The 72089-nt window shown below is 38.1% G+C and overlaps 3 protein-coding genes across 3 annotated transcripts; 1 reads left to right on the top strand and 2 right to left on the bottom strand.

Moving 5' to 3' along the window:
- Window positions 1-28380: 28380 nt before the first annotated feature.
- On the bottom strand, window positions 28381-39547 carry LOC756406 (pleiotropic regulator 1). Its single transcript, XM_030980899.1, has 13 exons — window positions 39438-39547; window positions 37965-38071; window positions 37188-37324; window positions 36581-36637; window positions 35547-35640; window positions 34667-34754; window positions 34103-34312; window positions 32913-33050; window positions 32450-32644; window positions 31430-31548; window positions 30251-30390; window positions 29437-29630; window positions 28381-28794 (listed from the first exon to the last, which is right to left on the bottom strand). The coding sequence occupies exons 1-13, from the start codon at window positions 39441-39443 to the stop codon at window positions 28735-28737; spliced, it is 1545 nt and encodes a 514-aa protein (XP_030836759.1). The 5' UTR covers window positions 39444-39547; the 3' UTR covers window positions 28381-28734.
- A 6928-nt stretch (window positions 39548-46475) lies between these two features.
- Window positions 46476-51164, bottom strand: LOC594483 (cytochrome b-c1 complex subunit 8-like). Its single transcript, XM_030980898.1, has 3 exons — window positions 51124-51164; window positions 48042-48239; window positions 46476-47203 (listed from the first exon to the last, which is right to left on the bottom strand). Exons 2-3 carry the CDS (start codon window positions 48193-48195, stop codon window positions 47109-47111), a joined length of 249 nt encoding a protein of 82 aa, XP_030836758.1. The 5' UTR covers window positions 48196-48239; window positions 51124-51164; the 3' UTR covers window positions 46476-47108.
- Window positions 51165-60304: 9140 nt separating this feature from the next.
- LOC115922283 (protein POLR1D-like) lies at window positions 60305-65297 on the top strand. The gene is made up of 2 exons (XM_030980896.1): window positions 60305-60503; window positions 64486-65297. Exons 1-2 carry the CDS (start codon window positions 60406-60408, stop codon window positions 64913-64915), a joined length of 528 nt encoding a protein of 175 aa, XP_030836756.1. The 5' UTR covers window positions 60305-60405; the 3' UTR covers window positions 64916-65297.
- The last annotated feature ends 6792 nt before the right edge of the window (window positions 65298-72089 follow it).

Here is a 72089-nt window from a genome sequence, read left to right as displayed (position 1 = left end):
CTATATGATTTTTAGTAATTCCCTAAAAGACTTGCCTGGAGGCGTGCTTTTAGATGATGCTAAATATTGTGAGGGTAACTTCTACCAAATTGCTTGGGTTAAACATTGATGAGAAGCTGACTTGGGCATCACATTGTTGTAACATGTGTAAAGTTATGTCTAAAAATACTGGTGTTATTCATTAATGACGTTCTTTTGTGCCACAAGAAATTTTGCTTATTTTATACCCTACTCTGATTTTGCCTTATCTTAATTATGGAGTGTTGGCATGGGGGAAGTCACTAAAAACGTAATTAAATAAGATACATGTCGCTCAGAAAAGAATGATTAGAATTGTTTTTAATCTAAATTATCGTGCTCATACTAATGTATTGTTTTAAATTGTAATCAACTATTAAAGGTAGAATATATATATTCCTTGCAGTTAGGCTCAATCATGTATGAATTTGAAAATGGTACTCTCCTAAATAGGTTAGTACAATTATTTAGAAAGAACAGTCAAATTCACAGATATAATACAAGACAGGCAACTGCCCTTCATATACCACGTGTAAGAACTGCATTTGCTTTAAATACATTAGCTTGTACTGGTCCCAAGTTTTGGAACTCACTTCCTATTGATGTAACTCGTTCTGTCAGTGTCAGTGTTTTTAAACGCAAACTGAAATTACATTTATTGAGTAAATATGCCGACAATATTTAATGTTAAAACTATTTCATCACATATGTTAATCCTTTTTTTGTATTGCTGCATTGTCTACTCCCCCCCCCCCCCTCTTTTGTAGGCCCTTACCTTACCTTACCGACACTTCTTCATTTATTAGCAAACTTGCTTTGTTCTATTTTGCTCTATAATTGTACTTTTTCTTTTTTCTCTCTCTCTTCTATTTCTTCCCCATCACCATTTCCCCTACATTTAACTATCTTGCTTCTCAACTTTTCTCTGCTGTAGCTTTGTTCCGTTTTGCGCTTTCGCTCTCCATCCTTTTGTATATATCTTCCCATTTTCTCCTTTTCATACATACACCAATCTATCTCTTTGTAAATATATTTCCCATGTGTTATAATTAAGCATTCAGGTATTATATTCTGTTTGGGGACCTTGCTCTAAAAAGCCCAGCTTCTATAACTTCTCTTTCTTTCATGTACAGAACATGATCTAACATACTGTAAGTAACTTTCTATGGAATTTCTTTTGTTAATGACAAGAGTTGTATGTTGAATATTAATATTGCATTTCAACTTATGTTTGTTATATAAATAATCTGTTGTTCATGTTACTTAAAAAAAGAATATCCTATCTACAAATTTTTGTGATGGAAGAAATAAAATGAACTATGTACTTTAAACTTACTATCAAGAAACTTAACGTAAAATAAGAAACAAGAAGTTTGTCAGAACCTGTTAACAACAGACTAATCAAAACAATTCTTTTCAAAGAATCTAACCCATATTTCCTTTTCTTTCTTTTGGGGGCCGAGAATGACTAGGTAAGGGGAAGGGGGCGGTCCCCTCTAGAAGGCTGGTGCCGCCCCTTAATGTCCATACGTACCTGGCATGTGTGGGAATCTGCATCCACACGCTTCTGTGAGTTGCTTGGTTTCGTATTCCACCAGACACGCCCCCTCCGAGTAAAAAGGGTAATACTCCAAGGAAGCGTCTCGACAATCAGTGTCGTAAGGATGAGGCAGGTTCCGCTCCTTGATGGAGAGAGAGAGAGAGAGAAAAATATACTGATACTATATTGTGGAAAAGGTTACATTATACGACAAATGTTATCATCCCTTACAACTGATAAAGTATCATGAGTATGCAGAATCTTTCATGGACACTGGTTTAACTGGTTGATATTTTAATCTATGATCGTTATATAACTTTTGGAAATAGCAATCTCATATTTCAGGGAAGCGATTTCAATGTAAAAAAAAAAATGCTCTCTGTCATTCACTTAATGTAGAAGTTTTAATCACTAATTTATATTCATTTCATTTCATTTATTCATTCAATTCTGAATACATAATAAATTCAGTATAATTTAATACATATATTTTTTATGAAGAAAAATAAACTTATTTTTAAACAGAACTGGCCATGCAGGGCTCAAAGATAAGCGAAGCTTGATGCCTAGTGAGCCTTGACAATTAAGTACAAGTTGGTTTGTTTTGTTTGTTTGCGCAACTCCATGATCAGATGATTGTGCTTACCGTGTTCTTTTTTATGGCAATAACAGTTCTAACACCTGGCATAATGGCGACTCCGATATCAGAGACCAGTGGTTCATCGCCTCGACGGTGGACAAGGAGCTAAATGGAAGTAAGAAATACATGATAATATTTATAGAGGTGTCGTGGTCTACACACAGAGAAAAAGGGGTGTACATTGACTCCCTATTTATAGGGAGTAACTGCTTGTCGCTTAATAGTGACACCCCTCAGGGAGTAAATTTACTACCCAATGTAGGGAGTAATTTTTTTTTTAAATAAGAAGGTGTAAATTTGCACCCAAAGGTTATGATTTTACTCCTTTTAAGGAGTGAAATTTGCATCCAATGGTGCTTAAATAACACCTTTTGGTTCCATTTCCATGAAAATGGGTTCAAATATACCCCCGGGGGTTGAATTTTATACCCTTTATGATCGATTCCACACCCTGTGGGGAGTAAATCTACACCCTTCTTATGCACAGCATCAACCAATTGATCAACCCTCGAGCAATCAATCATCCATGCTTCGAAATCAACTAACAGTCACCGATTCTCACCCTTTTGTCTACGTTTCACTGCTCTAAAGAAATGACCAGATTATCGAGTTACATGTCGAAGGCTTTAATGCTAACCTAAACAACAGTTAGTGTGAACTCAACATAAGTGCATAGTGTAAGAACTAACTTATGGCTGGACGTATCGGTTCAAATGTAATGGAATTCCTAAATACACAATCCGTTACCGAATATCTTCCCTTTACTTACACGTATAAGAAGGCAATTATGTACTAGTTAGTAAAACAACACTTCTGCTAATTTCATTAAACCTTCGGTCCCGCCCCCCCCCCCCCCCCCACTCCGTGAACGGAGGGATACCATGCGTGTTACCAAAATGTCCGGTAAGGGGGTACTTTTCACGCACCAAATTCCGGCTCGTAGTACACGAAAATCCGGTTTACACATCGGACTTTGGGGGTGTTTTCAAAAGGAGGGAACATGCATATGCGTACCCTAAATAAAACTGAGTGGCCGGGGGGGGGGGGGGCCTTCGGTACAACCCCTTATTCTTGATCGGATAACTTTCGCACAAATAATATGCCCAAATGAAACATGATAATTTTCCTAACATGACTAAAAAATGTAAATTATGCTAATTTTCCTTCATTTGGTAGTACCTATATCGACACGATGCGCCATATTTTCAATATATGTTAATAGTCTACCTGAATGTACTCCTGAAGGTATCATAGATATGTATGCTGACGATACGACACTTACCGTCAGTGCAAATGATGCAACTGTTGTGGAAGAAAAATTAACTGTTGCGTTAAACAGAGTCATGGCATGGATTAAGGAAAATCGTCTTGTTCTTAACACTGAAAAAACTTGTGTCATGTTAATAGGCTCTCCTGCAAATCTTAAGAAAATTGAATCTTTCACCATTTCATTAAACGGCAATTTGATCAAAAGAGTTCAATTCACCAAATGCTTAGGACTTTTGATAGATGAAGAATTGAAATGGTCTAAACAAATCGAAAACGTAAGTAAACTTACCCAGAAAAAACATTAGCATGATAAAGAGAGCAAAGAGTTTTTTTGCCTCAAAAATCCTTAAAGTTACTTTATAACAGTCTAGTGTTGCCACGATTAGATTACTGCTCTGTTGTATGGTCGAACCGATTTCATTCTCATACAACTAAGCTGCAAAAAATTAAAAAGAGGGCCGCAAGAATTATATTGAACAAGACATATGACACACCGTCGGCTGATTTGTTCACAAGTCTTAAATGGATGACACTAGACAAGCGGTTTGAGTTAAGTCGCGTTATGATGATATATAAATGCGTTCATAACTTAGCACCTTCTTACCTTCAGGTAGGCTTAATCAATCCTAATGATGTACATGAGCATCATACAAGGAAATAGACAGTGGATGTTTACGTGTGCCTAGATTTAACACTGATTGTTATAAGTGTAGCCCAATTGTTTCTTCCATATTTGAATGGAATAAGCTAGATAATTCGTTGAGAACGGCTTCCTCTGTCAATTCATTTAAGAGATTGTTTAAACAAAGTTGTAATTTGTGAATGGCTCAGCCGTACATACACTACGTGCATGTTCTATAATATTTACATGACTTATTCACATAATTGCGACTTAATTAATATTTTCCTATTGACATTACTGTTTACTAGGTTAATGATATATGTTTATTTTGCAAACGAGTATTATTTTTGTAACTGTTCTGTATAAATGTTATAAACGATGTAAATATGTTCACTCAGGGCCCCATGGAAGACCACTACTTGTTGGTGAATGGGCTACCCTTTCAAAAGATTAGAAATAAATAAATAAATAAATATGCACTGACCAATCAGAGCTCGTCTGACTAAAATAAGGTGTAAAATTACTCCCTCAAATATACACTCTTGCGTATTTCCGTGTTTTACTCCCTAAAAGGTGTAATAAGGGGCGCCCTATTTTTCCCAATTTCGTTTTACTCCCCAAGAACACCTTTTATTTCCCTGTGTGTAGCGGATATTTCACCGGACTGTGGATCACACGGTTCGCAGTTCGAGTCCCACTGCGACACTAATGTTCTTTGGCAAGACATTAATTTGCCACTCTACACCCAGGTGAAGTAAATGGGTACCTGGTAGGAAGAAATTCCTTGAATGCTTTAGCGCCTTATTATGGCAGCTCAACTACAGTCGGGATTGTGATACCTTGTATAGGATTTCCTGGCCATATTCGCGTGTTTGTCATTCGAATTCATTTACTTTGCATTTAAGTTAGCGCAGATCGGCTTTGCCATGCCAATTATCATTCAATTTTCCAGTTTTTGTATTTAATTTAGGATTTTGGTAGAAGGTTTCATAGATCTGTCATTCATTTTAGAAACTGCTCAACTAGCATTCAAATTAATGTTCACTTGTCGAAGCGTAATTTTCATCATTCAAATTAACACCTGTCATTCGTATTCTTAATATTTTTATTCAAGTTAGGAATGTTAGGGGGAAGAATTGCAACAAACTTTTACAGCTTTTAAATAATGCAGTTAAAATGCATGATTTGCCATTGGGGTCTAAGCTGTTATTCCATTTATTTATTTTCAGGACAAAGCAGATGGGTGTAGTCAGACATAAAGTAAAGAAGGGCGAAATCAAGGGATATGGCATTTCTGCACGGACATGTTCATATTCCCAGGAAAGGTGGGGGTACCCTTTTGACTACAGACTCGGAATTTTACAAAATTAATTCACATCGTCTCTTATACCCAGCACACCCCTCTGTTTTCTTAAAGAGTTTCATAATTGACTTGCCCGCCAGCAGATCGATGGCTAAAGACATGACTAAATAATGAATCATGTTCAAATTGTTGACTCTAGTCCCTACCCAAGTCACAATATTGTACCCTTCTTCCATAATGAAATTATGATGAAATTATGATAAATTTATGATGAAACATAAGACAAACAACTTCCTTACATGAACATTTACAAATATACTGAGACCATCAGGTCCGTAGATGCAAGTCGTTTTTTTCTTCTTCTTAACAATCAAACTTAAATGCTGATGAATATCAGATAAATCTAATAAGTAGGAGTGTATAAATGCAAGAAAATGAAATATGATGAAATACACATGAAAAATCAATCATGAAAGAAAAAAAATGAGCTATAAAAAGTGTGTAATAAACGAGAAATGTATATTGACCATCAATAAGTGCACAAAGTGCTAATTTGAATGCTACAAATGAATTCGAATGCTAGAAGTACACTGTCGCGTTGTCAGAAAATCGTGTTGCGCCAAATCGAATGACCAAATAGCGAAAGAAGCACATTGTTCATTAATTTGAATGAAACATACGTAGATTCTAACAAAAATTCCATAGATTTGAAAACTAGAAAAGGGAATATAAACCCGAGATATACCTGACTGCACTAAAACCGTCGAATTTGAACGCAAGACAAATTCATTTAAATGACAAACTCGCGAATTTGGCCGGGAAATCCTATATTATGATCTCTATTATGATTAAAACTGAGTAGGCCTACGCCTTGTCGCCATACTGATCAGGAATATAATTATTTAACTTCAATCGGTGTAACATCGTATGATTACTGAATTATTCAATGTTTGAAGCGTAAATGGCCCGGGGGTCCCAGTCAAAAATAAATACTGTAAGCATTCGTGACTAAGAAAACGCGTAGAAATGGGTTTTTTTTTTTTTGGGGGGGGGGGGGAACACGCGGTCCGCGCGGTGCCGCATTAAGGGGTTAAAAAACGTCCATGTTGGGCCATTTTCGAGTACAGGGGTACTTTTTCAAAATGGTTCAAATCCCTGCTGTAGGCTCCAGTATACGCGTTTATGGGTAATTTTCTAGCCTCCGCGGCCAGACCGGGGATAAAAAAAAAAGGGGGGGGGGGGGTAATAATGCCCATTGGCGAGACTACGGGCCGCCGCCTGCGCCTGCCTGTCTTAATGTCTTCATTAGATCAAGATGGACGCCCAGGATACCGACCCAGACCTACCAAGTCTCACGCATATAGCTGGTCCCTTATACTTTGTTTTGCAAAGCAGATTAGTGACTGTTCATTGGACATTGTGTACTTTTTGTAAACAATTCATGTACTTTACATAATATAGATCAAATTTGAAATGTAATTCTTTTTTTCAAAGGAAGGATTTATGATGTCTGCGCATTAAACCCATTTGGAAGTGTACATGTTGATTTTATTGCTTCTCTATCAAAATAAATTTTTACATTGTGAATTTTAAATTAGAAGCGCAATTTGATTTATTTTACATTGTCAACAACTTAAAGGTATAGACCAATTTTGGAACCCCCCCCCCCCTCTCAAAAAATGAAATGGAAGCTTTTATTACCAATCATGTGGAAGAATATGTTTTGACTAATACGTGATGATATTTAAGTTTTGCCGGGAGACCGCCTACTAATTGATATATTTGGTGATCCGGCCTGGATAGATATCGCAAATGCACTTTAACATTGAACATTTGGGTATGTATTTCTGCTTTTTTTTGCGAATTTAGGTTGAAGTATTGCCATCTAAACCTCTGAAGGCAATATATAAACAATATTGAATGGATATTTTGCACCCAAAACCCTCAAACCGTAATTCTACCACTACTGGTCTTTACTTTTAGATGGTAGTCTCTATCGCACTTCAAAATGCTCAAGGGGCTACGATTTCACAATACTTGTTTAAGAGTCCACTTTTTCTTAATACCCGTTTAGGGTGTGAATTCGGGGGAAAAAACACGCGAAATCCTCATTTAGGGTGTATTTTGGGTTCATAATAAATCCTCGTTTAGGGGGTGTCTCGAAAACATCTGGTCATGCATGCTGACAGTATTTCTACATGACTGAGACCCCCGGGGTAAATGGAGACATAACATCTATATGCAATATTCTGAAAGGGAGCATGTGTGGTAATCCTAAATTAGCATTTAAGATTGCTGATTTATAAAAATTTTGAACTAAAAGTTTCACATGATTATTATACAGTGCGTCCCAGAAAAAACGAAACCGAGAATTAGTGATGTCTTATCATAAGTACTTAATCACAATTATAATTATAATTACAAAAATTACAATTAAAAAAATCGATAGAATCGGAATTTCGCCCAGAATTATCTTACCCTTCGCTATTTTTTATATCCGACATATTTTATTAAAATATTAAATATTATTCGTTCATTAAAATCATGCGATTTTTATAGCCATGATGAAATTAGCACCCATCTGCTTAAACAAATTATAGGCAGTATCTTATCGCCTCTTGTTTACATTTTTAATCTTTCGCTGTCTTCTGGTGTTGTTTCAGCCCCCTTTTAAGACGGCTAAATTCATACCAATCTGTAAAAAAGATGACCCCTCTTCGATGTCGAACTATCGACCAATATCCATATTACCAGGCTTCTCTAAAATCCTTAACAGAATTGTTTACAACAGATTATATAAATTTTAAACTCAAAACGACTCGCTAAACCAAGATCAGTTTGGTTTCAGGAAGCTTCATTCAACTGATTTAGCACTACTCCAACTATTTGATAGAGTATCAAATGCCTTGGCTGATCATAAACATGTCATAGGCATATTCATGGATCTCAGCAAGGCATTTGATACTCTTGATCATACTATATTATTGTATAAATTAAAGCATTACTGTGTACGAGGTAAAGCACTTGATTGGTTCGAAAATTACTTATCATCAAGAAAACAGTATACTTTATTCAGTTCAGTTACTTCTAACGTATCGTCTATTAAATGTGGAGTTCCGCAAGGTTCCATACTTGGGCCACTATTATTTTTGATATATGTAAATGATATATGTTTCACCAATTCTACAGTATATATTGTTTGCCAATGATACGAATGTATTCTATTCAAATTCTGATTTAAAATCGCTGTTCGCAACCATGAACATTGAACTACCTAAGTTATCGAAATGGTTTAAAGCAACATATTGTCACTGAACCTGAAGAAAACCAATTTTATTCACTTTAGAAACTCAAGAAATCATAATATTCATAGTTTTGAGCTGCTTGTTGATAATGTTCAAATAGAAAAAAAGTTATCAACCAGATTATTAGGTGTATATACACTGTCGCTCATATAGTTGGAATATTTTTGTTTTCCAATTTATGGAATTATTTTAAAAATAATTTAAAAATAATAGATCTAGATAATAGTATACATTCTCAGATTTTATTGAAAAATTAATTGCCAATGTGTGTTTTGCGTGACTGCTAAAGCATGTGTATGCTACTATGCTTATCAACTAGGGGACCTACGCCCTTAAGTCATAAATGACAGTAATGAGGATTAATGCCCCACAAAAGGGCACTAATATAGCACATCGCCACGGTTTTGATCCTGGGGCCTTACAGTTACGAGGCCATTGCTTCGTCACTGAACCATGACTGTACGCAGCGGGGGCTATAGGGGAGGGGGCAGTTTCAATAAATTAAAAAAAAACAGAAAATGCAATGAATTTTAAATAATTTATTGCATTTTACCCCAGGCCCCAACATAAAAAAAAAATCCTCTCGGCGGCCATGCATTATGTCTCAAGGCATGGGCACACAGAGCATTTTTTTATGTTGGGATCGGGGTAAAATACAATAAATGATTGAAAATTTATTGCATTTTCTTTGTTTTTGTTTTATTTATGGAAACTGCCCCCTACCCTAGCCCCCGCTGCGTACAGTCATAGTTCAGTGACAAAGCAATGGCCTCGTAACTGTGAGGTCCGAGGGTCAAAACGGTGTCGATGTGCTATATTAGTGCCCTTTTGTGGGGCATTAATCCTCATTACTGTCATTTATGACGTAAGGGCGTAGGTCCCCTAGTTGATAAGCATAGTAGCATACACATGCTTTAGCAGTCACGCAAAACACACATTGTCAAATTATTATTCAATAAAATCTGAGAATGTATACTAATATCTGGATCTATTATTTTAAAATTATTTTTAAAATAATTACATAAATTGGGGTAAAACAAAAGTATTCCAACTATATGAGCGACAGTGTATAAATGAAAAATGTAACTGGAATGATCATGTCAACTATATCTCTACCCCTATTTATCGCAACATTGGTATACTATTTCAGCTAAAATATTGTTTGCCAACACATGTGCTTAGTATGCTATATAATACACTGGTTTTACCATATATTTCTTATTGCAATATCATATGGGCTACTCATAAGTGCAATACTAATCGTATATTAATGTTACAGAAAAAAGCAATTCGAGTTTGTACCGATGCAGGCTATCGCGACCACACTGACCCTTTATTTGTCACATTAAAACCTCTAAAAATAAGTGATATACACTACATGCAAAAATCTCTGTTCATGTTTCGGCTTAAATCCGGCATTCTCACTTCCCCCCCCCCCCCCCATCACTAATCATACTATTTCAACATAATGCTTATTTTCATTCCTAACAAACCAGGCATTCCAATGACTATCACCTATTTAACGCCAAAACAGCCTTAGCTCAAAACTAAATTAGACATTCTGGCCCTGATACCTGGAATGCACTACCCCCTGAAATAAAAGCGATGAATACAATGCTATCCTTTAAAAGAGCGCTGAAAAGTTTTTATTGCTCATTACCTTTAAATCTACCATCAAAATTTGATATCTTTAATCTTCATAAATTCTCTTCGTATACCCATCGTTACAAAACTCGATGATTTTCAATACTCTGACTTTTTTTAAACTTCCATTCATTGAAACGTTGATTATAACCTTCTATGACCTGGTATGAATAAACGTATGAATAAAGAGTGGCCTGCTTGGGTCTTGGGATACTGACTAAATACTGTTTTGTATACAAACCTGTCTTTATAAAACAGCTCGCTGATATCGCATTCTTATTCATATTGTCCAGAAACCTCGCAAGTCTTCTCATTCTATAATATATCCCAAGTTGGCCACCCAATATTCAAATGTGCATCTTCTTTATACAGTAGGCTTGCGGGTACACCATGTGAGAGAGAGAGAGAGAGAGGGAGGGAGGATTGAGGAGTCCTAAAAAGAACTCGGTAATCTTCTTTGTTTTATCTTTATATATCAAATTAAAATCCAACTACTTCATACATCTGTAAATCTTGATTTACGCCCCCCCCCCCCTTTTTCTCTCTCTCTCTCTTTTCCCCTTTTACCAATATTTTTATCCTCCATATTTGTATTTATTATTTATCCATTGAAGGTAATGCTATCAAACTTTGCTTACTTTGTCAACCCTCCTGTTTGATGTTTTCGATTAGTTACAGCCAGTCTTACTTTATTCTACATTTATTCTTTTGTCATGTTTGTGTAAAATTTGCAATGTTTTGTTTGTTATATATTTGTAAAAGTGCAAAAGAAAAAGAAAATCAAACAGAAATAAATAAATCAAATCAAATCAGAATCAAATAACACATATGTGTAAAGCTTCCATATGCAAGGCCAGAAACTGAACTTTCTAGAAATGTGATTTTCTCTTTGAAATTCAGGTACCATCCGCCAAACTTTTTGGTTCCCTCTCTTCAAATTGATTTTAATCACTCATGCGTGAAAAATGCATCATATGATTTGCATTAAATGACAGAAGAGGATCTTAGCTTTACAAATATGTGTCATTTATTTATTATAATTGTGATTAAGTTATGATAAAACATCGATAATTCTCGGTTTCGTTCTGGGACGCACTGTATATATTTTAATTATTAGTATTTTTTTTTTTAAGAGCTTGCCTTAAAACCAATCCCCTCCGAGGACATTGTTGACACGTATTCATCAACCTCGGCATTCAGACGGGCCCAAAGGCCTTGCCGCTTTCCACTCCGGTTTATTTCAAGTCCCGTGTCGCCTTCGACGTCACCGTCGCCCTCAAACTCGCCATCGTTGAATGTGTAACACACTCCAGCGCTGGTGATCTTCGTGGTGAAATTCGCTGCTCCGCACCCATTTGATCCCCTCTTCCACGCGCACTCTAAAATCATGTCGGATGCTTGGTGAGCATGGGCCAGCAAAATCTCATCCAGTTGTGTTTCAAAAGCCTCATCAGTTGCGTTTAACCCGAGCTCAGTCGATCCGTCAACGAGGACTTGAACGATGGCTTTAGAGGTCGGATTGTCGATGAGCGATGCCTTTACGAGGTTTGAGTTGCAAATGGTAACGGCGGGAAAGGCAATTGAAGATTTTCGTGTTGTTGAAAATTCCTCTATGGTCAATCGTGCGTCGTACTTAGTTCTCAGTTCTTTGCAAGTTATAAGACAAGCGATGTATGAGGCCAACATGATGCACATCCAAATTAATCTGAAAATTAATTGTGAAAGAAACCAGTCAAATTTGTCCACATCGGAATTTTGACTAACAGACTTTGGGCATATAGAGCTGATTTGCTTCTTGACATTTTTAAAATCATCGATAAGCATATCGTTTTAACATGTTCTAGAAGAATTCGATGTCTAACAGAAGTTAGCATATAGGCGATAGAAACTGAAGCGGGAGCGGAGTCGAGTGCCAATTTGAGTTTGATTTTTTATTTTTAATAACAAAAAGAAATCACAGCAGCAGTCAAAAGGATGTGAATATGGAGGGGGGGAGGGGGTGGAGCCGTTCTGATGATGTGTAACCTTCAGACCGGGTTGGCTTATGAAGAGCGGTCGACCCCCCCCCCTCGACTTCCCCGGGGGAGTCCCTACGATTTATAAGAATGCCATGGGATAGGGGGTCCCAGCTTCCTCCCAAAAGTGGAAGGAGTGGGATCGGCTCATTTGTCTTCCGGATCTAGCTGTGAGTCACCCCCCCCCCCCTCCCCTATCTAATGCACGCTACTGAGACTGTGACGCCGATATAGCCATTATACCCTTTCTGTTCTTGATTTTCTAATGGGGTGTAGGATAATGCTATCTGTAAATACGGGTAATTACATGGCAATATGTTGCGGCGTAAAGCGCTTAGAGAATTCAGTGGTAAGCGCTTTATAGGCACCGTTTTTATTATTATAATTAACAGCCTGCCATGATTATCATAATATGGATGTCAACGCTTTAGGCTTTAGGTATCACGTCCCCCCCCCCCCCCTCTCTCTCTCTCTCTCTCTCTCTCCCTCTTCCTCCCCTCTCCCTCTTCCTCCCCCTCTCCCTCTCCCTCCCCTCTCCCTCTCTTTGCTCACGCACACGCACACACTCTCTATCTCTCTATCTCTCTTTCTCTCTGCCCCAGAGGCGGCGCACCCCGGGGCAGGGGGGCACAGTGCCCTCCCACTTTTTCAAGTACACTAAAAGTGCCACTTTTTGCATAAGAAAAGTGCCCCTTTAACTTTGACAAGTGCCCCTATTCATTTTAAAAGTGCCCCCTTCCCTTTTCCACCTGTGATAAGTGCCTCTTTTATTTTGAGTACCTCTTTTCCTTTGACAAGTTACCATTTTCCTTTGCAATAAGTGTCCATTTTCCATTCTCATAAGTGCCTTTTTAATCTCTACTTAGGTCCCCTTTTCAGGTACGAGATACGCCCTTTTCACTTTTGATAAGCGCCCCCTTCATCGCTGATAAAATTTCCCTATTCAAATCTGAGAGCTTCATCTTTTTCTTCGACAAGTTCCCCTTCCCCTTTTTAACTTGGATGAGCGCACCTTATATTTTCACATGTGCCCCCTTTCCTTTTTTAATTAGTGACCTTTTTCCCTTATGACAAGTGACCCCATTTAAAAAAGAGCCCCTTTCCCTTTTCATAAATGCACCTTTTTATCTATGAAAATAGTTCCTCTTCATTTTCATAAGTGCCCCTTTTCATCTCTTGTAAATGACCCTATTCAATTCTAAGAGATACTCGCTTTACTTTGACAAGTGCCCCTTCGGCTCCTGATAAGTGCTATTTTTATCTCTTATAAATGCCCCTTTATCTCGACACGTCCCCCTTTTCCTTCCTAATAAATGCTCTTTTTCCTTCTTATAAGTGTCCTTTCCCCTCTTCATATTTACCCCTTTTCATCTTTGATAAGTGCCCCGTTTAGTTTAACATGTGCCTCTTTTTTTTTTTAAAATAAGAGCCACTACCCCCTTCTCATCAAAGCCCCTTTTCACCTCCGATAAATGTCCCTATTAAAATCTGATCGGTGCCCTTTTTCTTTCAACAAATGCACATTTTCCTTTATCATAAGTGCCCCTTTTTCATTCTCATAAGTGCCTCTTTTCATGTATGGTCAGTGCCCCTCTTCAGATGCGATAAGTGCCCCTTTTCACCTCTGATAAATACCATTTTAACAATGAAATGTGCCCCTTTTCCCTTTCTAATAAGGAACTTATCCCTTTTTCACTTCTTATAAATGCCCCTATCAAAATCTGATGGCTGCCTTTTCATCCCTGGTGCATACCTCTTTTTTTAGGTGTAAGAAGTGCCCCATTTTCACCTCTGATAATCAGCCTTTGTAGTAGTTTGACACGTGCTCCTTTCCTTTTCTTTTCTAATAAGTGTCCCCTTTTCCTCTTATTAATAAACGTGCCCCTAATTTCAAGCAACTATGAGCGATTTCCCCCAAAGCTCACTCGCTACGCTCGCTCGTAGGTGTGGGGGATTTCGAGACCCTTAAACACATTTGCTTAATTTACATAAACATGAAAAATATTACACATACAGAAAATTTTGTATTCTCTTGTGGTCATGATGTAACTGATTAATAAGATAACAATGATTAATGACGTCATCACCAAAGGTCTGTCATAACCTACATGTGTAGGTAACAAGGGACAGTTACAATTCTAGACATTTTAAATACAATTTGAATGAAAATGGGATTGTTATAGTTAGTTCAAACACTTTTTGAAAGAGATACCTGCAGCCAATTAACTTACTGTAATTTTGAAACGATTTTAAAACAATATGGCCCAAAATATTTATGTACATGTACAATTAACCAACCAGCATCGGGTCATTGACTGTCCTCGGCATACTCGATATTCACAACAAATGACCCCCATCTTGGACCTCGTCTCCCCCGTTGCCTACGCACATTTCTGATCAGACACCATTCATAATGTGCATTGCAACACCCATTCCCAACACACAACGGCCATAAGTTTCTGTGATAGTTGGCACACTTCATAAACTTCCTTTTAAAACTGCTTTTTAAGAGCCACCCCTAAATATCTGCATACACCCCAACATTCAGTGAAAATTGTGTTTTTATATCAGAGCAAATTTCACGATCAAAATTGCCCACCTTGGTCATTTTGTCAATTTTCTCGGAGAAAGAACGCATTGTAGCCCGGCCCCCCCACTCAGTGTTATTTAGGGTACGCATATGCTCGTACCCTCTTTTTGAAAGCACCCCCTATCTGAGGACTGCTAACATTTCCGAACCCCCCTTTCGCGGGCTTTTTGCGGGCTTTTCCTGCCTTGGAGACCCCCCTAAATCAGGAAAAATGCTCAATGTACCCCCTTAAATTCGGAATTATTTCTCTGGAGTCCAAAGAGATGAGAGAAAAAATGAAAAACACCCCCTTTTTAAAGAAATCTCCGGGTGAAAAGTCAAATACACCCCTTTTTTTACAATTCTCGGGCCGGACTTTGTCGCACGAAAAGTACCCCTTTACCGGACATTTTGGCAACACGCATGCGGTCATTCCGACCTCTGAGTGGGGGGGCCGGGCATTGTAGTCTTCTAAATGAATTGGAGAAATATGCAGTAGTATTGTTAAAGGCCACAGATGGCGCTATAGCAATATTGGAGCCAACACGGACAGACAGTGATGGGTTCAAGCTTGGTGGACTCCAATTTCCTACGGTCTCCGATTCCCTACACCTACCCTATGTTATAATTATGTAACTTATCAAAGGTCTTTTCAGTCTTCCGTTTTGAGAATGTGCTTATAACCCCATCAGGATTGGGTTTTTCCTCTTTAATTATAAGATGTAATTTTTCGCACTGCGACCTCACAAAATCTTTAAATTTTCCTCCCTCGCTTTGTCGCTCGCAAATGAATTTTCAGACCATCACACCCAACTGCAAAGTATGATGCTTAAGCAATACCTTATATGATTTTTTACAGAGAAACAAATTTTGAAATCATTCCCGATAAAGTAATTACAATATAGGGGTATATACCAATGTCTTAAAAATTGTATATTTTCGTTTTGAGATTTTCCTTTGAAGGTGCCCTTTTTCAGAAAGTGCCTTTCTTTGTTGGTGCCCTTCCACTTTTAAAGTCGCTCCGCCGCCTCTGCTTTTCCCTTCTCAAGCACATGCGTTACGTTTTTTTTTTAATTTCTAGAAATGACCTCACTTTTAAACAAGTACATGGAGATACACTTGGCTCTTTCATGGCAAGGATAATTATGACGGTTGTTCATTATTTCAAAGTAGGCGAAGGAATCTCAGATTTGTTGTTGTTGTTAAAGACAAAATATGCTGCGTGTTCTTCAATGAAGCAGGCCGGAGCGCTATATGAATGTTTACCTCCCCGTCGTATCTGTGAGTGGCGCCACAGGTTTATTCTGTCTATAGCAAACGTCAAAACAATTAAACTTCATGACATTATACCCAATAACGATAATGAATTATCTAGGATAATATTAAACTACAAACTGTCCTGGTATAGTCATGTCGCTTATATCATCTCCCGTGCAAACATAACGTGTAGATGCCAAACTAATGCAAGAGCGCCATCTTTTGTCGGTTTTGAAATGTAATAAGTTAGAGGGCAGGAAAAGCGAAATATCGCTGACAGTAACCCTTGGAAACAAGACAGATTTTTAACCTCTTCTCCCTAATTCGTATTTCCGCTTTTTAAAGTGACTCGGTAACATTGTTGAAGGTTGATGACAAAAATTGCTTAATTTTTGTATAAAATGTTACTTACTATATTCCTTCTACTATATACTAACCCTCTGACATGCACAAAATCCTGAACAAATTCTCAAACCACAAAGATATCTATGGTTTTCTTTGAAGGCGTCGATGTGAGGCACCCTCTAATAGTGATTAACAGTATATTCTCCCAACCATTTTTGAATTTTCCCAACCGTTTTTCCATGAGGAAAATACATAAAACAGGCTATAAAAATCTGTCAACACTTAACTGTCTGGAATGGAATGTAGAGCCATTTTATTGCTTTGTGACAATTTACATTCACCTAAAATGTAATTAAATTGTCCTTGTCTTGATGCTGAACAGGCTTTGACAAGTAGCAGAATAGAAGTAGAATTATATAGTTGGGAGAATTAAGGAATTGATCAGATAAGTTTTTCCCAATTTGTACCATGAATAATAATCCGTTTTCACTCAAATTTTCAGATTATCTTTAATTGTACATCTAGCATTGAAGTCACTACCTTAGCATCACTATCTCTCATCTGAACAATGTTACAAAGTCCCTTTAATCTTGTTTTGTTTGGACAACAAAAGGAATGGATACAATCATTGTATAATAGCATTGTGATCGACTTGAAGTGAGTAAATTGAGATGTGGCCACAATAAAGACTTCAAAATCAAAGTTTTCGAGACACTAATATTGGCAGTCGACAACTGATTTGTACACATGCAGTTCTACAGTACTGTATGTTGATGGATGATGTACGTGTTTATAGTGATTGTGAGATATAGAGGACGGAACGGAGAGGAGCGTTGAAGCTAGAATAATGTGGACTTTAGTTCGTGGCCAGTCAAGTGCTGATCATCAAGGGACCAGTCAGATAAATGAGAATATGAACATTGCACGATCACTCGTGGGTGTATTTGAATTGAATTGATGACGTAATTGGACAGAATAGAGATAATTAATGTCGAGGCGTAGTCTAGAAACGGAGAACTAAAGTTAGACTAATTCAAAGTCATTTCGCACCCACAGAATGCTAAGTTTATTTACCTCTCTTTCTTCTCTCGAATCTCCGGCCTCTCAGCAATATTTTGCTCTGTATAAATCATTGGTTCTCCCGATATTCGAGTATGGTTTACCTGCCTGGAATCCCTACAATAGCTGTCTCTCAGATAGGTTAGAAAGCATTCAACGCCGCGCAACCCATCTCATTCTAAAACAACAACGGCAACAAATGTCTTACTAAAAATCGACTGCAATCGTTAAACTGGCAAAGTTTGAAGTCTCGCCGTACCTTCCTTATCATTACCTTTGTAGCCAAGTCCCTTTTCCATCTCACTTCTTGCGAGGATCATGCCCCTGGTTCAAGCTAGCATACACGTGGTACATTGCAAATGCAAGGCGTCCGATGATCTTCATGCTCGCACTCAGCGGCTAGCAAATGCGGCACTATTTCTTTTCCGCATTCTATGGGACAGTTTGCCTATTAGCTTACGAAACGACCCTATCCTAGTCAGGGGCGTCGCCAAAGGGGGGTGTGTGGGGAGAGGGGGTTCGACACCCCCCCCCCCCCCCCACCTGTCAGAATATTGTCGGTAAAATTGCGCTGCCGTCGGGAAAAAAGAAAAAAGGGGGAGGGAAAAAAGAGAGGGAAAGGGAAATAAAGGAAAAAAAGAAAAGGAAAAGATAAGAAAGAAAGGAAAAGAAAGAAAAGAAAGGAAAAGAAAGGAAAGAAAAGAAAAGAAAGAAAGAGAAAAAATAAAAAGAAGGAGTAGAGGAAAGAAAGGGAAAGAAAGAAAAGAAAGGAAAGAAAGAAAAAAGAAAAGAAAAGGGAAACAAAAGAAACGGGGGATGAAAGAGAAGAGAGAGAGGGGAGGTAAGAGCATAAGAGAGGAGGAGTGGGTGTAAGAGAGAGAGAGAGAGAGAGAGAGGGGGGGGGGGGTTGGGTGGAGTCGTCTCGTCGAGGAAGCAAACAAGACGCGATAAAATATGTTGCTGTGTCGGGTCAGCTGTGTCGTATTCTTGCTCAATCCTCGTGTACTATATAATGCAGAAGTTTGAAGTCGGTGAGATCATGGATGTACTGTAAATTGTCGGGTCGGCCGACAAGTTTTTTCCCTAGGAACTGTGACTTTTAATCCGCTGTGACGACTTCGAGAGTTACTACAACTACAATACTTGTATTTTCTCGAAGTTTCACTTTCTTATAATATCAGCTAAAGAAATCAGAGGTTTAAAATTAACGGGGAAACTAGATTCAAACAAGGAATAAGAGTCAACAACGGTACGACGAATCGTCTTCCTTTCTCTATTTTGATGAAACGCCAAAAATTCCGGGAGGGGAAAACTGAATTCAGACAAATAGGGCTTATTAAGAGTCGAAAACGGTACAACGAATCGTTTGCTTTCTCTAATAATTTAAGGAAACATCAAAGCTTTCGCGCTTTGCGCGAGAGGAGGGAAACTGAATTCAGAGAAATTAGGATTAAGAGTCACGAATGGTACAACGAATCGTCTGCTTTCTCTAAAAATTTAAGGAAACGTCAAAGCTTCCGCGCTTCGCTCGAGAGGGGTAAACTGAATTCAGATAAGTAGGGGTTATTAAGCCCTACTGTAGGGCTTAATAAGAGTCGTAAACGGTTCAACGAATCGTTTGCTCTCTCTCATAATGAAAAGAAACATCAAAGCTTCCGGGCTTCGCGCGGGAGGAGGGAAACTGAATTCAGAGAAATTAGGATTAAGAGTCACGAATGGTACAACGAATCGTCTGCTTTCTCTAAAAATTTAAGGAAACGTCAAAGCTTCCGCGCTTCGCTCGAGAGGGGGAAACTGAATTCAGATAAGTAGGGCTTAATAAGAGTCGAAAACGGTGCAACGAATCGTTTGCTCTCTCTCATAATTAAAGGAAACATCAAAGCTTCTGCACTTCGCGAGGGACGAGGGAAACTGAATTCAGACAAATTAGGGTTAAGAGTCGCGAACGGTACAACGAATCCTCTACTTTCTCAAATAATTTGATGAAACGTCAAAACTTCCGCGCTTCGCGCGGGAGGGGGAGAACTGAATTGGGATAAGGATTAAGAGTCGAGAACATTACACCGAATCGTCTGCTTTTTCTCATAATTCAATGAAACGTTAAAGCGTCCGCGCTTCGCGCGGGAGGGGGAGAAACTGAATTCGGACAAGGATTAACAGTCGGGCACGATTTAACGAATCGTCTACTTTCTCTAATAATTTAATGAAACGCCAAAACTTCCGCGAGCGCGGGGGGAGAGCGGTATTCAGATAAGGATTAAGAGTTGAGAACAGTCCACCAACTCGTCTGCTTTTCCTAATAATTTAAGAAACGTCTAAGCTTCCGCGCCTCGCGCGGGAGGCCTATCGCCCACACCCCCTAATGAGCGCGCTTTGCGCGCTCTTTAAATGATTCGCATGCTCACTACTGCCCCTCCCTAAAATAAGATCCTAGCTCCGCGCCTGCCTTTAAATATATAGCTATGGTGCTGACTAAGCTGACAATATAATTCTTATATTTATGTCGTCGAGGAAAATGACCATTTGCGCATACGCAAGTATAGGATTTCCCGGCCAAATTCGCGAGTTTGTCATTAAAATTAATTTGTATTGCGTTCAAATTCGACGGTTTTAGTGCTGTCGGGTATATCTCGGGTTTATATTCCTTTTTCTAGATTTCAAATCTATGAAGTTTTCGTTAGAATCTATGTATGTTTCATTCGAATTAATGAACAAAGTGCTTCTTTCGCTATTTGGTCATTCAATTTAGCGCAACACGATTTTCTGACATCGCGACGGTGTACTTCTAGCATTCTAATTCATTTGTAGCATTCAAATTAGCACTTTGTGCACTAAAATTAATGGTCAATATACATTTCTCGTTTATAACACACGTCTTATAGCTCATTCTTTTTCTTTCAAGATCGTTTTTTAATGTGTATTTCATCCTATTTTCTTTTCTTGCATTTATACTCTTTATATACTTTTAGATTTATCAGATATTCATCAGCCTTTAAGTTTGATTGTTTAAAAAAAAAAGACTTACATCTACGGACTTGATGGTCTCAATATTTGTGTACATTTTCATGTAAGAAAGCTCTTTGTCTTGTGTTTCATCATAAATGTGTCACAATTTTATTATGGAGGAAGGGTACAATATTGTAACTGGGGTAGGTGTTTTGGTATTCCCACTTTTCCGGGGTATATGAACATGTCCGTTCAGAAATGCCATATCCCTTGATTTCGCCCCTTCCTTACCTAATGTCTGACTACACACATATGCTTTGTCCTCAAAATTAATAAATTGAATAACAGAAAATAATAATAATAATAATAATAGCCTAATAGTCCACTCCAAATTTTATTAAACCGAAACGGAAATTCTTTTTGCCCAATTGATCGTGAGCCCGGCAGCCACTGAGCAGCGCCAGATCGACGTTGCTCTATCCCCTTATTGTTGAACGCCAAACAAGGTAGCAACAACTCCCATCTTTTAACGTCTTTTGGTATGACGCGGCCGGGGTTCGAACCCACGACCTCCCGGTTGTGAGGCGGACGCTCTACTGACTGAGCCAACACTCCGGTTAAAGGGTTCCATAACAAAAGACCCCAATGGCAAATCATGTATTTAATTGCATTTTTGTAAAACTGTAAACGTGTGTGGCATTTCTTCCCTCTAACATTCCTAACTTGAATAAACATAATTCGAATACGAATGACAGGTGTTAATTTGAATGATAAAAATGACGCCTCGACAAGTGACAATTAATTTAAATGCTAGTTGAGCAGTTTCTAAATTGAATGACAGATTGACAAGTGACAATAGGCCATTTTCGTAATGTAACCAAATTTAATGCATAGGTCTTTGTGAAGTGCCTCAATACAAATTATTTCATTCACCTGATAGAAATAATTGTATTTCAATAGTCAGAATGCAACTGCATATATTAAAAGTTGCTAGGTAGGTCAAGCCATAATGTTTGTCCAACCTGGCAACAACTAATGTATGTAGTTAGGGTTCTGTCTATTGAAATACTATTATTCGTATCAGGTGAATGAAATAGTTTGTATTGAGGCACTTCACAAAGACCTATGCATTAAATTTGGTTACATTACGAAAATGGCCTATTAATTTAAATGCTAGTTGAGCAGTTTCTAAATTGAATGACAGATCTATGAAATCCTTCGACCAAAATCCTAAATTAAATACAAAATCGGGAAAATTGAATGATAATTGGCATGGCAAAGCTGATCTGCGCTAACTTAAATGCAAAATAAATGAATTCGAATGACAAACTCGCGAATTTGGTCGGGAAATCCTATTCTATAGATAGTCCATAGAAAAAAACAATTTAGCCTTCGGCCCCGGGTTTATAGGGTTAATTTTTGTAGATATTGGGACATTTAATTTTGTCTGTAATTGGTTGCTAGTTTTGTCGGTAATCGTTGGCCTCTACACCCCCCCCCCCCCACTGAAAAAGGTCTAGCGACGCCCCTGATCCTAGTAAACTTCGTCAATTGGAAACAAAGCCTCAAAACCCACCTCTCATCCCTGGACCTCAAGGTATAAATCTGATGAAGGCATTTTAAAATCAATAATTTCAATTTCAGTTATATATGTGTACAATCTAACACGCGATATAAGTCCGTAAAATGATTTCATCTTATTTCAAAGTTATATAAATTATACATGTTATATTTGGATAGCAGTTAAGTTATAGGTAAATGAAAACCCTGGTATTATTATGTTCAGGGGCGTACGCAGGATTTGTTCAAGGGGGGGGGGGGGGGGGGTTTTAAAATCGGGCCCAAACTATTTTGCTCCCGAAAAATTTAAAATCGCGCCGGCCGAAAAGTCGCTGAGTGGGGGGGGGGGGGGGGGGGGGGTAAGCGGACACTTTTTTTTTTTTTTGGAGTCCAAAAAAAATCGCAACGACTCAGCCAGGGGGGTAAGCGGACACTTTTTTTTTTTTTGGAGTCCAAAAAAAATCGCAACGACTCAGCCAGCAGAAAAGTCGCTCAGTGGGGGGGGGGGGGGGGGGGGGGGGGTAAGCGGACACTTTTTTTTTTTTTTGGTATCGAAATTTGAAAATTTGACATTTTTCTTCGTTGGGGGTGGGGGTAAGGTCACCTCTTTTAGGTTAGCCGTGGGCATATTTTTTTTTTTTTATAATTAAAAAAAAAAAAAAAAAAAAAAAAAAAAATCCAAAGGAGGGGGGGGGGGGGGGTTTGAACCCCCAAAACCCCCCTCTACGTACGCCCCTGATTATGTTATTGCATTTGTGAACCTTCTATGTAATATATAATGTGTACTTAATTTCTATATTGGCGTTACATTTGCTTGATCCTCTACTTTTTTCTTTTTTTTTCTTTTCTTTTTTCTTGTTTATCATTAATTTGTTTCCCTCTTTATTGGTCCGTATGCTATTTTTTACTAGTCTTCTGAGTGCATTCAGTTGGACCTCAATGTATAAATCTGATGAAAGCAATTTCTATTCAATAATTTCAATTTCAGTTACAATATATGTGAACAATCAATACGCGACATAAGTTCGCATAATTGTTTCATCTTATTTCAAAGTTATTTAATATACATGTTATTTTTTGATAGCAATTAATTAGGTAAATGAAAACCCCTGTATAAAACATTGAACATGTTACATCATCATTTATGGAGAGACAATGCTATTACGTATTGAAATTGTGAATTTTCTAATATGTTATATAATATAATTTGTACTTAATTTCTATTTTGGCGTTACATTTGCTTGTGCCTCTCCTTTCTTCATTTTCTTATTGTTTATCCTTGATTTGTTACTCTCTTTATTTGTCCTTATGCTTTATTTTTACCAGATCTTCTGAGTGCATCAATTGGTTGGGCGGAGGGACCATTTAGGTTACAGTGATTTAGTTTGCTCTCTGCTTCCCTGGCCGCCATCTTTTGCACTCAGAGTATTGCTACACAAATTTGTATTTGTTTAATTTTTGTCATTCTAATTTTGTAATCACCATGATGATATTTTGTTATTGTTATATTTCTTGAAAGTGCCGAATAAATAATACAATAATACATACGATGGCCGAGAGGAGATGGAGAAAAAAAAGGTCATGTTTGGTTTCCGAATAGGCCGACAGGAGTGGATTTTTTTAAATAAAAGACGAGGCACTACAGGTAATTAGCCATGGTGTGGTGGTGATGAAGATGATGGTGTTGATAATGATGATGACGATGTGGATGATGATGTAGATGCTACATATAATGACGATGATGGTAATGATGATCTTGACGATGATGATAATAATAACGATGATTACGATGATGACAACGATAATGATGGTGCTGATACAGTGATGATGGGGATGGTGATGATTAAGATGGTGATAATGATAACAATAATGGCGGTGATAGTAAAGATATATCGACTGCTATGAGAGGCATCTATGTTTCTATAGGCTCAAGGAGACGTTACATCCTGCTATATAACCCCGAGGCGCGGCGCGCCGTCTCTAACGATATTTGCTGAATACTAACCAACACAAATCAAACTCACTTGTGAAGATCTACTTCACATCGATTTCGAACTAACCTGCGGCTACAGCTGTGTTCCGTATTGCTGACATATTTGACACCATGTAAAGTTGTTCTTCCAAAAAATTCTTTCATCGAAAGCGTAGAGCTCTTTTCCGATTCTCTATTCACGCTGACGTCATCATTACCGACATCGACGTCAGTAACCGTGTCGACAAAGGTTTGGACATGGTTTCCACAGGTCTCTTTTCCAGATGTGGACTCCTCCTCGTTTATCCGGTCTAATTGAGTCATTTTTGTTTACACCGAAGGTATTTTTCAGAACTGACCGAACGAACTGTGTGGAACGTAAGTGATTTATAGATGATACGATGGAGCACGGTAGGTGAACTGCAATTTGATGATTGCGTAAATTGGCGGGAAAATAAGTATTACTTATTATCAGGGTTGATTGTCTGCGTCCACATTCGCTGCACGGAGCAGTCACTATTCCATTTAATAGAGCGCAGTGGGATCACTTCTCTCTCTCTCTCTCTCTCTCTGGAACATACCGATATGGAATCACTAGCGAAACGAGGAGAGGGGGGGGGGGGGGGGGGCAACACAGGTCTGCGCTCCTTTTAAACCCAATCTTCATGTAGCATTTCATTATTAAAGTGCACAGTAATGGCTCGACAGAGAATTTTCGGGGTGGTGCCCCTTTTTGGGGTAATCCTTAATCTACCACTGATCGATCTGAATGACATATAGTAGGAATGAAGGGAAGTTAGGTTTCTAGGTATTCCGCAAGTTGCATTCATGCAAGCCTATACACAGTATACAGTAACGAAGTGTGACATCATATTCGCTCGTCGCCCAGGTTATTGATTTTAAACAAGAGAGCCTTCTATACAAACATTTCAAGGCTCTGACTCGCAGGCCCAGGTTTAAAACCAGCTGGCTGATCTTACTTTCACATTCTTACTGTCCGAACCTTGAGAGTCTTCTCATTCTATTGTATCCCAAGTTGGCCACTCAGTATTCAAATTTGCATTTCTTTTCTTATTTAAAATCCTTATATATCAATTTGAAATCCAACTACCACATAAGTCTGTGAATATTGATGTGCATCCCCTCCTTCTTTTCTCTTCTTTTTTCTGTCTTTTCCCCCTTTTTACCAATATTTTGTTCCTCCATATTTGTATTATTATGTATCCTTTGAGAGTAGTCATACTATCAAGCTTTGCTTATTTTGTCAACCCTCCTGTTTGATGTTCTCGATTAGTTACACCCATCCTTACCTTATTCTACATTTATTCTTTTGTCATGTGTAAATTTGCAATATTTGTTTGTTATATATTTGTAAAAATGCAAAAGAAAAAGAAAATCAAACAGAAATAAATAAATCAAATCAAATCAAATCAATTTACCGCAAAATCATTCAAGCAACGGACTGGAGCAGATCAAACTCAGTGTTCAGAGCTAGTGCGATCACCGCACCAAATATTGTTTGGAACCAGCAACCTTGACAACTTGGCCAGTATGACAACACTCTTGGGTACTCTAAATATTCTCAATGATTCTAATCAAGGTAATATTAGAAGTTGTTTATAAAATGGGTGAACTGTAGGGGTTTTGGACGAAACAATGAAAGAATGACGTTAACATAACTCTGCATAAGTGTCATAATTTTGAAGGTGGGGGATATAAGAGTGCTTCTAAAAGAGTCAATAGAAAGAATTACGCTACGGAATGAAAAAGAAAAATGTTAAATTTACTCTCTGAAAACGAAACGTTAATGTTTTGAAACGGATACAATTCGGGATCAACTATTTACTTGGTAGAAAACGTCTTAAACTTTACTTCTATCGAAATCTATAACAAACTTGCTCCATTAATGCTGGGGATCTTTCTTTTTTTGGATACCAACGAACGCACTCTTTTTCCACTATCAAGTGGCAATAATAAGATGGAAAGAGAGAGAGAGAGAGAGAGAGGGAGGGAGGGATATATATATATATATATATATAGAGAGAGAGAGAGAGAGAGAGAGAGAGAGAGAGAGAGAGAGATAGGGTCGGCAAAAAGGATGGTGATTATTGTACTTATTCATAGTATGAAGAAGTTGAAATATATATTAAAGTACATGTATGTTCCTCTATATGTACAAGTTTTTAAAAAGCTACATTTGCCGGCCTTTGTGCCCTCGGGATAAATTGTTATCTATGCTGCCTTGTAAGCACAGTTAAACCTGTCTATCAAGGCCACTTAAGGGAAAGAGAAAAATTGACCACTGCAAACAGGTGGCCATTCTAGACAGGTTCTAAAACACACATTTCTACTCAACAAGAGTCCAGGGAGACAAAACGCAAGGCCACTATAGACAGGTGACCTTTATAGAGAGGTGGCCACGAATACAGGTTTGACTGTAATTTATAGTCTCCCGACTAATTCTTGCTTGCAGATTATCTCTCTTCGACGATTTCTTTTCCTACTCTTTCAGTTTTATTCTTTAAGTTTTATTCTTTATTCCCCTCAAGCAGTTTCCTGTTCTAGATCTCACTCCCCCCCCCCTCTCTCACACACACACACACACACACACACATTCCTTTCCCCTCTCTCTTTCTCTCTTCCTCCGTATCTTACCCTCCCCTCTCTGTCGCTCTCCCATCTACTCACCGTTTATCATGCTATTTCACCCAACCTTTATAAATATCTTCACATTCTCTACTTTTTCCAATAACTCATTCTTCTCATTCTCTCTCTTTCAAAGGAGAACAAAAAATGGGAATAAAACATTCATCCATCAGTATGTATGTACATTTTTAATTTTTATTACAAATCTTTACCAGATGTTACAAAAAGAGCTCTCTGGAAAACAAAGTCACAAATTACAATTTTAAAGTGTAGACACTGTGTTATATTTAGTACAATGTATACAAAAACTGGCATGTACCTAACCCTACAATATCAAATGCACTATTGGCTCTCAAATTTATGATATCATCCCCTGGGGTGAGGAAAATTTGTTAATTAATTTACTCGTTTATTCATAGTGTGGATGAAATTATTCTGGGAGAAGAAAAAGCATCTGGGGGAAAAAAAACTATGTGGCAATTGAAGAGCTATTATTGTTGTTTGTACAGTTTTAATGGCATTATATCATTCAATTTAATGAGGTTATGTAGCAATTAAAGAGATATTATTGTTGTTGGTACAGTTTTAATGGCATATATCACTCAATTTAATGAGGTTATGTAGCAATTGAAGAGCTATTATTGTTGTTGGTACAGTTTTAATGGCATATATCATTCAATTTTATGAGATAATGTAGCAATTGAAGAGCTATTATTGTTGTTGGTACAGTTTTAATGGCATATATCATTCAATTTTATGAGATAATGTAGCAATTGAAGAGCTATTATTGTTGTTTGTACAGTTTTAATGGCATATATCAAATTTAACGAGGTTATGTAGCAATTGAAGAGCTATTATTGTTGTTGATACAGTTTAATGGCATATTTCATTCAATTTTATGAGGTTATGTAGCAATTGAAGAGCTATTATTGATGTTGATACAGTTTAAATGGCACTCTCTTTAGAAATCTAGCCATCTGATTGGTCAAAATTGGAGTCGTGATTTTAGCCATTCCCGTAAAGAAACGAACAATGCCAGTACCGGTTAATAGTTTATGAGTGAGATGCCCGCAAGATTCCGGGTACCGGATAAATTGTAAAATTTTGCTGCGATCCCAATTGGTTTACGTTTAAGAAAAGGAAAAGGATAAGGTAAGAATTCTTGGTAGATTTTTGTGTTAATTCGGTATATAAAAGATATTATCGACTGCTTTAATATTCAAGGCCTGGCTGTTGGCTCTCGGGAACGTTGCATCCTCTCATAACCCCTCGGCATGTACTTTGGCAGCCCCAATGCTCTGGATCATTCACAATTTCATTTTTTCTCCTGAAAATTTATCCACAACATTCTGAACAACCCGCTGGATCTGCCACTATACATGATAGACTGATAAGAGATAGATCACTTAGATTGGGTATCTTTGTCTCAGATTCTAAAAAAAAATCCTGGATTTAGCTCATGCTGCAATCATAATTATAAACCTTTAGGTCAGTCAGGAACCCCATGACTTTAACAAGCCGGTCGCCTGTCTGATTATCAAGATATATATGATTGGAAATCAAAATTTCAAAAACAGTTTTCCTAACCGTTTTATAACACTACAGTTTATTGGGGACAATGGATATGGTAAACCGGTCACTCAAATATTTTTACTTTTTTGAGGCACTTCGTGATCATTTTGAAGCGCAATTTTTGGGGGGCTTCAATATTACACCATATCACAGACACTGATAACACGCAGGGCCATGCTTCTCACTGAGCTCTAGTGATCTTGAGACAGCAGACAGCAACAAACTGTGTGAAGAATCGCTTGGCTTGAGAAAATTTTTAGGAGTAGGCGAAAGCTTGCGTACCAGGCACTAAATTAATAAGGTTTGTAGAAGAATAAACTACGTGTTGTGATTATCCTAACAAAAAGTCTTTGTAGCAGATGACTTTCCATTGTATCCAGGTTTAGGTGAGCAAGGCATCATTAACAGACAGCAATCATTACTCAGAGGAATACATGCCAGCCATCTTTCTTTTAATACTTCTTCTTTTTCAGGATCTCGGGCTTCCAGTTTAGAGGATGAGTCTCTTCCGTCTGAAAAAAAAAAAAAAGAGAGAAAAAAATTAAATATTTTATTAGACAAATATTAAACTCTCAAATCTATTCGATGTAAAATCTGAAAATAGTGTCTACAGGTAGCAAGGTGACTGAGAATACACTTGGGATCTTGGTTAACAATATGAAAGAGAGGAGGGATTGTCGCTAAATACAGCACATACCATGCTACATTTTCTATAATTTTGGCACTGGATTATAAAAATAAAAACAATAATATTTTTAATTTAAATTGTGCATTACGTAGGGAATACTACAATCTCTGTAAAAGTTGAAGCCCTGAATTATTCTGCGTAAATGTGAATTGGATTGTAGTAAGTACTTTTCTCTGAACCAATATTAATTTTTTGTTAACTCTACAATGTCTGACTACAATCTCAATGCAACGCAATTTTGTTGAAAATGGCAATATCATGAGATATGAAACTCTTTAATAGTTATAAATAATGAAGTAAAAGAATGCCTAGAAGCAGTGACCGTTGGTCTCCCATGGTCCCCTTTTCTTATGTTAATTGAGAGCTAATTTGATGAGATAACCACCTGTCAGTGACCATGCAGGGAGGTTCAATCCCTCATGGCCAAACTAGTGCAGATAGGCTTTAAACCGTTACATGCACTCACCGCTTCATCATCTTCCTTGTAGATCTTGATGGTCTTATCGCCCTCTGCAGTCAGAAGTCGACTGCCGCTGTGGTCAAAGGTCATGGCAAAGATTCCAGCATCGCTGTCGAGCGACCCGGGCTGGGCCGGGGCCTGGGTCCGCTGGAAGTTAAAGCCTGACCGCCAGTCCCAGAAATGAAGGGAACCGTTGTCTCCTGTAGGTGTGTACAAAAAAAGGAATGAAAATGAATCAAATGCGTTTTTTTTCTTCTCCTTTGGTACATATTTGTGCAATTGTGAACAATAGCCACTAGCCAATAGGAAAGTATAATTAAAGAGAGAGGGGGAGAGAGAGAGAGAGAGGGGAAGAGGACCAGAAAAGGAAAGGACAGAAAGAGAGAGCCAATATGAAAGTGTATAATGAAAATAAACAAAGAAGAGAAAAAGAGAGAAAGAGGGGAAGAGGACCAGAAAAGGAAAGGACAGAAAGAGAAGTAGGAAAAAGACACCTGGCTGGAATTTTCCCTGTGGAGAGGAGGATGTGCATTATTAGGTTTTAAATAGCAATTGAATCCTTACAATGTAAAGCACTTAGGAACATAATTGTTATACAGTCAAACCTTCTTTAGTGACCACCTGTCTACAAAGACCACATTTTTTGTTTCCCTTGAAAATGGTTTCTCATTGAAACATGAACTAAAGGAACCTGTACATAAAGACCACTTGCCTATAAAGACCACTTTTCTTGTCTCCCTTGGGTGGTCTTTATAAGCAGGTTTTGCTGTGCAAATGCCACTAGGGTTGTTATAAAGATAGGCTAGCATGATCAACTTACCTCCCGACACGAGAACATTATCCGAGTTGACAGCCAAGCAATTGACGATGGCGTTGTGGCCTCCTAGGTTCTGCATGAAGTTTCCTTCAGGGAACTTCCACTGCTTGAGGTTATCTGGAGATGCCGACGCCATCATGTACCTTGGATAGGAGAACAGAATATCAACAACCTTTAATAACGTCTTTTCTGAGATTCCGAGGGATGCCCATAGTTATCATATTTGAGGTATGAAAGCCCAACGTCAACTCTTTAAAGCCACACTGTCCTACTTGTAGCTACTTGCTCCCTCTATAGATAACAATGCCTAATCGGTGCGTGTTGGTCCCCCATGATCCTCTTTCTCTTATGTTAATTGAGAGTTGAGTTGATGAGATAATCACATGTCCAGTGACCTTGCAGGGTGGTCTAATCCCTCCTATAAACTAGTACAGATAAGCTTTAACTCCTTGTTTTAGTCCATTTGTAATCTAATTATGTATAATATTTCAGGCATCCCTGCTGCATTTCGTGGAGTCGGAAGAAAAGACTAACAGGTTATAGGAATTTCACATTCCTTTTTTTCTTCCAGGCAACTTCGAGAGGTGCAGCAGGGTAAGCCAATTTCATTCTTTCATACTTTGTATCCTATGTGCCATTCTATTGTACCTTCTATTGTATGTTTGAAATGCCAAATAAATAATAATAATAATATCAAAAGCACATACTAGTTATCATGAAACCATTACAGATGAGGTCTATGGTCACGATGCCCCCTACCCAACAAACACACTTTTCAAAACTTTTCAAAAGAACAAGATTTTTTCATCTTCATTTTCCTCTTAATTGAAAGCCTTCATGAAGATACATGTGACATTTATCCAAGCTTCACAGAAAACTATGAGTATTGGAGATGTAAAAATAAATTGAAAAGACAAATAAAAAGTCATTATTTTATAAATGAGTCTGCTGTTTTACTTCTCCTTTAACTGAAAGCAACTTGTTTTTGGAGTTTAGCTTCTCTTGGTCTACTCTGACTCAGTCAGTTTCCACAGCCACCTTTATGTACGATAAAATCAGTTTTATCTTCCTGTACATAGCACAACATAGATGTATCTACCCATTTAAAAAATACATTGAAAATATTTCAGTTCAGGCAGCTATCTTCACAACACAAAAATTGAAACTATTACATGTCCTCACAGTTTCGGATGTAGAACAACAGATCTGACACTCTTCTTGTGGTTGGTGAGGGTTGCTCTGGACTTGCCCGCTGCCAGGTCCCACAGTCTGATGGTAGAGTCATGGCTGCCACTTACAATCTGGTTTACAACAAACATGAAAGAGGTTATACGACTCAGTATCACTTTCGATGATTACAAATTTACAATCATTGTAGTATTACCATATGTATGTATTGTAATTTGTAGGTTTATTTGCACTTTTTTTTTTTTTTTTAATATGTAATTGTTTATCAGTCTATTTTGTTTGTCATGGCGCTTAGAGACTTCGGTGGTAAGCGCTTTATAAGCAACATTTTTATTATTATTATTATTACCGTTTCAAGGGCACGAAACATCCTAAAGTCACAATTCCTATTGGACTTTTGATAAATTAAAGTAATACAGTTATTTACGTTGATAACTGTATCAAATTAATACAAAGTTACATATTGTCTGTTTGGAGTAAGAAGGGCATTGATACTGTGTTTAATCATATGGGTCAATGTCCTGACTCCGTAAAAATTTTATAATGAAAGAAGCCCAACACACTGTCAAAATCTCTCTCTCCCTATGTTTTAAATATTTTGTTAATATTTTGTTTTGGGGGGAAGGGTCTTGTACCCGCCTGATGGTCCAAAGTGGGCTTCCCCCAAATCTGGAATTAAAGACCGTCTCATTGAAATTCTGATTTGCTCTGGCCACACCTGCTATGTAATTTGTTCCTAGACGAACCAGATTCTGAAGTTCTAACCTGGACCCAACCCTAAATCTAAAACCTAACCCGGAACATAATTTAAACCCTCACATTATACTTTTGATGATATAAATGCATGTAAAAATTTTAGCTCAAATTCAAGTCACATGCCCTATCCCCTTTGAGATTGAACTAGTTACATGCCCCATTCTACATCTATAAAATCCATCCATTAAAAAAAAAAAAAAAAAAAAAAAATTAAAATCAAAATCAAAATCAATGTTGTAATTTACAATAACTCTTTACCTGAGGTTCAGCACTCTGGCACTTGACCGATGCTACTGTATTGGTGTGACCGGTCAGTGTGTGGACGCAAGCCTTTGACCGCATGTCCCATATCCTGATGGTGGCGTCTCGTCCGCACGTAGCCAGGATGTCAATGGTCGGATGGAGGTCAAGGGCGTAGCAGGCGCTGAGATGACCATGGTAATGTCTAATGACCTATATGATAAACAGAGAGGAATCAGAACTTATCATGGGCCTCAGTTGTTCTCATCATAAAAGCTCATTAAAATGTGGCGCGGTAAACCGCCGCAAAAAGGGGCCCCTAAAAACAAACACAAAAGAATGCAATATAATATGTAAAAATAAAATACACATACAATAATGCCAAGTAAATAGTTAAAAAAGAGCATGTGAAAAACATTGAAATACATGTGTATCAAGGTGAATGTTTACGAATATAGAATAATCAAATATGTTACAGTACCTTGTTCATTTCCAGGTCCCAACATTTGACCATCTTATCCTCTCCACAGGAGAAGAGGTAGGGCTGACGAGGGCTCACTGCCAGACCACGGACAGCACTCACGTGACCGGTCAAGGATAGCTTCAGCTGACCACTAGCCTGCAAATGGACAGGGACGGGGGAAAGAGAATTGTCACATGTGTGATAATAAATTATTATTATTATTTTAATTTTTTGTAATTGTTATTTCATCTTTTTTTTTCTTTAAAAAAAATACTATTTCCCTTCACAGGAATTTTATTGATTTTCATTTGCAACAAATTAACAAACATATATTCAAGGTAATTCATATTTATTAAAAGAATAAAATTGACTACTCAAGATACAAATATTTGTTGAACTGTCGAGTTAATAGAAGACATATTTTCAATAATATATTTCTGATATTCATTAACAACAAAAATGGAAGAAACAATATAAATTTGTGATAACAATAATAATAATATGTCTTGTTTACCCAGGGTAGCCTCATCAGTATTCATACTCTTCCCCCTGAGGGCCCTGCAATCATATCATTACCCTGGCTGTGGCTGAGCTAACATTTTGTGAAAACATGCCCCTTTATTCACGAAATGTCGGGGGTAATGTTTGTGAAATAAACCCCTCCCATCTACAAATGGGCTGATCCTATTTTACCCAACACTTTGTGAGATCCTACAGCAAATCTACGAAAAATCACGTGACCTCCCGCTTTTGTTTTAGGAAAGGTCGTGTAATGATTCAAAGTTAGCCATTTTGATATACATGTACCCTACCACAAATAGTAATGCAATTTTTACTTGTCACTTATCAAAATCAATCACTCTTACTAAAGCTTAAGAAAGTACAATGTACAGCCACAGAGAATAAAGACGGAAAGCAAATACACATGCTAAAGAAAATTTTGAAGGAAGAGAAAGGGGGGGGGGGGATGGAGAAAGAAGAAGACAAATAGACAGAGTGTGTGTATGTGTACTCTGTATGTGTGTGTGAGAGAGAGAGAGGGGGGGGGGAGGGGAACAGAGATAGTGAGAGAAAAGAGAAAAGAGAAGGAGGAAGACAGGCATAGAGTGCGCAAGTGCGCGAGAGAGAGAGAGGGAGAGAGATACAAATACACGGAAGGAACAGAATAAATGAGAGAAGTGAGATACTTAACAGCTTGCCAAACTTACCAAATCCCAGATCTTAATGACCCTGTCGCCTGCACCTGTGACAAACCACTGATTGCCCGGCTCCACAGCTATGCTTCTAACCCATCCAAGATGGCCGCTGATCACGCGGTACAGCTTCCACGGAGGATGCCACTTTGGTTTAGGCATTGTGGGAGCTTTCCTAGGAACAATGGCTGAGTTCTTGGTGCCAGAGGAAACAGCTACCAAGGCCTATTTGGGATTGTAAATTGAATTAAAGGAGTGATGGAAATCAAGAGCAATGTCTTATAAATTATAACCATCTTAACAAATAAACTAACCACCTCAAACACATCACAATGAGAAGTAACTAAAAAATCCATCTATTTTTAATTCACAAAATTAATGACAGAAGTGGGAAATTTCATCAACAAAATCAATCTATACATCATTTTATTTTTTTTAAATTATTTTTGTTATACAGCTTTGACTCACAGCAACTTTGGGTACAAATTCCTTTGCAGAAGTAAGCACATTATACATACAATCTGTTGCTTCTTCCTAAATATAGATAGAATATTTCTAGCGGATAGACATGTGTCTTACCCTTGATCCTGGGGGTTGTATTCTCTCTGGAATGCCAGCTTTCCTCTGAATATCTTCAATTCCAGGAGCTGTTCTTGAAGCCTGAAGCCTAGAGGGTAAAAAAAAAATGAAGTGTTGAGTATTGGAATTGGTGTATCTCCCCCCCCCCCCCCCCCCCTCTCTTCCAGACCCCAACAAATATTTTAAAATTGAGAAATAATAACAATAACAAAACAAGCTTATCTTTTATCTTTCATTGTTGTTATATGCATATGAGAAGGAAAAGAATCCCCCACAACAAATAATTGCACTAAAAGGGGTGAATTTTGAATATTTTCAGATTACAAATATATAAATCTATATCATGAAACTTTAAGTAGCCCTGAATGGCCACATGAATGTACAGTGATTTCCAGCAATATTTGTAATTTTGTTCTTAGATCAGATGGTTTGGAAACCTCAGAATAAACAACCCTTCATATTTACCTTACATGTATCTGAGGGATGGAGGATGGGAAGGAAAAGTGAGAGGGAGAGGAATGGAGAAGAAGGGGGCAAGAGATAGGGGAAGGAAATTTTGAGGAAAGGAAGGAAGGAGGGGGAAGGAAGCAAGGAGGGAAGGATGGGAGGGAGGGAAGGGGGTGGAGGGAAGGGGAGGGAGGGGGAAGGAGGGAAAGGGAGTGATGGAAGGAAGTAAGGAGGATAGGGGATGGATGGAAAGGGAAGGAGTTGAAAAGAAGGAGGGAGAGGGTAGAGAGAGAGAAAAAAAAAGAGATAGTAAGAAACAAGGAAATACAGAGAAACATTGAGGACAAGAGATGTGGACGAAGAAAAAAAGAAGAAAAAACGGGGAGACTGAAAAAATAAAAGAGACAATCAAAAGTAAAGAGAGATAACTTACTGAGCTTCTGAAGGTGGAAGCCCTCTCAACACCTGCTGAACACCTCCTTGACTAAGACCTGGTTGTCTTGCAGTATGTTCAGACAGTGGTACTCCTTACAAGTAAGAATATCAATAGGTAAAGTATGAGCTTCAAGTTATTCATGCCTGACAATTTTTTTTCTGCTTTAAGATATGTTTTCTTTGATTGGAAATTACAACCGTTTACATATTTGATCTGTGTATAGAAAGAAAACCTTGTCTGTGACTTGCAAATTAAGTAATTATGCCAACCATGAGATATTCATAATTAAGTGAATTCGTCAAACAGGATATTAAAGACTGTTGAACCCCACAAATAAACATCCAATGTGTTATTACATGTATTAGCAGAAGCAAGAAATACAGAGCAAACTTGTTCTTTTCCTTGTGGGGGGGGGGGGGGAATATTCTCCACCTAGCACTGACATCTTAAATTCATGCCATGTAAAATGATGGCAAAAATACTGAGTATGCAACTGCATTACTGATTCACTTTAATTTCTCTAGTCTTCCAGGGTGGTAGGCGAACATAAATTTGAATGTGTAAAGGTAACCGATGTACATCAAGGATGAAGCCCCCAACCACTTTCATTAGTAAACGTTACAGCCACATAGCAGTTGAGAGTATATGTGTATTGTATCGTAATTTGCTAGCACTGGATTTGGATGAAGTACCAATGAATGTGTCTGTGCATGCAAAGGTATTTGAAGCAGCGAACCCGTGGTTCTACCAGGAAATACTCCAACTTGCCTATATCTCGAGGGTGAGGGAAATTTGATCTAGATCATGAGAATTCCATAAGGTGGTGGGTAGGGCCCAGTGCACTACACAAGACCTGTCTGTCGTAAGAGTGAAGTCCACTCTTGGCGACTGACAACTACTGTGCAACGTTAAAACTGTTTATGGACCACCCTCTATTCACAGGGAAAGATGTCGAGAACCATGTACATCTCTCAGAAAGTGCAGAAAATAGATTTCTTTTTAAAAATCTTTTTAAGGAAAATACATCTTACCTGGTGCATTTGGGTATGGATGTCCTGGTTGGATGTGGGCTGGAATCTCCTCATATCCTAAATCAATAAACAAAGTTAAATTTTAGCTTTTTCAGGTAGACGTCAGGCCGGAATATAGTCAACACCTATGGTACTTACTTATCAAATGCAAGCAAACTATGCTCACTCCAAAGCAGTTAACCCTTTTTACTGCTGTAAACGGTGAAAACCTTCCAATTTGTATTTAGACAAAGCAAAATTCAAAACAGGTTCACAAAATATAAAGAATATGGCTTGTATACTGAACTACAAACCTATAATGCAGCATTGGCACTAGCAGAATAAAGGGTTATTTACACATCACATCAGTACAGCTTGCATTTTATAACATACATAAGTATATCAGACATTTGACCACAACCTCTAGCGGCATGTTCACACACAGCACTGGCATTCGCAGTGGTTTACAACAGGGATGAAGCGAGTAGATGTGCATAACAAGGTTTTACGTATGTATAATTAATAAGAAAGAGAAACGTGAAAGGTATTGCACTGATATCATTACATTAAAAAAAAGTGTGAATGTGCCCCAAATTATATGGCACTAGCTTGCCACCCCTTGCTTTACCTTGTTCATACCCCTGGCTCTCTTCCCTTGTTCCTTGATGTGAGTCCTCAGCTATTCTCTGGTGTCCTGTGGTAGCTGTCAGGTTCTGTACCATCCCATACTGGTCTTTCACTTTGCAGGCAATCTTAACCTTATCTCTGTTGGTCACAAGTAAAAGAGAATATATCACATCCCAATAAATACAATAAATTTATAACATAATGTTTATTTTGACTGTACGAGAGATGGAGAGGGGAAAAGATAGAGGGGGAGAAGAGAGGGGAGAAGATAGAGGGGGAGCAGAGAGAGGGAAGAGGGGAGATGGGAGAGGGGAGAGTGGAGAAGAGAGAGGGGAGAAGAGAGAGGGGGAGAAGAGAGAGGGGGAGAAGATAGAGGGGGAGAAAAAAAAGGGGGGGGGGGAAGGAGGGGGAGAAAAGAGAGGGGGAAGGAGAGAGAGAGAGAGAGAGAGAGAGAGAGAAAGAACGAGAGAAAGAGAGAGTGAAAGACAGTGAGAATATTTGGTAACATACTCCTCTTCTGAGTAAAAATATTTCTTCATCTATATTGTAGAAATGTAGAAGGAAAACAAAAATAAAGAATATCACAAAAAGTGATAAACTGTTGAAAACATGTTTGCCCTGCAATTATATGACAACCCCTGCTTCTACCAACATTCCTCAAGATCTGAACCCAACTCTTAACCCATTGAATGCTGTTGCAAATGCAACTTGAGATAAAACCCATATGCTCAATCCCAAGGAAAATAAATCGTTATCGCAAATGAGGTTCCATACTTACGCTTCAGCATCCCTGTTTGGAGGATGGGCGTTGTCAGCTATGAACATGTCATGTGACCTCTTGAGTGATCTGAACACCAGCGTGTGGACAGAGTGCTTGCTGACTTCCTGTAAGTTAAAGGATAATTAGTTTTACTCATCTAATAATTAAATACCTACCATAATCAAAATTCAAATTCTAATAATGAACACGCATTCTAGACTAGATCTAGACCTACTAAAGTTTTACAAACAGCACAAGTCTGCTTTGTGCATGTCTACTGAATGTAGAATTAGAAACCTTAAATAAAACTGCAACACGCATACGCTTTTATATTGCGCGATGCAGCTGTTTAGCAAAATTTATAACTTGCATGGACATCTTTTTTGAAATCTTCTTTCAAAATCGCAAGCTTTCTCCTCGCACCAAACATTGAGTGAATGGCAGCCAGCAATAGATACATGTAGTAGTATGTAGCCAATAAGAAGTTAAAGAAGGGCCCTTGTAGGCGCCAATTTAGGAAAATGAGGCTGCAATTCGCCGAGATCGGATGAACGTTATGCGCATGCGCTAGATGTAAGCTAAAGTTTGGTAAGAGTTCTATGAAAACTGAAGTTGCCATCCCTTGTCCATCGCAGAAGGAGAGGAGACATGATCGAAGTCTATAAGTATTTGCATGACTTATACAATGCTGGTGCAGAATTCCTACATCTTCACAGAGGAGAAAGAACAAGAGGATTCACTAAAGCTGGAAAAATCATTCACACGCCTGGATGTGAGAAAATTCTTCTTCTCTCACAGAGTGGTTGACTCGTGGAATGATCTACCAGAAGAGGTAGTTTCAGCTCCTTCAGTTAACTCCTTCAAAAACAGACTAGACAAACACTGGAAGAATCTACCTACCGTCTTTGACCCCGAAGGAGAGAGAAATTCAAATTGAGAACTGATTCTGCTCCATGCACACACATCACTATCCAGTTTAAACATACATGTATGTATGAAAGACAAATGTTCACTTGATAAGACTTACGCCCGAAGAGAGATGGAAATGTTTTTAACCCAATGATCGATGAACAGGCATTGCCCTACAAGCATCGATGGATTGAAGTAAAGTAAGTAAGTAAGTATGTATTTCGCAGACAGACACGGACTGAGACTGAGAGTGAGACAGACAGGCAGACAGAAGTCGGAACTATTATTTATGCAGACACTCAAGAACAGGCATAGAATGTACCATACATAGACCTAACCTCTTTAACAAATTGCTTTCACTTTCATTTCTAATACAAAACTTCTAATGAAACAAATATGAACAGAATAAGCGTAACGTTGGATCAACATTCATAGACTCCACCAAGTCTAAACTTCAAACAAAATACAATGTGTGGGACTGAAGAATAAAAACGCTTAATTTTATCGACCGTTTATCATTCTCAATAGTCGTGAAACATTTTGTAACTATTCTAATATGAAAGAAAATTCATGAAATATTACCTCCATCGTAAAAGTTTATTTTGAAATCTAATAATGTTCGTGTTTTCTAGTCTGAATCGAAACCAGAATCGTCGCCTCGCCGTCTTCGCTTTCTGTTGAAGGTGGCAGTCTATTTCGTGGCAATTTTTCAACGCTACGTACGCGTACTCGCCAACGCCAAGACCTATGGAGCGCCAAAGGGGCCAATATCAACAGTCACAAAAACAAACAAAGATGCATACAAACAAACAAAGAAGCATACAAACAAACAAAGGACAGAGCAAAATAGACAAAGTACCCAGAAGAAAGGACCAATTAACAAAGAATAAATCAAAGGTCAGAGCAAAATAGACAAAGTACAGGTCAGAAGAAACAGAGGGCGTTTTGGTTTACGGTAAGCAAATAGACATCAGGCACGAAAACGAGAAAGGACAAACTCAAAAGGACATCAGCTCAGCTAGGAACTGACCCTCAAAGGACAACAGAGGGCGTTTTGGTTTACGGTAAGCAAATAGACATCAAGCACGAAAACGAGAAAGGACAAACTCAAAAAGGACATCAGCTCAGCTAGGAACTGACCCTCAAAGGACAACAGAGGGCGTTTTGGTTTACGGTAAGCAAATAGACATCAAGCACGAAAACGAGAAAGGACAAACTCAAAAGGACATCAGCTCAGCTAGGAACTGACCCTCAAAGGACAACAGAGGGCGTCCTCGAGGTTTTTTTCTTTTTAATCTAGGGCCTACTCCAATATAATACGCTGTAGGTCAATACAACAAATATGGGCTTTCATCGAAAGGGTGCGGTGCGGTGCGGCGCGGTGTGGTGTGCTCAACGCACCCATTCGATAAAAGAGGGGGGCCTTTTCTCGAAAGGGTGCGTTGAGAGCGGAGTACCATTTTAACACACCCTTTCGATGAAAGCGGGGGGGGGGGGGGGGGGGGGGGGGGGGGGGGCTTTTCTCGAAAGGGTGCGTCGACTAGTCTTTCGCATCAGTCGTTTAAAATGAGGATCTCGGACAGAAGGTAATAGTTGCCAATTTAAGTATATCGAAAATGTATTAAATGAAATGGAATGGTCTTGATTACAGAGTGGTCTCTTTGATGGGGGAGACAGAGAGAAGGAAAAAAGGGAAAGGGAAGATAAAAGGAAAGAAAGAAGAGGAAAAAGAATAAGAAAAGAGGGAAACAGGGGCGAAGTGCTCTTGCCTCCTCCCTCCCCCCCCCCCCCCCCCCGCCAAAAAATAAATAAGAGAGAGAGAGAGAGAATCTGTTCTGATCCTGGTCCTGATCCTCAAGAGGGATATAAAGATGACCAATAAGAACGTTATCGTTCGAGAGAGAGTGTTTGTTGCTTCTAGAACATTTTAGAATTAAGTCCCATCACATTGCAGTTGTGGGGAGGGACTATGATTATATTACCCCCTTGGATGGCTTCCCATAAGAGTCCGGCTTTGAAGGTTTCGACTGCGTCGCAGGCAAAGATGCTGGGGGGGGGGGGGGAAAGTAAATTCCAGGCCCGTATGGTTCTTGGAAAGAAGGTGAGTCGATATATATCCGTCTTGCATCTTATGTTGGAGAAGGAGAGGGAAAGAGAAGATAAAAGGAAAGAAAGAAGAGGAAGAGGAAGAAGAATTTGTGTTCTGCCAGTGTCACAAATAGATATATAAATATGCTCATCTGACGATAATTTAATGTATAAAACCCCTCACCTTCTTGGGGCTCCGCCCCTTGGATCCAACACCAATTTGTGTCCTTCCAGTGTCACAAATAGATATAAAAATATGCTCATCTGACCGTTATTTATTGCCCAAAACCCCTGAGCTTCTGGGTGCTCCACCCCCTGGACCCCACGCCAATTCGTGACCCCTGTGTCACAAATAAGGTATAAAATAATAATTATTTAATGGACAAAACTCCTGAGCTTCTGGGGGCTCCGCCCCCTGGACCCAACACCAAATTGTGTCCTGCCACTGTCACAAATAAGGTATAAAATTATGCTCATCCGACGTTAATTTTGATGTTTAATACCCCTGAGCTTCTGAGGGCTCCGCCCTGTGAAAAAAACGTGTAAAAAAAACACGTTAATTTTTACCGTTTTTGGGAGATACCCCCCCCCCTGGCGTTCAAGGGGGGGGGGGGGTACGATTTTTCAAATTTTTGAGGGCCCCAAAAAAGATTAGTGCTCTCTAGTAATTTCGCGACTACTCCGGAACCGCGGCAGTTTTTCTTTCATGACTTTTTTCTTTCGAGTCTTACGCATCTTTTGAAACATTTTTTTGTTGAAAATCGGACGTATAATTGCGGAGTCACGTGACCTTTTGTTTTTTGCATGTCAAAAAAATCTAAAATCGCTCATTTTTGTGATTTATGTACCAAACATATGGAAATACCATTTATTCTTTTAAAAAAAGAGAAAACATTGGTTATTTGGTCTTGTTTCAAGTAAATTTGTTTGATTTTGGGTAAAAATAGTTGAATTGTGGTTAGAAATGAAATGAAATAACAAAATAATATAATACATAAATACAAATAATCAAAACAAGAGATAACATAGGGATAAACTGGCTCTTCCAACTTTGTTGTCGTATTATTATTCTAACGAATATATGAAGTGAAAAAGAACGCTCGAATATGAATTATATATGATTTATGGGTAAAAATGTGAATTCTCTGACCTTGTTTGCATAAATTAACATAAATATGCATTTTCGCGGCGATCGGCTGTGAAACGGCCGAGATCTTAGGAGGACACCCCCCCCCCCACCCTCAAGTCCACTCCAATCACATTGAAAAAAAGTATGACTTAAATCATCTCTCTCATCATTATACCGCTATAGTATTCATGTTTTTAATATTATTTATTTTCCATTAAACAAGTTCATAGAGAAAATACTTATCTCTCTGCAACATTAAAAAAGAATCTTCATTAATATGTCTTAATTTGTATTGATAGCCTTGTGGTCGCCAACAGTGGCGAAGGCAGGGGCGTCTCCAAAGGGGGTGTGGGGGTGCGACACCCCCCCCCACCTGTCAGGATATTGTCGGTAAAATTGCGCTGCCGTCGGGAAAAAGAGAAAAGGGGGAGGGGGAAAAAGAGTAAAAGGGAAAGAAAAGAAAAAAAGAAAAAGAAAAGAAAAAAAGAAAAGAAAGGAAAGAAAAGAGAAGAAAGAAAAGAAAGAGAAAAACGAAAAAGCGGGAGAATAGGAAAGAAAGGAGGCAAGAGCCCTTTGCCCCCGTTACCCTCTTTTCTTCTTCTTCCTCTTCTTTCTTTCCTTTTATCTTCTCTTTCCCTTTCCCTTCTCTCTCTCTCTTATTTATTTTTTTTGGCGGGGGGGGGGGGAGGAGGGGAAGAAGGGCTAGGAGGCAAGAGCCCTTCGCCTCCGTTTCCTTCTTTTTCCTCTTCTTTCTTTCCTTTTATCTTCTCTTTCCCTTTCCCTTTCCCTTCTCTCTCTTACTTATCTTTTGGCGGGGGGAGGAGGAGGAGGCAAGAGCCCCTCTTTTCTTCATATTCTTCTTCCTTTCCTTTTTTATTCTCTTTCCCTTTCCCTTTCCCTTCTCTCTTTCTCTCTTATTTATTTTTTGGCGGGGGGGGGGGGGGGAGGCAAGAGCCTTTCGCCCCCGTTTCCCTCTTTTCTTCTTCTTCTTCCTCTTATTTCTTTCCTTTTATCTTCCCTTTCCCTTTTTTCCTTCTCTCTGTCTCCCCCATCAAAGAGACCACTCTGTAATCAAGACCATTCCATTTCATTTAATACATTTTCGATATACTTAAATTGGCAACTATTACCCTTCTGTCCGAGATCTTCATTTTAAACGACTGATGCGAAAGACTAGTCGACGCACCCTTTCGAGAAAAGCCCCCCCCCCCCGCTTTCATCGAAAGGGTGTGTTAAAATGGTACTCCGCTCTCAACGCACCCTTTCGAGAAAAGGCCCCCCTCTTTTATCGAATGGGTGCGTTGAGCACACCACACCGCGCCGCACCGCACCGCACCCTTTCGATGAAAGCCCATATTTGTTGTATTGACCTACAGCGTATTATATTGGAGTAGGCCCTAGATTAAAAAGAAAAAAACCTCGAGGACGCCCTCTGTTGTCCTTTGAGGGTCAGTTCCTAGCTGAGCTGATGTCCTTTCACTATGAACATGACAGACAATGAAAGCGGACAAAATATACAGTTCCTCAGGAAAACAAAGGAACATCCCTTCACTGCTATTATGTAAAAATGTGTAGAACAGGTGAATATGCATGTGACACCTGTTCTACACATTTTTACATAATAGCAGTGAAGGGCTGTCCCTTTGTCTACCTGAGGAACTGTATATTTTGTCCGCTTTCATTGTCTGTCATGTTCATAGTGTTTTGAGTTTGTCCTTTCTCGTTTTCGTGCTTGATGTCTATTTGCTTACCGTAAACCAAAACGCCCTCTGTTGTCCTTTGAGGGTCAGTTCCTAGCTGAGCTGATGTCCTTTTGAGTTTGTCCTTTCTCGTTTTCGTGCTTGATGTCTATTTGCTTACCGTAAACCAAAACGCCCTCTGTTGTCCTTTGAGGGTCGGTTCCTAGCTGAGCTGATGTCCTTTTGAGTTTGTCCTTTCTCGTTTTCGTGCCTGATGTCTATTTGCTTACCGTAAACCAAAACGCCCTCTGTTTCTTCTGACCTGTACTTTGTCTATTTTGCTCTGACCTTTGATTTATTCTTTGTTAATTGGTCCTTTCTTCTGGGTACTTTGTCTATTTTGCTCTGTCCTTTGTTTGTTTGTATGCTTCTTTGTTTGTTTGTATGCATCTTTGTTTGTTTTTGTGACTGTTGATATTGGCCCCTTTGGCGCTCCATAAAGACCTCGCGGACTGGACGGATTTATTTGTTCGAACGAATAGAATTTAAATGAGTTCATAACTGGGTGAAGCGAATAAGGCAGTGTTTTTTTTACCCGGGGTGCTGCAAGACATATGTAGGGGTGTACGGAGAGAAATATAGTTATATCAATCATTTTTTTTGGAGTAACGTCACTGTTGTGAAGAAAACATGAGTTTCATGAGATATTATATTTTAAAGATAATAGATCGATGCCCGCATACATGACTTAATATCTTACATATTATCTAGTGCTTTGATAACACAACATATAGGCCTGTACATATATTTTCTAGTGAAGGCCGGAGCTCGCAAAATTTAGAAATAAATGTGCCCACTGGTATATTGATAATTAAGTGCCAGAGTGATGCAAAATGTATCTTCTGTGATGGGATTGGGGTGTCGGGGGGGGGGGGGACTCGATCGCCTATTACGGTATGCGGGGATGCGTGGCTCTATAAATGGGTTACTTTTTTAAATTAAAAATCCCTATAAAACTTGGGGTAAGATTTTGTGCTGCAAGATCCATAAAAGTGCCCCCACTTTTCAGATCTTGGCCTTAAACGTGGGTTACTATTTTCTTCAGGATCATATTTAATCCACATAAAATCTTGCTAAAGTGAAAATTCCAGATGCAAAATCCCGCAAAAATAATTAAAATCATTTTGCATTCTTATCCAAATTCTTCGCCGATGGACGCGCAAAGTTATCAATACGGCATGTAAATTTTTATTAGGGTATGTGATAATATAAATCATTCATGCAAATGGAATATGGCAAAACCTTAAAATGGGTATGGGTGACGCTTCAGCCGCTCACCCCCGTCCAAACCAAATCTGAGTACAAGTTACCCTCCCCCCCCCCTTCCCGGTTGGGGTGACGCGAAACTTTGTATTCCTTAAAAAAAAACAGGGTGCCGTGACTATAAAGGTTTAAAAAAACGCTGGAGTAATATACAGATGTCACGATCTTTGTTACGTTCTCCGTATGCTTTGTAAATTTAAATCTGTAGTTACAGAGGCAAATTTTTAAAAATATTTTGTTTCCCCATGATATCTCGTATGTAATCATAATTCCATAATCAGTACATATATTTTGTAAAATAAATTCCCCATTTAATAACTTTAAAACAAAATTGATTACTGTCAGTGTCTGGACGTTACTGGCAAGAATTAAAACATATAATATATAGTGCCCATACTTAAAAATTGCAAATTTATGGGAAGAGAAATTTTTAAAAATGCCTTGAGGAGGGGGGGGGGGGGGGTTGAAACTAAAATAAATCATAACTGCCCACACCAGAGGATTTGATAGCTGGACTTCATAGCTTCATATAGGTTTGCAATGACGTTGAGCTTTGTTTATCCCCACGATTTAAAAGAGCAAAAAAAAATAATTTAAAAATACATCATCACAAAGGGGTAAGATTTTGGATATTATTGGTAAACACCCAAGACAGCTTGGCAGTGAAATCGAGGGAACTTCAACATGATTAGAGTTGATGTAATAGCTCTATAATTATGTTGAACACATGCATTATTATCTCAAAGTTGGAGTATTGTCACATTTTTCCACCCATCCAATAAATAATTAATGTGTCTATTATATCATGGAGTGTTTCATCTTTTCTTCTTCTTGTCTTTTTCTCACTCCTTGTTTCCTTTCCACTTTTACGTCACATCATTTTTTATGGTATTCTCATATAGGTACAAATGTACTTCTCATTCTTTCTCTCTCTTTCCTATCTCTTCTTTGTTTTTCCTCCTATCTCTTCTTTGTTTTTCCTCCTATCTCTCCTTACCCACTTCTCCTTCTTATTTTCATTCTCTCTTGCTCCCCCCCCCCTCTCTCTCTCTCCATCCCCTTTCCCCCTTAGCCGTCTTTCTAATTTCCCCAACTATCTTTTGTAATGACACTTCTATGCTTGTAACTAAGATAAAGATACTATTTTAGGTCAAAACTATTTTCGTTTGAAAAAAATTGAAAGTGGTGAAATAGTAAATTACTCCTATCCCTAACTGTTTAAGCTGTGTACATTGAAAGAAGCATGCCATTAACTTGACTCGTATGTGATTCTTTGCTTTCTTAGTGCATTAATGACTTACAAAGCACATTAAGACAAATAAGTCACCATAGCAATCTGTGCTCATTGCAAAATACCACAAAATGTACTATTCAATATGATACAGAGACCACACAATTATCAACTTTTCAAATGTGAACAAACATTTAATAAGTCTCAGAATAATTTACAAACAACTGCAAGTACGGTGCAAATCTGCCTATTATTATTTCTGGCAAAACACAGACATGTACATCGGGCCTGTGTTTTGTCATATATATTTGCATGTATGCAGATGTACATATATACCGATATGACCTAGCTTGAAATCTTGAAAGAGATAAATGGACACATCGAATCTCATCCCCGCCCAAAACACTACTCAACAATAGATGATCATGGCCATCACATTGATAAATTAGAGACAATACACACCACTGCCAATTTTAGCATCATATCTGTGCCTGATAATGAAATCCATGAGTATTTTAGCCTTTCTATTTTGTGTGTAAATATTGCTTCTTCTCCACTTGCTGCTGTTCTTGTTTAGGTCACTATTATTTACAGTGATAACACATTTCAATAATATATCATTTGAAAAAGTCCTCGAAATCTCTTCTACAATTTAAATGCAAAAGCGGCCAGTCGTCGTAATCATCATCGTTAAGAGTGAACACTTTGGTAGAGGAGGCAGCGGCTTCCCGTAGTCATGGTGATACATAAAGATGAGAGACTTTGAGGATCCTGTAGGATGTTGAAACTTGGAGTGGTGGATTCTATGATTCGTTTTCATAATCGGCCAGGTTCTTTCGTTTTGACTTGGCGTTCTCTGCGTTTCCCCACGAGTAGATCAGGTATGCCACAACAAATGCTGCACATGAAAATAAAAAGAAAGAAAGGTATATTAATACACACACACAACTGGAATTTTAAGTTGTACTATTACTTTTTAGGGACATTCTGCATGAATATTCATGCGCAAAAATAACTACGCAGGGTCAGCTGATCATGTTTATGTATTAACTATGCACTATACAGGGAATTCCAGGCATCCTGCATGGTGAATACATGACCAGATAGCCCTGCCTAGCCGAGGTGTGCACAAACTACTACTGCTGAATGCCTACATTAGTACAGAATGATATTGCACTTGAATGCCTTCATTAGTACAGAATGTTATTGCACTTAAATTGCATTTGTATATCAAAATAATTTTGAATCCACAATTCTAGCTAATTCACTTTTGCTTTTTCTCTGATTTAAATGAAAATTAAACAGACAGCACTTTTTTCTTTTTCCTTTCCACTTGAGGTATAGTAGGGGGGGGGGGGGGGGGGGTGAGCACTAATTTTTTTTTTTTTTTGCTCCCAAAAATTTGAAAATCGCGTCGGCCGATAATTTGCTCAGTGGGGCATCTGATATGCTGAGAGCAAATTTACTATAGAATTTTTTTTTATTAAACATCATTGCACATGATGACAGTGAGAAAATTGAATTGTCCTGATTTAGGCTTCTTGAGAGATCTGACATATTAAAGCTTATATAAGTATTCAACAAATCAACATTTCATTGAGTAACAGTAACACCCCCAAAAAAAAATCCCATTTAGTTTACAATGGTTATAAATAATTTAGTTGTTATCTGTTCATGTCATTTTCTTTTTATGATAATATAGTTCATGGAAATCCCCCAGTATTTAAAATACTCACGTGGTGTGACGATGAAGACCTTTGATCTGAATCTCCTGAAGATGTTGGGCAGACCTCTGCTAAAGGCTCCTGCGAATGCCTTCTGCTCATGTGGAGAGAGGGTGTAAGTGATGACCCCTCTGAACTTTGCCAGGTTACCGAATTTCATGCCCATTTTGAATAATGTTAATAGAACAGTTCCTGGAGAATGGGAGACTGAACATGGAAGACAAAGTGAAAGAGATAGTAATAAGTAATAGCAGCAATACAAACCGTAGTGTAATACCACGCTGTGCCTGTGTGTCATAAAAAAAAAAACATTTAAGAAAAGTTAGAAAACCTCTTTTGATTCTAAGACTATCAAACATCAATAGAAATTTAGAATTCACTCAAAATCTGCCGAAGTTTACTTAGTGACAATTGATGACACCTAAAAATCATTCAAATGTAAAATTAAACTCATTGATATTGCAAAATGACTTGTACCCTGAAATATTAAATTGGAAATAAATATCATTGACAGAATTGACATTACTAGATTTCTAAACCAAATTTTCATAGTAGATGTCTAAAATAAAAAATTGGTTTGTGTGTGCAACATTGTCGCTGATGATGATTCGCTGAATTTCGCTTTTCGGTGAATTGAATTTATCGCATTTGCATGATTATTTTATCATCGATTGTCACTAGATCTAACTGAGCCCCTGAGGTGCTGATTTTGAGTGCATTCTGGATAGTTTAACTTTTAATATCTAGTGGCGTTTGAAAGTTTTGAGAATCAACATATCTAGAATAAACAGTAGGGGCGCTGGTCTAAGATCTAAGAATAAAGATTGTCTGCATAAACGAGGATCTTCTTCTTCAACGCAGACAGACGCGTACGCAAAAATAAAGATTGTACACATTTTTGCTGACCATTTGGATTTCCGATCCGCGCATTGCTGATGCGAAAAAACGGATGATTTTCTTGATGCATTTCACATTGACTTTGCACACACGAAGAAGAATTACACACAAAACTCGCGCATGCCCAATGCGCTCTTCTGTTTGCTCAAGCCCGACTGACATCATTTTTCATTCATAAAAGTGCTAGCATCACGATGCTCGTAGTTGATTGGGTGTTTACTCATTTCATTTGCATATTTTCCCACAATGTTAAACCTATGAGTGCGATGATTTCTGCCTGCGACTTCTCGATTACGTTGATATCAAACTCGTTATATTTCCATCCCGACTTCGATTTTTGAACAATTTTTTTCGCCATCGGTGTCATCGATATTTCTAGGTACTTTCAGCAAAATCGTATGGTGGTTCTTTGTTTCGGTAAGTCATATTTTTGATGATTTCGTCGGAAGTTTTTGTAAAGGATATGTATGTGTAGGTTGAAGTGTGTGTAAAGCTACCTGCAAATTGTATGTGAGCGACATGAGTGTGTAGAGAGCGACATCGTTGAAACCATATACACTGAATGTGTCTTTGGTCGCCAGTTTTTGCTTGGTGTTCCAGTTTAGTGCAGGGCCGCAACACGGCCGCTACAATACACAGTACAATACACCTCGCACAGACACAGTAGAGCGGATCGCCCATGCCTCGCAGCTAGCAGACAAGCGAGGGTCACGCGATCAGCCAATCAGCGGCGCGTATTTCCGTTCACCGAGTTGGATAGGGGATTCTTCTACGTGGTAGATCTACAGAGACTTTCAGTTTCACATAATATGAGCGATAAATTCCTCGGGAAGACGGACAACCTATACAAGTTAACTGTGAACTGGCGGTATTTTATTACGAAAAAAACAAACTCGTGCGCATCCTTACTTTTGGATGAATTTTTTGTCCACGTTTATTATGCGGACGATCGATCCTAATTCTCGGACCAGCGCCCCCACTGAAGAGTGTGGCTTAATTTGTTTAGAGTAAAGGAGCCCGTTTTCGGCCACTTAAGACAAAATCCTATTTTTAGGACCCTTTACTTCCTATTTATTATCATTTTTTGTTCAAATCATGAAGCAAATATTATTATTATTTAAACAAAAAAAGAATCCCAGAAAAAAATCACGAATTGCCATGACAATATTCATTTCAATTTTCACTGTTTTGGAGCCAGTTATCAGCCGAGCGTTTCAGTTTACGGCCGCATGTACAAAGTCAATAGGAAGCGCTCGCGCGCGCCGTGCGTTTCCGCGCTGATGTACAGCACAAGCGGGCGGAGCAGGTATCCCACGCCGGAGCTCCATGGTGCTCGCCTGGCCGAAGACAGGCACAGCGGTGATCGGAAGTTGGAATCTGAATTAGACAGACATATCGTGTGTGCGTGGCAGGGTCCGGCTGCATTGATTTAATACATGCGATGAGATACTTTTGAGCTTGCGACTAACACAAAGTCGGGCTCTAAATCTGAAAAATACTTGAAATAAAGCTCATTTTATGGTACCCATATTTCTTACATACACGCGTAAGAAACTCGATTTTTCAGATTTGGGTAGCGGGACCGCCGATTACATCGCTAAAATGTGATATTTTAGGATATTTTTTTCATTGCAAATGTGGTTCATCAGTGACACTGGCATGATATGGTAGATTATGTGTGGGATATGTGTTATGCTATTATGCGATGTATTTTAGAGTGATTTTACCTTACATCCAACCAATCGGCCGAAAACGGGAGCTGGCCGATTACCGGCTCCTTTACTCTATAACGTCACCTACCATCCCAGTAGGCCTATAGCTTCCTGAGTGAGCTGCCAAAGGGATTACCCGACCAAGTACCAAGTCATAGCAAGTTTAACAATAATCAAATTCATGCACGACACATAGACACTGCACTGCACAGTCCGATTACAAATTACAAACAAGACACACAAACGGATGTATGGGCCTGCACAATGCAGTTAGTTACGCAAAGTCAAAGGATCGTAATCGCACAGTAAAGCCGACATTGATTTACAACTATTTGCAATAGAATTTGAAATAATCTAAAGACACACTTCAAATCGAAATTATCCCATCGTATTTATGATGCATCACAAATTATAATACCACACGGAAAATGCCCTTTTTTAAACATATTTCGATGCCGAAACCTGACATTGTAACTTACCTCGCCGTCCTTTCTACTTGACCCGGCACCGGAAGTGAGGTCATCGAATATGACCGCTACAAAAGTACCAACGAACCATAGAGATATATAACTACTATACATATATCTCTATGCAACGAACTCAAACCACTCTACCCCAGGCCCCACTGATCTCGGATTTTTCCGTAGAGATCAGTGCTCTACCCCCACCTTCTCTCATGTATAGTTTATTTATTTATTTATGCAGGTATGTTCACAATTCATTGGAGTTAACATCACATGAAAAAGAATATAATATAACAAATCATTTTCATTCTTACAATCCATTTGAATTGATTTCACATTAAAAAGAATATAACAATGTTAAAGGTACTATATGTCCCATTTGCAGGCCAAACAAATGAAAAGGTTAAATTCCAAAGGCATTTGAAAGATAATACTAATTTAGAACTTCCCTAAATAAAGTGGGGCTTTAAAAAGTCTTCAAGTGGGAAAATAACGACTATTAGTTGTCATATTGAGCTATAGAACCAATAAGTAATAGTCTTAATTTTCAGACCATTGCACCGAATGGTCATACGTTTTATGCTGCGCAAAGATTCAATCAGTTTAATTTGGGCCATCACAAGAAGTGGGTTATTGATGTAGACAAATGCTCATGTCCCCTTTACAGCTCATTTTATGTATGTTATTAACAGAGAAGAAAAAAGCCAGTCAGTCACTCAATACTGTCTGACAGTGAAGTCTAGCAAGTAAACGGGTTTCCTTGCATAATTTGAATACTAGGACACTGCTTACGTTTAAATTTCACAGATAGGACATACGCACGACATATATTCATAATTCCTGCAAAGTTCTACATTTGAGATTGGCTGCAAAAGGGACATAGTACCTTTAAAAGACAAGTTTCAACTATTGTTACAGTTGAAAGAAGGTGATGAATAAGCGCCCCGAATAAGCATATAGAGCTTGAATCGTTAAAACACCTTTCAATATTAAATATATAACAAATAAAATGCCTAAGGGGTTATAAACTATTTACGCTTTTTAGAAAGAACTTAACGTCAAGAAAAGATTTTTTTTTAAAGGGTGGGGGGGGGGGGGAGAAGCAGTACTATATATGTAAAGTCTAGTAAAATGTCTTATAGATCATAAGAGAATTAAATGTATGTTCGATCATGAGAACTGATATAGCCTATACTAGATCTATATTAATGATAAAAACTATAATAACCCCTGATCTCTTCAAACAGCCAACGCCTTTCAGACTTTCAAAGAGTTTACTCTATAAGACCTATAGCTGCATGGTTACAGTTAAGTTTTCCTTCTTAGGGGTCCACTTTTACTTCATTTAATATTTATATTAATTTACTTTGGAGCCTTTGAAATAAAATATTTTGCAGCGGGTTTTTCGAGTGTTTTTTTTTCTCCCCACGAATAAGGCAAGGGCACATCATATAAAGAAGGGCCGATAATTACATCAGGTAAGGGGATTGTTAGCCTCAGGAGGGTACTTATTTTACCTGGGGCATCTAAGTTCACTTGGAAGAGATTTTACTAGTCGCATGATTATATGGAGCCTAAGTGAACATCGTCTATACAGAAAACTTGATAATACTTTTTTTTTTGGGGGGGGGGGAGCTGTAACAATGGAATAGAGCGCATGATATGGATTAAAGTACTAAATCGATGAGCCAAAAAAATCAAAGTGGGTACATGGCTGGGCTTTTGTATTTTACCAACGGGGCATAATTTAAATGTCATTCAAAGAGGTCATCAGTTTTTAACTATATAGGCTAAGTAAGAAAGCATAATTTCTGTTTGAAATTAAAATGTAAAGGAGCAAGCATTGGGATGCACAAGTTTGATGTCTGCATTTGATTGGTAAAGCGAAGGGATGTGATATTCCATGCACCCGAACCTGAAAATAAATCAAATGTGAATTAAATCTAAAATGGTTAATGATGATGTGAAGAGCAGTAGGCCATACCATGACTATCAGGGGGAAACTCAGCCTTGTGCTTCATGATATATACTATATAGGGGGAATACAAATATGAATAGGCTACACTGTTGTACTGTATTACTAAAAATCAACAAGACAACATATATTGCGGCACGTACAGTCAACCAGGGGCGGCCGAGCGACTTCCAAAGTGGGGGGGGGGGGGCACCAAGAAAAAAGTGCACTTTCTGGGGAAAAAGGGGCATATTCAAAGGGAAATCTCAAAGCGAAAATATACCATTTTTTAGACATTGGTATATACCCCTACATTGTGATTACAATTACCAGGTACTGTATGATTTCAATATTTGTTTCACTTTTTGTGATATTCCATGCACCCGAACCTGAAAATAAATCAAACGTGAATTAAATCTAAAATGGTTAATGATGATGTGAAGAGCAGTAGGCCCTACCATAACTATCAGGGGGAAACTCAGCCTTGTGCTTCATGATATATACTAGGGGGAATACAAATATGAATAGGCTACACTGTTGTACTGTATTACTAAAAATCAACAAGACAACATATATTGCGGCACGTACAGTCAACCAGGGGCGGCCGAGCGACTTCCAAAGTGGGGGGGGGGGGGGCACCAAGAAAAAAGTGCACTTTCTGGGGAAAAGGGGGCATATTCAAAGGGAAATCTCAAAGCGAAAATATACCATTTTTTAGACATTGGTATATACCCCTACATTGTGATTACAATTACCAGGTACTGTATGATTTCAATATTTGTTTCACTTTATACACCATACTAGATATTGCTTAAGCATCATGCTTTGCAATTTGTTTAAGATGTGAGAGGTCGCAGTGCGAAAAAATACATCTTATAAAGAGGAAAAACCCAATCCTGATCATAGGCACATTCTCGTAACGGAAGACTGAATGAAAAAACCTTTGATAAGTAATACAAGTATATCATCTATAGATGAGTGCGAGTGTAGCGAGCGAGCTTTTGGGAAAATTGCTCTTAGTCGCATGAAATTAGCTAAGGCGCGTTTAATGATGAGAGGAAAAGTGGACACTTATCAGGAAAGAAAAGGAGCATGTGCCAAAGATTAATTATCAGAGGTGAAAATGGGGAACTTCTTACGTTCTCAAAAAGAGGCACTCACCAGGGATGAAAAAAGTCAGTCTTGAGAATTGGAATTGGGCATTTGTCGACGGAAAAGAGGGCCCATCAGATTTTGATAGGGGCATTTATAAGATATTATTTATATTGTTAAAAGGGAAATTATCAGAGGAGAAAAGAGGCACTTTTTGCATTTGAAAAGGGGCACTTATGTGAATGAAAAAGGGGCACTTGTAATAAAGGAAAATGTGCATTAGTTAAAAGAAAATGAGCACCGATCAGATTTTAAAGGGGCGTTTATCGGAGGTGAAGGGGGCACTTATCTGAAGTGAAAAGGAGTAACTTCTCGTACATGAAAAGGGTCATTTACCAGAGAAGGGGCGCTTATGAGAAGGGGAAGGGGCTCTTTTTTAATGGGGCACTTATTATTAGAAAAAGGGGCACTTGTCAAAGTAAAAGAGGCACGTACCTCTCAGATTTAAATAGGACAATTATCAGAGGTGAAGGGGGCACTTATATCAGTGAAAAGAGGCACTTCTCGTATCCAAAAAAAAAGGAGCACTTATCAGAGTTGAAAAGGGGGAAGGGGCACTTTTACAATTAATAGGGGCACTTGTCAAAGTAAAACGGGCACTATTCCGTTGTAAAAAGGGGCACTTTTCGGGTGCTTGAAAAAGTTTGGGGGGGGGGGGGCACTGTGCCCCCTGCCCCTCCGGGAGGGCCGCCTTTGCAGTCTTACTAAACATCTCAACTTCCCCCTTTTAATTCTTTCTTTCAACATTCTGTTATATAGTCTTACCGAAATAATGATCATTGGTATTTCTTCTTTTAGGTTTGCCTAAATAGACCATTTTCGTAATGTAACCAAACCATAATTTGTATAGAGTGCCTAATTGATACTAATTATTTCATTCACCTGTTACAAATAATTATATTTTAATATTCAGTATGCAATTCGCATATACATCATGTAAGGTAGGGCAAGCCATTTTGTTCGTCCTACCTAGCAACAAATAATATATGCAATTCACATTCTGACTATTGAAATGGAATTATTCGTAACAGTGAATAACATAATTTGCATCAATATATTGAGAAAACCATACTTGCCTATCTTGATGGAAGAATTTAAGTGTGCTAACTTCACGTCTGCTAGAGAGGTATGCAGGTGCAGGTATGCATGTGTTATTTATTTCCTGTTTAAAACAGCGGCATTTTAGCCTCTTCTTTTTAAATCTGGAAAGTAATTACACTTACACTAATTATTATGTTTTGATTAACTTGCTTTCCATTTAATTTGAGTTCAGGCATGAAGCCAGAGTCGGATAATTTGTGCCTGTGCTTGTGATGGCTTCTTTCACTTCGGTCCCACACCTTGCAATTAGCGTAGTTTCTAACTTTTGAGTTGTAACCTCACCGTGTGATTGAGCTGTGAGTCAAAAATAGTTTACACTCAGAAAATTGTAATTTATTTTCAAATTCAGCTATGAACGAAAGATTATCATACATGTTTTGAAAGAGTGTTATATCCCGAATCGTTTGGTATCATTTTTGTGTGGTATGTGTTTACGCTTGGATGAACAGGAGGCATTTATTTTTGAGAGAGTGGAAACGGACTTGCGCAAAAGTAGTTTTAAAGAAAGGTTGAGTTCTGGGAAGAGGTGAAAAATAATTTGTGAGCGTTATCATTCTTATTATGCAAGTGTAGAAGAACATCAGATAAGACATGTTCCCTGAAAAGCATGGCTCTTCAAATGCCTTCATATTCTAAATATAATATATGGCATGTACTACATCCAGGGTAGGATTTTTTACGCCAGGTGTTCGTGTAGTTCCATCTTTCAGTGTACAGTGTTTGTAACTTTACCAAGACTTGGCCAAATTTCTTATCATTTTGATGATTCCAGAAGACCAGAACCTTGCAAGTTGCAATACACACAAATTCTTATATGCTAGATGATCAACCTATTCTGGTCGATTCCACACCGTTTCTTTCACAATGCAATCGCATGACCAGAACTCAACTTCATCTTTAAGTGAGAGAATAATAATAATAATAGTGTAAATTTATAGAGCGCACACACCCTCCAGGGACGCTCATGGCGCGGCACTAGCTCAGCAACAGTTCTCTTTAAAGAGAAGGCTGAGTTCTGGGAAGAGGTGAAAAATAATTAGTGAGCATGACTCATTCTTATTATGCAAGTGTGGAAGAACATCAGTTAAGACATGTTCCCTGAAAAGCATGCCTCTTCAAATGCCTTCATATTCTAAATATGCATGTAACATCGTAAAAATCGGGGGGGGGGGGGGGGGGGGGGCTGGCTTTTTACGCCACGTGTTCGTGTAGTCCCATATACATCTCTCTGTGTAAGTGTTTGTAACTTTACCAAGACTTGGCCAAATTTCTTATCATTTTGATGATTCCAGAACCTTGCAATACACACACATTCTTATATGCTAGATGATCAACCTTTTCTGGTCAGTTCCACAACTCAACTTCATCTTTAATTAGGCAAATTCATACAAAAAATATATTAAAAGAATAGACTTGAAAACACATCAGACAATTAGTAGAAAAAATTCTTTGAAAATTCAATTCGTGAGTCTACTGTCAAACTTGCATATCAGCCACTTTGTATTCATTGTGTGCATTAGTGTGCAGTTGTGTGCAATGTGTGCATTGCTTGCGATTGATGCCTTTCAGCACATTCAGCATGTATACAGCACTAGAGGTCAATAGGCATTAGCATTGCCTCTATGCTTTGCTGGAGTGCTGTCACTATGTGCCGATCAAAAATATGGAACATCTGCTTTTTTGCACACGATCCTTGTTTTTGAGGACGCATTGGTCCGCGTTTACAAAGATGATCTTCGTTTATGAAGACGATCCTTAATCTCGGACCTGTGCCCCTACTGGTGCATGCACTTTATAAATCTACACTACACTAAATATTTATACCAACAGAAGATGAAAGATTATCAAATCTAAAGAATAGAACTTTAGAAGAGAATAGAATAAATGGAAAGTTGGATTACACTGTGACTGTATATGGAGAAAAATAAATAGAGTGATAAAGATGATGAAACAGCAGGATAATGAAAGAAAGGATGAAAAAGAGGGAAATCAATTAATGCGAAGTTAAAAATAAAATGATAAAAATTATGAAAACAAGACAATGATTTATAGAAGATTTAATGGTAAAATGAAAGAAAAACATTAGGCCAAATAATTAGGTTTAGAGGGGAAAATGGAAAGGATTTAAAGAAAAGAGAAATGTAGAATATATGCTAAAAGATCAAGAATGTGAAAGGGTAAAAAAGAATGGCACAGAAAAAAGTAGAAAGAGAGGAGATACAGCCTTTAGTGGGATGAAAACACTTCCCATAAAAGAAAAGCAGAGAAAAATGAAGAACAATTTTAAGAAAGCTAGCAAGATCAAAAGAAAGATGAAAGGAAAAAATGAGCAATTACTTAAGATCCATAGAAGAAAGAGAATATGATAGTATAAATCACATAAAGAATGAAATCCAACAAATGTTAGCTGATAATTTTGTATGTGTCGGCCAGTTAAAGATATTATGAGATTATGCCTATCCGATATTCTGATTACAAACTACATAGCAAGGAAAACAATCATACAATGTCTCCATAGGGAGCTGCCATTTTGAATAAAATAGGCATGTCAGAGTAGTACATATCCATTGACCTGCATAAGTGTTACATAATGACTGGGTTCTGACCACCTACAGCCATCAATGAAAACAACAGCCATCTTTTTAATCCGGCATCTCGGACATGCGATTTCTTTGAGCAGTCCTATATACGTCTAAACACTATGAATATGACGGACAAAGAAAGCGGACAAAATATACAGTTCCTCAGGAAGACAAAGGAACATCCCTTCACTGCTATTATGTAAAATGTCTAGAACAGGTGTCACATGCATATTTACCTTTTTACATAATAGCAGTGAAGGGATGTTCCTTTGTCTACCTGAGGAACTGTATATTTTGTCTGCTTTCTTTGTCAGTCATGCTCATAGTGAAAGTTGTCTTTGAATAATTGGAAGAGCTTTGTTTGACCAAGTAACATCTTATGAATGCCTAATATTGCTGAATAAAAGAAACTGCATGCTCAATTATTTGAAACACCTGAACCAAATTCCTCGTCACCATAAGTTATGAGAGAACGTCCATTCATTTGAATGCATTACAAAAAAGGTTAATTATGAGGAAACTATTGTAAGGTTTTAATTTTACTGATCCAAATGGTTACTTGTGTTTTTTTACTTTAGCTTTCCACACTGTTATGCTTCAGCGCACTCCTGACCTACATTCATTGTCTGTTGTCTGCTAGCTCTTGGTTTCTATTGTTCTGTCCCTATTCATTCATCCTCATATACATTACCTGTCATAGCACCACACACACACTCTTCCTATCTCATGGCTATTCAACCCAGCACACTATAGCACATGGCACTCTATCTTGCTTTAGGCTTTCTATTGGTTACTTACTTCATGTCCAATCTTGTGATTGGTTGTTACTGTTTTATGGACTGCATGTCAGCCATCTTGGCAGCCATTTTGTAGATGTATTAAAATATAGCAGTGCAGCTCAAGTCATCAAACATGTAAGACTAGTTTTGTCTTGTGTGTGTCCTTACATTATTTTCATGCATTTTACAGGTGAGTATCCTACATTGTCATTGAAATAGAGGCCAGTGAGTTTTTCACAAGTTGTACTTCTCTGACATTACTATTTTCATCAAAATGGTGACTTCTGTTGGAGAATGGCTAGCAAGAAAGCTGCAAACTTTAGAGAGATTGTTTTTCCGTGCTAAGTATTCAAAGGAGTAATATCAAGGTGATTTTAACTGGCTCACAATTGTTAATAAGGCTATCAGCTAACATTTGTTGCATTTCATTTTCCTTTAATAGGATAAAATAGTAAAAACAGAAAAGAAAGTCAAAGTCTATGGAGGTGAAAACCATCTCCTGGTGCATTGCATGGCATGCAGTGTAGTGAAAGTACTGTGCTAGGTGAATAAATGTGGGGAGGGGGGGGGGGGGGGTAAAATGCATTTCATAAGAATGCCCCTCCCCTCTAAATCATCATTTTGTATTTCAAATGTTTATTCCTTTATCAACATTTACAGGCAGCAGTGTAGAGGGATCAGAAGTGGCACGCAGGACCATCTCAGAAGTGGCACGCAGGACCATCTCAGAAGCATGGGAGATGAAGAACTTAATAGGTAAGGTCTTTGTAAATTTTGTTCTTACGTTCCTTGTTAAAAATTATTTTGTTCACCCATTACAAATAATTATATTTCAATAATCAGAAAGCGATTTGCATGCATTAACTGTTACTAGGTAGGACAAACATACCGGTATATGGATTATCCTACCTAACAATATACAATGTACGCAGTTAGCATTCTGACTATTGAAAATACAATTATTCGTAACAGGTGCTTGAAATGATTTGTAACAGGCGCTTAAAGGGACTTGGTAACATTGTTAAGATGATAGATAGTGGTGCTAAGGTAGTGACTTCAATGCTAGATGTACAATTAAAAAATAATGTGAAAATTTGAGTGAAAACGGACCATAATTCATGGTACAAATTGGGAAAACTGAACTGATCGATTCCTTAATTCTCCCAACTATATTATTACAAATTAATTACATTTTAGGTGAATGTAAATCATCACAAAGCAATAAAATGGCTCTACATTCCATTCCAGACATTTAAGTGTTGACAGATTTTTTATAGCCTGTTTTATGTCTTTTTTTTCATGGGAAAACGGTTTGGAAAATTCAAAAATGGTTGGGAGAATTTACTTTGAATCACTGTTAGAGGGTGTCGTACATCGACCTTTTCAAAGCAAACCATAGATATCTTCGTGGTTTGAGAATTTTTTCAGGATTTTTTGCATGTCAGGGTTAGTACAGTAGAAGGAATATAGTAAGTAACATTAAATATACAAAAATTAAGCAATAAGTAAAAGTTCACTGACATCCCATTGAAATGTGTGTATTAAGTTTAACACCCATTTCAATGGGATGTCGGTGAACCTGTACTTATGATGGTTTCATGAAACGCTACCCTGAACCACCAGCAAAAATATGTGGAGTTTTGGACGCACTTACTGTACATCTAGTTTAACCAAGAAATCACTTAAACCAACTAGTACAACCCACTTTTGTTTGACAGCTACAAAATTACAATTGATGGAATTCATATTTTCTTCCAGACTTGCTGCAGCGGAATTGCTCAATGAAGCAGGGAGAGGCAAAGAAAGAGCTTCAACGATGGGACCTAATGGCTGGTGAGATTTGAAAAATAAAAATAAAATAGTTGTTTTAGAGCCTTCATAATTTGTTTTTCTCAGTTTCTTCAGTCCACCTTAATGAGAATATACATGTACACAATGAATGAAATTTATTTAGTTTTAGCAAAAGATTGAACAAATTGAAAGCAAAATTGAACAGCATCCAGATTGGGATTTGTCATGCTATGCTCTTGTTATCCGGTTGTATTATTTAATCTGTTGTTGGTCATTAGCGCAGGATCTTTTTTTTGTGGTGGATTGAGGTCTATGACTATCTTCAGGATCATTTTTCATTCTTTATAACATTGTCTATTTCATTTTTAATATGCCATAGTTTCGTTTTGTCATTTAAACTTTTTGTTTTTTAGCAGATGTTTCTGCATTTATTAATAAATCAAATACAAAACATTCAAATAACAAGAGTATATAATATAATTTATTTACATAAAGAGCGACAACTGAAATACACACACATAAAAATGCATATATAATTGAAAACCTAAAAGTATGGAGGTAAGTCAAAGAATCAAGATAAATGCAAAGGCCAACTATCATAAGCATGAATGCTCGAGTCGATAGCAGCTGGGAAGGGGGGGGGGGTACATGACGTTGATATAAGAATATGTAGGAGAATAGAGTTTCACCTATAAAGATTTTGTTCTGGTTTTGTTCAATGTGTTCAATTAGCTGATATCTTTAATGCAGTATTTATTTATTAAAGTCTTCTTTATGGCCCCTTTCTATCTCTGATATTGATCTTCCAAGAGGCCCTGTCTATACGATGAAAAAAACATTTAAAAAAAATAATGTATAAAACATAATTATACAAACATTTAAACAAATACAAAAACTATACAAAATAAAGATATGGAACAATAATGTAGCATAGCTCCTTAAGCAGTTAACTTTGAAAATATGACAATACAAGTTAATATGATATAAATATAATAAATATGAATATGAATGGAATAATCAATGGATATAAATTGCTTCTTGGAGAGCATTTACGATATCTAACTATTTACAGCGCCACTTGAATGACTTTAAAGCCAACATACTCGTCTGTAATAAACTTGTATCTTTCTCTTTCCTTCACCCTTTGGCACAAGCACTGATATATATAACTGTTCCCCACATATATGGATGGTTGAAATCGATAGGCATTATTGTATGTTTTTAAAGTATGATAGTCCAAAGTGGCCCTGGAAAGCGAATCCCAGGAGATCCCGCGAACAGGAATGGATCGGTACATGAAAGTAGGCGTCCTTGAGATCGAGCGAGATGGCCCAGTCAGTCCGATCAATCGTCGGCAAGAAGAAAGCCAGCGTTTCCATCCGGAAATGTACCGAGGATGAAAGTGTTGATCACCTTCATGTTCAAGATCATCCGCAACTTCCCCGAGCGCTTGGGGATCACAAAAATTGGAGAGAGACACAGATGTGGGTGGTCTCTCATGTATTGAAAGTATGATAGTCCAAAGTGGCCTGATGTTGCCAACACACTCTTCTCTTGTGTCGTGTGGTGCGCTTGCATCTTTTTCTCTTCTTTCGCCGTTTGGCACAAGCACCGATATTTCTCTGTTCCCCACATGGATGGGTGATTGAAATCAATCGGCATCTATGGATGGAAAACATGAAAAGATATATGCACATAAAATGATGAGATATATTTTTTATCAAATTTGAACCAAAAATTGAATTGACAATCATTGTGGAGTATTTAACATTGACTGACATTACCATTATATTCTTGGACAAATATACCATACATAATTATACGTGCAAAATAAACACAAAGGAAACAATAAATAATATTCAATTCAATACAATAAAGTCATTTCTATAGCGCTCTTACAAACTAACTGTTGTTTCACAGTGCTTTACATAAACATTATCAAAGATTCAGTTGTTGTTCATGGTCAAAGAGGAGAGTTTGAGACATTATCTGAAGACATCCAGCGAAGGTGATAAACAAATGAAACGTGGAAGCTCGTTCCAGAGTCGAGGAGCACATGCCTGGAAAGCATTGTCGCCAGCTTTGGTGTATGTTCAAGGAACATGTAGCACTAGCAGTGTAGCAGTTTTGACATTGGTTTCATTACTTATTTCAGACAGTTATCCAGCATTTGTAACAGCATTTACGCTGGCCCATTTCGTTGGAGTTCCAGGATGCACTCCAATCCTCCGCAGGACTTCACTAAGCTTGATGTTGGAATTGGAAAAGCATACATTTTAATACTTGGCGTTTTTTGTCTCTTTTCTGGTGACATCTTCACCACCACATGTATAGCATGCCATGATGCAAAAGAGATCTGATGTAATGGAGATTGCATGCTTTCTCACATGCTATATTTCTCTGTTTCTTTCTCTTCGTTTCTCTCCCTTCAATTTTCATTTTGCCCATTTCTGTTAGGTTAAAAACATGCATTTACATCAGGCCTGATTTACATACCGATATTTATAAAGCGCATAATAAACAAAAGTTTCTATGTGCTGTACAACCATGAATGAAAAGAATATAATCACACAAAAGGAATAAACAAAGTGAAATATACAAATCTTATAACTACTAAAATGACATACTTTAACATAGTAAATAACATAATAAAAAGATAGCTAACATGGTCAAAACAAATTAAATAAGTGAGGACAATATACGGTTTAAGCTAATTAATTAAGGCCAAAGAGGTGCGTTATTAGTACAGATTTGAACGTTACAGAAGTGAGTGCCTGTAGTATGAATTTGGGAGGTTCTCATTCAGGAGATTACAAAGATGGTGGAATGATAGGTCTCAGAAATGTTGACATTGGTTTCATTTCTTACTCCAGACAATTATCCAGCATTTGTAACAGCATTTACGCTGGCCCCATTTAGAAAAACTGCCAGGATCCACTCCAATCCTCCGGAGGACTTCACTAAGCTTTATGGTCGAGTTTGAAAAGCATACATTGAAATACTTGGCGTTTTTTTCCTCCTTTCTGGTGACATCTGCACCACCACATGTATAGCATGTACTGTAGATGCCATGATGGAAAAGAGATCTGATGTAATTTATCCGTTTCGTTCTTTCTCTCCTTTTCTCTCCCTTCACCAACTTCCCTCCCTTTGAATTTTATTTTGTCCATTTCTGTTACGTTACAAACATGCATCTACATCAGGCCTGATTTACATAGTAATAATAAGAATAATACAATATTTACAAAGCGCATAATAAACAAGTTTCTATGTGCTGTAGAAGTATGAATGACAAGAATATAATCACACAAAAGGAATAAACAAAGAGAAATATACAAATCTCATTACTACTAAAATGACATACTTAACATAGTAACTAACATAATAAAAAGATAGCTAACATGTTCAAAACAAATAACATAAGTGAGGACAATGTTTATCCAGGGTTTTGTCTGTACATGTACATGCATGTGTTGTGGAGTTCATTTTCCTAAACATCAACATACATTTTTCTTCTTTTCATGAACATATAAATCATTATCCTCAACATAACCAAGATATGGCCACGATAAATTAAATCATATACCGTGTGTTTAGTTCATTTTGTTAAACATCAACATACATTTTTTTCTTTTCATGAACATATAAATCATCATCTTCGACATAACCTATATACATATGGCAACAATAATAAAGTAAAAACATATATCGTAAACAAAATTACGAAGGAGATTATAAATGTTTTACTTGTATTAATTTTCTAGATGTATATTTTGTTTATTTATTAAGTTTTATTTAAGTAGGGTGGTTCCATCCCAGCCAAAAATAAATTTAATTGCCTGCTCTCCAAGGAAGCCCTACATTTTACAGGTACATAAAATAACATCACATTTACTAAAAAACAACATACATCTAACACAGAACTACGTAATAGTATAATAATTAATAGTATGTTTACATCTATCGACTGTGACTTGAGAACATTTAATGTCTTTCTCTTTTTTTTCTGTTGCTCTCTCAACAGGAAGAAAAGACAGGTCAAGACCAACAAAGTTTTCCTGAAGAACACGTTGAGAGGGGTCATCTCTGGGAACCGACACCAGTCAAGCTCTAGAGTTGAGAAACGGCACAAGGATGGTTCTAAGCGAACAGACACAAATCTTGATTATAAAGATGAGAATAAAAGTCAAAAGCTGGATAGGGGATCGCATCATGATAGGCTGGAAGGAACGTACCAAGAGAGGGACAGAAGGACGCTGGGACATTCTTCAAGAAGGGATGACTTTCATTCTAAGGAATCTTGTAGCCAGACAAATTCTAAATCTTCTGGTGGAAGGGAAAAGAAAGACAGATATCACAGAACAATATTTTGTGAGGATGCTTCATGTTCATCTGATAAAGGAAAAGAATGTAAAACAATTTCTAGGAAGTACACTTCAGCAAAAGAAAAGTGATGGACTACTTCTGCACAGTACCATCATTATTTGAAGGCTGCAGCTACAAGCGCCCTTTTACAAACGAAAGCACAGTACCTTGCTTTTTTGAAGGCTGAGAACATCAATTTGCTTTTAGATATTTTCAATACAATTTATTAGAAATCGTGAATTGGACATTACATGTATCTGGCAGATACATGTAAATGTGCATAAACACTTGTCTTTTGGATAAAAGTGGAACATACATGGATAGGGACATATTCAAGAACTATCATTCCATTTTTTTGCTACCAGAACTGAAGATACATGCTTCTTTAACTTGCCTTATTTATGTCAGATTGTTATGGACATTGATGTATGTGTACTTATTTATTATGAATAAATCTTAAAGTGAAAACTACAAGGTTTTTGTGATTTTAAAAATAGTGCTGTATGTATAACAAGAGATGTAAGAAGAAAGGAAGTTGAACGTCATGGAAAGATTGAGCGAAGAGAGAGAGGGGGGAAAGAGAGGAAGAGATAGAGGGGGAGAGAAATATAGGGAGAGAGGGAGAGAGGGAGCAGGCCCGTAGCAGGAGTTTGATGTTTGTTTTGTTTTGTTTTTTTTGGTTTTTTTTGGGGGGGGGGAGGGGGAGGGGCACATACATGTAATTGATCGACGTCCTGGGGAGGGGTCTTGAAAAGATCAACCGATCTTGGAAATGTTGGGGTGCCCCCCCCCCCCCCCCCCCCGTGGGAGGGAGAGAGAGAGAGTGTGTGTCACTTTGCAATTACAAGGTAGCAATGGCATCGCTTACTTTATTTTCTAAGCTGCTGTGGTTGTATGTTGAATACTGCCATCTCTTGGCAACTACTTGACGACGACTACTTCACTAGATGTTCAGAGAAATTATGGCGGATATAGCCTTTGGCCACTTCGTTCTTGAAATTACCTTTTTAAATGGAAAAATGTGGAGGAGTGTGGAAGAAGAAAAATGATGACTTACCCCCCCCCCCCCCTCCCATCCACGAGCCCCTTTTCCAGTCAATCAAAAATCCTTCTGGAGGACAAGAACCATTGCCAATCCCATACCCACACATTCTCAACATAAATTTTGTTTGATACTCTTTTTCGTTCTACTTGTTTTTTTTCTCCAGCTTCATCTCCTGCGAATAAGGGATTGGTGTGTCCATACCTTTCTCATTTCCAAATGTATATGCCCCAACAATTTGCAGGCTTTTATACATGACCTCATGAAAAGCACTTTTGTTGGCACATCTCTCGAAATCGGGCTGACGGCTGGTCCGTGCACCTATTTTTCTTTCTTTTTAAATAAATCATTCCTTCTCTGTTAGCCCCCCTCCCCTCCCCCCTGGTAAAATTATCATCACTTAAACCAGTCCCACTTTTGTATCATCTAATCAAGTGAAGAGTTAATCGATTTATTTCTTTTCCATGGAGTGCATTAAATGTGTCATACAAATTTGTTAGCTTTTCCCACCAGGCAGTTTTGGTTTTACATTTTTGGAATTATGCCACCTGCAAACAATTTAGCAGTATTTAATGGAGGTTTTCCAGCCCCACCTATTTGCGTAGGGGAGCTTGATTGTGTGATTAACCGAGTGTCGCTGAATCCCCGATGATGATTGATATTTTATCCCCTATTTGTGAGGTGTGGGAATTACGATGTAGGGTAAGCAAAGACCGTGAATTGCGGAGCCTGCCTGTCCTAGATAGAATAATTAAGTGAATATTAATTTCAAAGTAGGTCTTTTCATATACCATTGGGAAGAAAAGGCGAACTGTGAACTTTTAATGTCTCAATATAGTGGCACCTGAATCCAACACCCCCTACATTTTCACCATAACGATAGGCCATTGAACCTTTACAATATAGTGTACCCTTTGGAAAAGGACGTTATTCAAAAGGGTGAATTGTCGTTTGGTCTACCAATTCGTCCATTACCCGACTAGTCTACTCCCATACACCCCCGTCTACTATCCCCATGGACTAATAATAATTTCGTATACCTATCATTTGGTCTAACAACCATTTGGCCTAAAATTCATTTGGTCAAATTTCCATATGGTCTAATCTCAAATGAGTGTACCCATTTGGTCTATTGATCATTTAGTAAAATTTAATACCAGTAAGTCTAATTTCCAGTTTTTATAATTATCATTTCGTCTACCATCCATAAGGGCTTTAGTAATCATTTGATGATTATTATTATTTATGATTAATTAATTTTAGTCCATATAGAATATTATTACCCGTATCAGACATCTGAGCTGGTCATTTACAAAACCGTATTGCCCTAGTTTTCACTAGCAGTGGGAACGGAGGGGTATATTCTTTGTATTTTCCTTGGTCTCCCTGCGCGTATTGACTTTGCGTGTAGAGACGAGTGAAAATATACCTTGGTATTTTCCACGGTCTCGCATTTTCATTGCGCATCTATTAATATTATGCGTACGAGAACCTGCGCACTTTGCGCGCACTCTATTGTGACGTAATAATCACACCAAATACACACTGTTTGTAGTGTATCGAAAATTTTGTCAAGCACTGGATGCACAGTGTTGGTTTGACAAAGTTTGTTCAGTTCTTGAGATTGTCATGGTGGATGTCTGTATTTGCTCTAGATGTCTGATTTGGATAACAATAAAAATATTGACTGGCTTTACTTTCGGGGGATATCAGAAATATTGACCGCGCTAAGACCATATTGCCCTCGTCTTTCGACTCGGGGCAATATGATCTGAGCTTGGTCAATATTTCTGATATACCCCTCAAGGCCAGTCAATATTATATAAATATAGATAGTACTCGGGCTGGGTTTATACCCCCAATTGGTAGTAGACGAACTGGTTATAGACCAAACGACAATAAACCATTCATAAGTTCATTGAAGTAAATATGCCTGTAAGCCCTTCTTGTTTCATCTTATTGAACAAGTGACACCATTACGACGAAGGCCTAACTTGTAAAAGACTGACATATGAAGAAAAGGGGGAAAAATAGACGTACTTTATATGAGAACCACAAGCACTATTAAACAGACAGACGTCAAAATGCACTGTCGACAGAGGAACAGTTAGTTCTGCAAGAGACAAAAGAGACCGAAGAGGGGGCCGGGGTACGCATGAGAGAGAGAGAGAGAGAGAGAGAGAGAGAGAGAGAGAGAGAGGGGGGGAGGGGAGAGAAGGGGGGAGAGAGAGAGAGAAAAAAGAGAGAGAGAGAGAGAGAGAGAGAGAGAGGGAGAGAGGGGACAGAGATGAAGAGAGTAAGATGAACAGACAGAGGGGAGAGAGCTAAGAGTTCACTGAAGGGGGAAGAAAAGGAAACGGTGAAATAGAAAGAACGAGTAGCCTATGAGCATGATGACAGTGAAGCAAGGAAGGGACAGATAAACAGAAACAGGGAGGGAGATAGATTGAGAAGAATGATCAGGAGAGATTTCATCGCGTATTATCTAATGGCGCCTCGTGTTCATCTCGACTGTCATCGAGTCTCTTCATCACCCATCTCTATAGCCCCTATGATCACATCTAGGGTCGCCTGACCCGCCCGCCCAGGGGTCTAATCCCTTGAGTAACTCTCTCTCATTCACTGCACTTTCTGGAGTACCTGCCAAGAAGGTGGCGCTTAAAGTGCACCTTCCAAATATAAACATTTCTTTCCAAAACATGTTTCCAAATTTCTTCGTCTTCTCCTATTCCTCCTAGCTCGCGTTGATATCTGGACCGTTATTCCATATACCGGACACAATATTCTAAGCAGCTTCACCTCTCCTTCGTCGATAGCACGTCCACGGAGGGGGTGGAGACGTATAACCTAGATTATCACACGCCTACCTCCCCCTCTCTCTCTCTCTCTCTCTCTCTCTCTCTCGTCCCTCCTCTCCTCCTCTCCCGTATATTCCTCCCGCGATCTCTCTCTCTTTCTCTCTTTCTCTCTCTCTCTCTCTCTCTCTCTCTCTCTACCTCCCCCTCCTTAGCTCACCCAAACTCGGGCCCCCTTTCTTACACTTTCTTCTATTCAAATGTTCCCTTAGTTCAAGGAGATGTAAGATTTGCTGTTCTTCATCACCAGGCAGCCCTTTATATTTTTGTAAGTCCTGCAATGCTTACAAGGAGTGAAGCTCTTGCTTGTTCTGACGAACCGGTTTTGTGATCATCATTATTTCCTGCCCCCTCCTCTTTCTTCTCTTCCTTTCCCTCTCCCCTCCCGTCTTCCCCGCCCTTGATATTTTACCCTTACATTAATGTAGTTTCTTACCCCCCCCCCCCTCTTTTTTTTTTTTTTTTTTTAACCCTTTATGATATACAAACACGTGTTTAATAAAAACTATTGTGTAGTCATCACAACGGTAAGCCAAAATGTCATATTAGTCCAAGGTAACTGAGCTAAATAGTTGTTGTTTTCGTTGTTGCTACTATTGTTGATGTTGGAGAAAAAGTAGCATCGCATCCATGCAAAAGACACATAAATGTCTGAAGATATTATTTCTTGAAGAAAAAGCTGGTGTTTCCATTTTTTTCAAAAGGAACATTAGGAATCTCTTTTATAGCTGACCACTGCAACTTTTTGTTAACCTTAACTGCAGTCGCCCAGTTTTTCTACTGAGTCTTTGTATGATATACATTTCTTTACACGTTTTTTTACCCAATAAACTCGAATACGATATGGAGAACACAGTAATACTGTTGTACACGTATTTGGAAATGGTGTACATAATGATTGGAGCGGTGAAGTTGATGGTATTGGGAAATTGGAGCCTCGAGTCGAGCTCTTCCCATACAATTCAATTTCATCATCTTCTTTCCTCCTCCCTGGTCGTCATGGTAACAGAGCAGATGATATCTCAAACAGGATGAACAAAACTGTGGAAGCTTTCAATCAGGGTGTTATATTCCCCTAAACTGATTAATCAGAAATATTTCAATGAAATACTGCTTTTGCAATTTGAGTTAGTTTATGAATATGAAATTTAGCTGCTGTCTCGAATAGATATAGTTTATATTAGTTTAACACCCCTCATCTTTAAAAATCGCCCAACCTTGGAATAGTTTATTTAATTTAACTTTAAATGCTCTAGTTTACTATTCATTTTTGGTCTTACTACCTGTATGTTTATTGTCCAAAGTCGAATTAAGAAGGTATCGTGTACAAAATCTACAATTATTTCTTATCGTTTTCTCTTGTATTCCTCCGTCATTCATTTAATGTTATTTGTACTGGGGTCCTTTGCGTTTTATGATTAATAATTCCCGTATTTAATAGGCCTTTGTTTAATTTTGATTTAATTTAATGGCCTAATTTTAAACATATTATAAATATTTTCATATACATCTATAAAACTACACTCCTACCCTTAACAAACACAACTGAATTACGTACATAATAGAAGCAGATGAAACCATTAAGAAAAAGACGTTTGTGTCTGCTAATCTCTGACTAAAATGGTACATACACACACCCACACACGCACACCCTTTAATAGCCGTGCACTCATATCTATACGAAGAGGAAAATGATGAGATTGGGGAAGACAAATTAGCATGATTTTCAAGATGCACCGGCATCCACGGATGCCTAGAGTTTCTCACGGGCGCGGCGGCATCCTTTGCACAAATTCGGCATCACCTCTGGCGCGCTCCGTAGCCAGAAACCGGCTTACGTGACATGACGCGGCAAAATTCAGATTGATAGCATAACCCGGCATAAAGGAAAGTTGAACTAGAACGAAGAAGTGAAGAATTCCTTCATTACCTCCTAAAGTCAACCAAGGCTTGTTTTGCCCTTGACTAAGAGATTAGAAATAAGACCAGGTAATCAAAGACATGCGAAAGCGAAGCTTCATTTAATTGGAGAATCGTGTTAGCTTTGTTCTGCAGGTAAACAGGGTAAGGCTAGCCCGTGGCGTCTTTTTTCTTTTGGCTTGTTCGTTGGATAAAGAATAGAATGGATGTTGAAACTCTAAACATTGACGGATTAGACAAGCGCTGGCAAATTGGGATTTGAGTTCTGTGTCTGCCTGTGGGCGAGTGAAGGTGAGGGTCTCGGTGATTGGGGTTTTGATGCAGGGATGAACGAGAGATGAGGTTTTTAGTATCAACCAAGATACTACAGGGCGTCTAAAGAAAAAAAGTCCGTGGAATCCCTCGATCATGTAGTGGCTTGCTTATACTTATAGTATAGCAACACTAAGTAGTACGAAAGCTTCTCAACAATGAAAGGAAAGTTTGTCGACCGTCCTTGAAATATAAACCATTTTTTATCATACATTTAATGAATTAACGATTCAATGTTTCCATAATTACAGTCCGTGTTGATGTATTGAGTGGTTTACATCTTAACTTTGTGTGTATAATATATATCTCCGTCATTAGGATTTGTTTTATTTCAATAACTTTTAACAATTTTGAGCGTAGTGATGAGAAAAGGCAAAGACGGTTGAACAAATACGCCAACAGGATTAATCCAGAAGCAGTGTTTTCTCCCACACATTACCGAAAACGTTTCCTTGATGTTATTACAATATTCAGTGGTGTAGTCCGTGGGGGAAGTGTTTGTGGTACGGAGGAGGCACATGTCACGTTTTGCCTGCCACCAACCGAAGGGCATTTTTTAAAAGGAAGAAATTCAGATAATAGGGTAAAGAGAGAGGGAGCGAGAGAGGAAGAGAAAGAGAGATAGAGAGAGGAAGAGAGAGAATAAGGGGGAGGGTGGAGGAAAGGAGGGAGAAGAAAATAAGTTTGAAAAAAGGTACTAAGACTCCTTCCCAGACCAGCGTCTAATTCAGTTTTGCTTTAACCCCCCCCCCCTCCCTCTTGACTGGTCTCACACTATGACAAGGTCTTTTCATCTTTCTGGCTCTCAGTTCAAGTTCAAGTTCATTTCAATCAAAACCACACAAAACATGATATAATCTTTTACATAAAAAAGAGGTATATAAACTTGATTACATCATTTGGTTCCTTTATCTCTTTAACGCCCCCTCTTTTATGTCTTTATTTCGTTCTAAGCGACAAACTGCCTTGAAGGTACAATTGATCGTAAACCCAGGCGTAGGCATCTGAAAGACCGTAGCAATCACCACAAATCATCGAGAAGTTAACAAAAGATCTCTATATACAAACTCATTGAACTCAAGCACGAATACCCTTATACACCTTCCACTTCTATCTCTCTCCGTCTCTCTCTCT

The sequence above is a fragment of the Strongylocentrotus purpuratus genome, unplaced genomic scaffold (assembly GCF_000002235.5).
Source record: "Strongylocentrotus purpuratus isolate Spur 01 unplaced genomic scaffold, Spur_5.0 spur5_scaffold_11, whole genome shotgun sequence".
Classification (NCBI taxonomy): Eukaryota; Metazoa; Echinodermata; class Echinoidea; order Camarodonta; family Strongylocentrotidae; genus Strongylocentrotus; species Strongylocentrotus purpuratus.
This window is presented reverse-complemented; position numbering and strand designations above follow the sequence as displayed.

Excerpts from the sequence above, each read along its gene's own strand:
- LOC756406 (XM_030980899.1), bottom strand. Across the intron at positions 33,051-34,102 it reads TCATTAAGATCTGGGATTTG|GCTAGTGGTCAGCTGAAGCT; the intron begins GTAAGTTTGGCA and ends GTCCATTTGCAG. Across the intron at positions 28,795-29,436 it reads ACAAGGAAGATGATGAAGCG|ACGGAAGAGACTCATCCTCT; the intron begins GTGAGTGCATGT and ends TTTTTTTTTCAG.
- LOC594483 (XM_030980898.1), bottom strand. The coding sequence starts at position 48,195 with ATGGGCATGAAATTCGGTAACCTGGCAAAGTTCAGAGGGGTCATCACT. Across the intron at positions 47,204-48,041 it reads GGTCTTCATCGTCACACCAC|CATTTGTTGTGGCATACCTG; the intron begins GTGAGTATTTTA and ends TTTCATGTGCAG.
- LOC115922283 (XM_030980896.1), top strand. The coding sequence starts at position 60,406 with ATGGAATTCATATTTTCTTCCAGACTTGCTGCAGCGGAATTGCTCAAT. Across the intron at positions 60,504-64,485 it reads ACGATGGGACCTAATGGCTG|GAAGAAAAGACAGGTCAAGA; the intron begins GTGAGATTTGAA and ends CTCTCTCAACAG.